We start from the raw sequence: 70859 nt of genomic DNA, 5'->3' as shown, positions 1-70859 counted from the left end.
GACTGTTGGTTACAGCATGCCTGTAGATCTACCTGAGGTCCCGTCTAATTTTGCCCAGTTGCCACATTTGCAAGGACACCTTCTAATAGAATTGGATCTAGGAAGCTGGGGTCCCTTTGCAGAACATACAGGATCCATAGCAAAGTTCAAGCCCCTGAGACAGAGGGCTTCTGCTGGTGTCCTCATGTCCTCGTGGGCACTGCAATGCCTTTCTCCACCGATGTTCATTGAGAGCCTGGTCCAGGCCAGGCCAGGGCTCCCTGCTGAGAATGTGGCAGAGAATGAAGCACATGCCTGGCTGGCTTGTAGGGGAACAGTGGGGGGCAAGACAGGCCAGTGATGGTGAAGACAAGACCAGTTAGTTGACTTGTCCGAAGGTCTTGGAGCCAGGCACTCTTCTAAGCACCTTATCATAAAAGCTTCCTCATCCCTCAATAGTTGCAGGAGGAACAGTGCTTTGGTTGTCCCCATTTTCCATAGGTGACAACTGAGGCACTGAAAGATCAGGTCACTTGGCCAAGGTCATGGAGATAGCACAGGGGGAAGTGTTGGCTGCAAACCCTCCCATGTGGCTCCAGCTTTGGGCTCTTTATCCCCCACGGCCTGCAACCTCTTGGTCATGCTGTGGCCCCTGTGACCTGTCTGTCACCAAATAGTGATTCACTGCAGGGCCTTTCCCGAGTCCTCTTCCACCTCAGAGTGCCTGTGTCTCACAGAGAGTTAACCAGTTTCCTGGGCCCCACTGGAGTTCCTGGTTTTGCCAATCTGGGGCGGGGCCTGAGAATGTGTGTTTGTAACAAGGTCCCAGGTGACCCTGAAGCTGATGGGTCTCAACACAGGTGACTTTCCTCCTCCCCTCAGGTCATTTGACAATGCCTAGAGACCTTTTGAGTTATCACAAGTCAGGGGTGCTGGTGCAAAACTCAGATAGAGGCCATGGGTGCTGCTGAATGTCTACACTGCACGGGGAAAACCTCTACAGACTAAGAAGGATATGGCCTGATGGGCCAAGGGCGCCCAGGTGAGGAACCCAGTGTGGAGTACAAGCACATGAGCTTGGGTGTGTTCAGGTATGGCCTCGGGGCTTGTTTCAAATGTGGCTTCTGTCAGTGCAAAACTCCAGCACCTCTGAGTGGAAGCCTTTCTGACAAGCTCTGAACAGCAGTGTATTCTGAAATTTTTTTGTATACATATAATTTTACCCATTTTCACAATTATTTGATAGGTGTCATGAATGTTTTAATTGTTAGAATTTGTGTGTGTGTGTGTGTGTGTGTGTGTGTGTATGAGGTTTGGAAACAGGGCATAAATTTGGCCTTCTTCATGGGCCATATTAGTATACACAACTGCTAACAGATGCTTAGCAGTAATTATAAGTCACATTTCCTTCCTTTAATATTTCTATGAAGATATGCCTTTCATGTGTAAAGACAAGTGTTTTCAAAATTGATTCTCTGGACAGATCTTTGGGCTCAGGTGTCAGTGTTCCAAACTGTGCCAGAAAACACCAAATCTGATTTCACAGACTGGGCTGTCCTTAGCTCTGGCCTCCAAATTCATTCCCCTTCCTGGCTGTACAACTCATGAGACTTGCCAGAAAGGAAGAGCCATGGAAGATTTTAAGGAGGACAGCCACAGGATCCTCTTTGCTCCTAGCCTCTTGAGAAAATAATAAAAACAATAACATCAAGCAAACACATGGTCTAGAACCTTCTGTAAATAATTAGTATTTACCATATTGATATGTGTGCCGTGGTCCAAATTGTATTTCAGAGAGAGAGAGAGAGAGAGAGAGAGAGAGAGAGAGAGAGAGAGAGAGAGAGAATGTGTGTGTGTTTGATTCTGAAGAATCAAAGCCAGAGAACAGAGATAATTCTATTAGCTGCATCTGGATAGCACTTGGCCTCCTTTCCTAGCAGGAAAGGTCTGGAAGTCAATGGCAGAGCTTGTTCGTGGTGTAGCCAAGTTGTCTCATTTTCAATGCTAGAGCATCTGTTCTGAGAATTTTAGTATAGCACCTAATTTTTTTATCTTTGCAGGAACTTGCAAATGTGGGTGTTGAATGAGGGGTATCCATCAGAGGAGAAAAGTTCTTGTTTTGGAATTGGGGAATGTCTAAAGGCTTGTTAGAATGAGTGGAATGAGATCACTTAAGACTTCAATGAGAGATAGCAAAAGCAGAGGTAGGGGATGGGGTTATGGCTCAGAGATAGAGCACTCACCTCACATGTGCAAGGCCCTGGGTTCAATCCTCAGCACCACATAAATAAATAAATAAATAAATAAAGTTATTAAAATGAAAAGCAGGGGTGAGGGTGGATATACAACAAGCCTCTGAGATGTTCTTTCCATGTCAGGAGGTAGCAGGACATTGGAGCAATGCCTGTGCATCCACTGCTAAGTTCCATCTTGCAGGCAGACCCAGCACTGCAAGCTGATGAGGAACAGGACATAGGAAAGCCATTTACTGCAGATGACACGATTGAGCATCTGGCTCATCCCAGAGGATTGGGGGAGGCAGATGCAAGCCAGGCTTGGAGGACCCCATGGAGTACCACCAGGTGACCAACAGCCAGTTCAAAACTCTATTGTTCCTTAGAAAACTTGGATTAGAACCACCATTTGGCCCAACTACCCCACTCCTCGGTCTATACCCAAAGGACTTAATATCAGCATACTGTAGAAAGGCAGCCACACCAATGTTTATAGCAACTCAATTCACTATAGCTAAACTGTGGAAGCAACCTAGATGTTCTGCTGTGGATACAAAAACATTGTCCTATATAAACACAAAGGACTAATGCTCAGCATTAAAAGAAAATATAATGATACCATTTGCAGGTAAATGAATGGAGTTGGAGACTATCATGCTAAGTGAAGTTAGCCAATCTCATAAACCCAGAGGCTGAATGTTCTCTCTTAAGAACTAGATGCTGATCCAAAATGGGGGGAATGTGAGAAATGGAGAAATTTTGATCAAATGGGAGGGAGGAGAGGGAAGGATGTATGGGGCAGGATAGATGGTGGAATGAGAGGGACATTATTCCCCCAGGTACATGGATGAGTAACATAGGGTGCAATGCTACATCGTGTCCAATTAGGTAAATGAAAAGTTGTGTTGCAATAGTGTACAGTGAATCCAAATGCATTCTTCCCGGGGTCCTGCCCTAGCGGGGTCCAGGGAGTCCTGAAGGATGAGTGGCGTCGGCGAAAAGATGAGACAGGAGTCGTTCCGTTGGAGCAATCTCCAGAGAGAGATGCAGCTTTCTCTGGGTCATCTTTTATTACAATTTTTCTCATCATTATAGATTCAGAATACGTCATTGATTATATAATTTAAAACTTTGCCGAGACATGACATTTCCTTAACCATGATTGGGGGTACAAAAAATGTAACATTAATTTACATTTTTCCAGGATATGACCTTCAGTTATGTGATTATTAAAAGTACAGAATCATTAATAAAATACGTCACTAATTTACATTTTTCAGATTTTCCCAAGATTTACTATTTTTCCCAAGATATGTTATATTCTTATTAACTAATGCCAAGCTACGTAACCAGACTCTAAGTCTCCTAACCAATCATTAACCTAAAGTACACTTGTACTTTATTTCTAACCTAAAATTCCCATCTAAAAAAGTCCCTTTAAATCTTATATTTAAAATATCCTAAAGTTTATGAAGCATGTGTGAGGCCCTAGGTTCCATCCCCAGTATCAAAACAAAATAAAATAAAAATCCCAAAGCCATATACCCTTTGAAAGATGGAGGTGTGGATGTGGCAAGCCGTCATCAGGGCTCACCCCTTATTACACATCAGAGAATTCATACTGGAGAGAACATTGAGTTGTGTGTGTTGGGGGTGGAGCCATCCCTTCAGAAGCCAGAGAGCTCCCCCTGCTGGTTACAACCCTGGAATGTGGACCATGTGGGGAGCCTCTGCTGGCTCTTCTGCTCTTTGTTATACTGGATAATTTTTAGAACAGTCACCTTTTAGGCAAGTGGGTCTATCAAGCTCCTAGTCTACCATGCTAGAAGTTAGTATTATTAAGATTTTTGTTTTGAGATGGGATCCTGCTGTTTTGCCCATGCTGGTCTTGAATTCCAGCAATCCTCCTGCCTCAGTGTGTGGGACTACAGGTGCATGCCATTGTGCCTACCTCTAGAGCAACTCTTTGAATTTGGTAAAACTGAGAAAGCCCACTAGTATAACTCAGAACTCGGCATACATCGATATTCTTCACCCCAGAGAAAAACCCTGGGAGCTGAAGGAATGTGAGGAAAATTCCTTTCAGATTTGAAATCCACCACATGAGCTGAAAGGAAGCTGAAAATGGCCTGCCCGGTGCCTTCTACCTGCGGAGGCCAGTGTTTAACTGTGCCTGTCCTTGGTCACCACATCCTGTGGATCACGGGGAGGGGTGTCACAGGTGCCAGAGTGACAAGGCTGAGCAGGTGGACAGCCATCAGTGACCTAGCCCAGCCATGATTAGGCTAAGGAGATGGATCTTTAGAGAGCATTGCCCTGCAGACCTTCCTGGGCTGGCCTCCTCCCGTGGGTTCAGCTGTAGTTTGGGGATGAGACTGAAGGGCCTTGATATAGGACACCCTGTGTCCTTGTTTCTCTGTAGCATATTACCTTCTCTGTGAGGCCACAAGTAGTCTGTATGTGAGCAAGAAGCAATTCCCATTGCAACTGCATGCTACTAGATTTGGAATTTTTGGGATGAAATCTTCTTTTAAGATTAAAACCACTAAAATATGGCTGTCATAAAAATAAAAACCTCAAAAACATTATTCTAAATGAAAGACGGCAGATATCAGAGTCCATATTATATGGTTTTATCCTTAGGAAATGTCCAGAAAAGGACATTTTTCAGAGACAAATGAGATTTAGTGGTGTCCTGAGAATGGCAAATGAGAGTGACCACAATGTTATGGGGACGGGGGGGGGGGGTTCTAAAACTGAATTACGGAGATGATTCAATGTTTTGGTAAATTACTAAATCTCTAACGTGTGGAGAGCCACAATGAATGACCACACCTTCCAGAGGTTCTCTGGTCTTGTGATAACCATTTAAGTAATTTTCTGTTCATCATCTCACCACTCTTATCAGTTGCTGAAGGTCATGTCTCATGCTTCCTCTGAGAAGGGAGCTTCCAGTGGGTTCTCAACAGTTGGGAGTTACTTTGAAAAAAGAATTTGACTTTCTCACGTTTTCTCAGTGCACCTGGCTGATTTCATATTTTTGTACTAGTAGAAACGCTTTCCTTCTAGAAAACTGCCAATTAAACATTTCCTTAGAAAAATGTAATGGTGCTTCCTGTTTTTCAAATTCAGAAATAGATTAGCATAGTTTCATCTTTAAGATAGTGTGGTGTGTTTTTTTGTGTGTGTAATAGAAATTGAGTGCTTTTAGATTTTGCACTGTAATAGTTTCTGATGCCAACTGCTCAGAATTGGGATAAACTTCATGGGTTAAAAACATGGTAGTTTACAAGGCTGCCCTCACAGATTGAGGAGTCCCCAGACCACCTTCACTTCTGAGAGCTGGCTACAAATTCAGGGGTCCCCACTACCCCTGTATGTTAGATAACTCACTAGAATGATTCTCAGAACTCAGGACAAAGGGCTATGTTTTTGTTGCTTGTTTTTGGTACCAGGGATTGAACCCAGGTGTGCTTAACCACTGAGTCACATCCCCAACCCAACCCTTTTTTATTTTTTATCAGAGACAGGATCTCTCTAAGCTGCTTAGGGTCTTTCTAAGATGCTGAGTCTGCCTTTGAACTTGAGAACCTCCTTCCTCAGCCTCTGGAGTCACTGGATCATGGATATGCACCACCATACAATATTACATTGTCATCATAAATTTAATGATAGCTAAAAGAGACCCAGTAGAACCAGCCTAAGGAAGAGATGTAGATTGGGCAAGGTCTAGGAACTTCCAAATGCAAAGCTCCTGTCATTTCCCAGGAGCACATTAGGCTACCTGCACACTTATGTGTGACAATACACAGAGTACTGCCAACCAGGGAGGCTCACCTGAGCATCAGGGTCCAGGGTTTTAATTGGACTTTCATTACACAGATATAGTGGATTCTATCCTTGACCCCTCAGTTGAACCCAGTCACCAGCCCCCTTCCTTTCCCTAGAGGATGGACTGATACGACATGGCTCAAAGCCCAAACCCTCGAATCATTTGGTTGGTAATTCTGGCAAGGCCAGGCTGCCACTCTGCATATCATGCATGGTCCAAGGGCTCTCTTGTTGCTCAGGAAATTCCAAGGAACCAGCAATAAGGATCGGCCAAATACTTTATTACATAGCACCCACCTTAAAACAAATCAGTCAAAAATCCTTCTTCACTTATTATTCAATTAAACATGTACCGCAGTCTGTCTGGGCCAAATAACTGGGAGGTGACAAGCATCTTGAAGGTTGAAGCGGGAACTGCTTCATTTCGGGAAAACTCAGTGGGAACTGAGCTGGAACTCAAGGTAGTGGACACCCAAGGTAGTAAGAGCCGCTTTATTGCAGAACAGCAGAGGTATACATACCTAACTGATTACACACAGCTCGACTCAATTAGCATTATCTAGATACAACAGTCGGCCAATAAGGAATCCCCACCGACTTAATGGCTTGGTGGCATTGTCTTACAAACCACTCCTCCTGGCAAACTGCCAGGCGCCATCTTGATTTGCGATCCCCAACAAACATGTAACAAACATGAAGATTACAGACATTCCTCAATAAACAACTGCAGTGTATCACTCCTGCTTATAGACTCCCTGTTGAGGAGACTGGAAACCAAAGTCTTTGTCTAACACAGCAGGAGTGAGCTCAGCTACAATTACTAAGGAAGAAGAGGGGGACAGGAATCTGTGCCAAATACTCCAAGACATTTGGAGGTCCCCTCAATGACCTTCTCTGGGACTTGGTTTTCTTCTCTAGAAGAGGAAGGGCTTTGCCCATGTGGAAATAAAGGCCTTTCAAATAAGAGCAGTCAGAGATGATTCAGAGGTTCCTATAACCAAGTCATCAGCCACCTCTATCTGCAGCAGACATGCAAATGCATGCAGGGAGTGAGACACCTTTACAATGGAAAAAAAATAAAAGGAAGCTCAGGTGTGCCCCAGGTTGAGAGCTGTTGACGTGGAAAACTGGGCTGACCTAGCTGGGAGCAGGACTTCTCATGTGGCTGCTTCAGGGAGATATGTGACTTTCCATGGTTGGTCCTGAGTTGGTAGTGGGGGCAAAAGAGAGAGGAGCTGCAGTGATTGACCAAGTTCAGGCCATGTCTGAGATGACTGCTGCACACGTCACCTTCTGGCTTCCAGGATGGTTGCTGAAGAAGTGTGAGCCAGACCTGTGGCTCAGTGGTGTGGCCATCTTCCGCTTGTGTGCTTATGGATCCCCCTTCTGCTCATTCTCTTGCTGGAGAGAGGCTGGCCAATTCAGGGACCACTAGAGATGCTATCTTCACCACATGGGGAATGTTCCATTGTTCATGTACATCGTAGCCCATGATCTTGTTATATCATCTTCATAATATCTGATAAGAAATGGTAGCCGTGCAGAAGAATGGAGCAAATTGTTCTCTTTAATGTGACGTCTAGCCTGTTCATTGATCCAAATTCAGAAAGAAGCGCAGATGCCACCACGTCAAGCCAATGAGAAATCCAGAGCAATGCAGCAGCCCATCACTTCCTGTGCCAACACAAAGACACAGATCTGTATCCCAGGGAGAGCTGCTGTCAATAACTTATTCCAGAGTTAGTGATAGTTTTGTTAGTGGTTCCTTGAAAGGTCCTTTGCAAGGAGGTTCGACCTTTCCCCTGTGACTCTTAATAGACAAAATCTTGTGGTTTAATGTAACAAAGAGGGTCTTTAGGAAGATGCTGTGGGAAGGATCTAGACCCAAGTCCTTTGCAGTACTTTTCCATGCCTGAGAATAGCAGTGTAGATTTATCATTGGAGGCAAAACCCCTAAGTAAGTGGGCCTTACTGTACCAGTTCTCAGGGGAAGAATTGATGTGTCCCAAATGAGTGAATCTTATGGCCATAAGGAATTCTGTGAGTAAAACCTTTAGCTAGGAGTTCAAGGGTTTCTGAAAAATTTGCTCATTTTAATTTAAGAATAATGTTGGTTCTTTCAAGCTTTCTGGGAGATTATGTATGGTAAAAACAGTGTCATTTTTAAACATGGGGTAATGCCTTATGGAGTTCTAATGATTCCTGTAAAATATGTGCCTTGATCACTTGATATGAAAGTTAGGAGCCTCAGGTTGGGGGAAAAAACCAAGCAGCTGCTAGTGGTTGTAAGGACTGTGCATGTTTAGCAAGGAAATGCTTCAGCTCATCCTGAAAACAGATATACATTGATGCATACATATTCCAACTCTTTAAGAATGGAAGCTGGGTAAGACCCACCTGAAGGGGTGCAGGGTGGCCCTGGAGGCTTTGGCTCCTGGCCATGCCCCACCTTTACAGGATTTCCAGAATTATGCTGACATGTGATCCATAACCTGAAAATAATCTGTTAAAAAGCTCCCTTTTAAAAGTTCCTTCTCCAATACTAATTTAAGATAGTGACCAAGTTGTCTGTATTATGATGGGCAACTACATGGAGAAATTTAGATAATATCCATCTGAAATAATCTGATACCAGAAAGCAGCCATTTTGGGAGCACTAGAGATTATCCAAGTGAAGGTTATAATTTTTAATATTATTCTTTTTTCAGAACCAGGGTCTTCACGTTGAGAATGTGTAATACTCTCTTTGAATCACTCTAGATTTACTCTTTGGGGTCCATTTAGGAGCATAACTTTGGCTGAGGCTGCTACTTTGGCATAACTGCTTGCTAGAGCATTTCCTTTCACATCCATGGTGCCATTTCTCATTCTGACTTTGCATGGGCCACAGCCCTGATGATAGCCGTTCCTCTAAGAAGGAAGGAAGCTGCATCTACATGTTCCTTAATTTGTTCATTTTTATGGGGGTTCTCCCAGAGGTTAAGAAACCCTCCTTGTTTTCAAAGCATCCTAAAGTCACATGATGCTGCCACGAAAACCTACTCTCAGTGCACGTGAGTTGACAAACTCTGTGTACTAAATGCAGTACATTTTGCCATCTGGTCTGACATTCTCTCAGGTTGACTATATTCTAAAGAGAATTCAAATTAGTGATCACGTATTCTGCTTGATAACCTCCAGTTTCAGTTCTGAGAGAAGATTCATCAACAAATAATGAGACAGGTTTCTTAATTGGAACTTCTAATAAATCCAAGTGAGCTACAGAGATTCTGTGATTAAGGAAAGACAACTGTGAGTGTCCCCTTCTGTTAAAAGCTCGAGAATGCCAGGATCCAGAGCAAGAGAGTGGTAAAAAGAAATGTGAGAGGGAGAGAACAACACATGTCCTAAGAGGCTAATTAGCTAGCTGAAAGTGAAAACCTCTTTGTTCACAGATGACATGATTTTGTACACAGAAAATCCTAAGCATCCACTAAAACCTATTAGAATACAAGAGTCCCACAACATTGCTAGAAACAAGATCAATATACAAAAATCACTACTACTTCTGTACATGCACAACAGGAAATCCAAAAATGAAATTGAGAAAACAATTCCATGTATAATGTCACCAAAAAGAACAAAATACTTAGGAATAAAATAAAAAAGGAAGTGCAATATTTATATTCTGAAAGCTAAACACACTGGTTGAAAGAAATTAAAGAAGTTATAAAAAAGAAGTGGAAAAACATCCCATGTTCATGGTCAGAAGACATGATATTGTCAAGATGTCTGATCTATACAGTAAAGCACTCTCTATCAGAATCCCAGCTGTATTATTTTCGGAAATTGACATGTTGATTCTAATATTTACATGGAATTGCTAGATATCAAGAATAGCCAAAATAACTTTTAAAAAGAATAACACAGTAGAAAAACCCATACTTCACAACTTTGAAACCTATTACAAAGCAACAGCAGTTAAGATAGTGCGGTACAGATGTTGTAGATCAATGGAATAGAATCGAGAGCTCAGAAGTATACCTACAGTCTATGGACGGCTAATTTTCAACAGGTGTGACAAGACCATTCAATAGGGAAAAAATAGTCTTTCCTTTCTTCTCCTTATCTTTTTCTTTCTTTTTTTCCCTTCCCTTAACCAATGATGATGTAACACTTGGAGGGCCTATGCACAAGAATAAAGTTGGACCACATCTCTCCAATATGAACACAAAATAGATTAAAGACCTAAATGTAAGAACTCTTAAAAGAAAACATGGATCAAATCTTCACGACCTCAGATTTGACAGTAAATTCTTAGACATGACACCAAATGCATAAGCAATGGCAATAAAATAGAAAAACACAACTGAAACTCAAGTCTTTGTGCTTCAAAGGATACTTATTAAGAAATGGAAATAAAACCTACAGAATGGAAGAAAATAATTACAAATCATGTACCAATAAGGGGCTTATATCCAAAATATTCAAAGAACCAATAAAACTGGATAATAAAAGACAACCAGATTAAAACAGCAATGCTTGAACTCCAAAACTATTGGCGAGAAATCAGAATCCTAAGCACTGCTGGTAGGACTGTAAAATATTGCAGCCACTTTGAAAAACAGTCTGGCAGAGTTACCATGTGACCTAGCAATTCTGCTCTTAGGTACATATCTAAAAGAGCAAAAGCATGTTTACACAAAGTTGTACATGCATGTTTATGGCAGCATTATTTATAATGGACAAAATGTAAAAGTAACCCAAATGTACATCAACTGACGAATGGATAAGATGTAGTATATTCAAGCAAACAGAATGTTACTCAGCCATAAAATGTAAGAAAGTACAGATACCTGTGACAACATGGGTAAACCGAAACAATGTTATACTAAGTGAAAGAAGCCAGCCACAATGGACCATGTGTGACTGCATTGATAGGAATTTTCTAGAAGAGGCAGATCTATAGAGATAGAAAGTAGACTAGCTATTGCTTCAGGCTGGGGTAGCAGATGGGGATCAGGGGAGTGGCAGAGGGTATGGGGGTTTCTCTTTGGAGTGATGAATGTGATCTAAAATTGACAGTGATGATGTTGCACAGCTCTGAGAATACACTAAAAATGGCTCCAGGACCATGTGGATGGCTGACCACACAATGACAGATGAGCTCAACAGCAGTTTAAAAAAGGAAGACACAGAATGTCCCACTGGGCAACATGGGGATGCATGTGGGTGCAGAGTGGACTAGCAGTGGCTGTGGGAGGCAGTTTTGTAGAAATGAGGATAAGGGGACCCCTGGCTCCTGGGGGAGGAAGTGACTAGCTTGTCTGAACACTTCTGCAAGCCGACTTCAACCTCACACATCTTACAAAAAGAAAACAAAACAAAATAAAATGGATTACAGACTTAAGTGTAAAGCCCCAAACTACAAAACTTTTATAAATTAACAGGAGACAAGCTTTAGACCATGAATTAGGGATATGGTTCTTAGACACGACACCAGAAGCACAATGCATGAAGGGAAATTAATAAACTGGACTATCAAAATAAAAACCTGTTGCTTGGTGAATGGCCAAGTGGCCTTGATAAAAGAATGAAAGGACAAACTGTGGATTGTGAGAAAATATTCGCAAATTTTCTATTTGAAAATGGTATCGCCTAGAATAAATAAAGAAATGAACAGTAACTGAACAGTAAAAGAAATCATCAGGGTTGGAGCTGTAGCTCAGTGGTTAAGCTCTTGCCTAGCATGTGTGTGGTCCTGAGTTCAATCCCCAGTACTGGGGGGAAAAAGAGAAAAACAAACAAACAAATAATCCAACTAGAAAATGAGCAAAACATACAAACAGACATTTCACCAAAAAGGATATGCAGATAGATGGTTAAGAAAAGAACACACACACATGGAAGGAGTTCAGTGTTATTAACTATTAGGGAAATATAAATTAAAGCCATAGGAGATGTCACTATATACCTGCTAGAATAGCTTTTGAAATGGTGATAATACTACATGCTAGTGAGCATGCAGAGAGCATCTATCTCTTACACGTTGCTGATGGGAATATAAAATGCTAAGACCACTTTGAAAAAACAGTTTGGCAGGGTTTTTGTTTGTTGTTTGGTACCAGGGATTGAACCCATGGGTATTTAACCACTGAGTCATATCCCCAGCCCTTTTTTATATTTTATTTAGAGCTAGGATCTCACCGAGTTGCTTAGGGCCTTGCTAAGTTGCTGAGCTGGCTTTGAACTCATAATCGTCCTGCCTCAGCCTCCCAAGCCACTGGGATAACAGGCATGTGTCATGGCACCCAGCTGGCAGTTTCTTTAAACACAGAGCATATACTGATCATACATCTAGGAATCTTAGAACTTGGCATATTCCAGAAAAATGAAATCTTATGCCCATGCAGAAATAGGTATGGGGTTGGTATACACTTCAGAGAATTGAAAGCAGGGACTCAAAGACATGCTCATCCACCCATGTTCATGGCAGCATTATTCACAATAGACAAAAGGTGGAAATAACCCAATTGTCCCTTGACAAGTGACTATATAAACACCATAGGGATGGAGTTATATATATGCAACAGCTGTATACATGACATATATATGGAGTTATATGTGTGTGCACACGCATGTGCATGCAAATGTTATTGATCTCTAAACGACGATTCTGCCAAATGCTACTAAAGTGAAATCAAGGAGAAAAAGGAGAAATACTGTGTGACTCTACTTGTATGAGGTACTCAGAGTAGGCATACTTCTTGAGGCATAAAGGGGAATGGTAGGGCTGAGAGACAGGGAGGGAGAGTTAACATTTGGTAAGTACAATTTCAGTTTTTTAAAATGTAAAGAATTTTTCCCCCAGTGCTAGGGATTGAATCCAGGGGTGATCTACCACTGAGCCGTATCACTAGCTCTTTTTATTGTTTTTATTTCAAGATGGGGTCTCATTAAGTTGCTAAGGCTGGCCTTGAATTTGTGATGCTCCTGCCTTAGCTTCCTAAGCAGCTAGGATTACAGGTGTGCGCCACCACACCCAGCACAGAGGAAATGAATACTATGAACAGAAGGTGATTATGATAGCAAAACAATATGAATTTATTTAATGCCACTGTTCTGCACACTTAAAATGGTTAAGATGGTAAAGTTTACATGTATTTGCTACAATTTTTAAAGTTTAAATGTCTAAAATATGTACATGATTGTTTATGATAGCTTTGGTTGAAATAGCCCCAAACTGGGAACAAGCCAAATATGCTAGAAAGGGCAAATGGTTAAACAAATGGCAGTAATAATCAGTACTTAGTAATAAAAGTAAGAAACTATAAACCAACTTGAATAGACATCAACAGTCTAAAAGCCAACTCAAAACATCACTCACGGGGCTGGGGATGTGGCTCAAGCGGTAGCGCGCTCACCTGGCGTGCGTGCGGCCCGGGTTCGATCCTCAGCACCACATACAAACAAAGATGTTGTGTCCGCCGAGAACTAAGAAAAAACAAATAAATATTAAAAAAATTCTCTCTCTATCCCCCTCTCTCTCTCACTCTCTCTTTTTTTAAAAAAAATCACATACTATGTGACTCCATTTATTTTTTTTTATTTTTTATTTTTGTATTTGTTTCAGTTTAATCTTTAATGAAATACATATTTTATTTCAATTTTTCCTCTCTACATTTGAATGGTATCTATAAATAAATTTTATTCATCTTATGTCAACACATGAGTTTCTTCTTTTGTGAGGATGGTAATAACTAAATGTTCTCAAGTTTACAAAATTATAGATATGAAAAATAGATTGGTGGTTGCCATCTTCCAGATGGTGGGAGGGTGGATGAATGTCTCTACAGCTGAAAGGAGGGATCTTTGTGGAGACAGAAGTTTTGTACATTGATTCTGGTGGTGGTTACCTAAGTCTACTTATGCTAAAATTGCATAGAACTCCACACACACACTTTCACAGATGAGTCCATGCAAAACTGATTAATCTGAACAAACTCAGTGGGTTACATCAATGCCAACTTCCTGGTTTTCACATTATACTTCTGTAAAATATTACCATTTCAGGAAACTGGGTGAATGGTGCATGGGTATCTTTTTGTACTCATTTTGCAACTTCCTGTGAATGTATAATTATTTCAAATGTATAATTATTTAGGTATAAACAACATGCCAACCAAAATAAAAAACAAACTTGCTAGTGACCTTACAGCATTTGAAGGCTTGACCACAACACAGACCAGAAAGTTGCCACCGATCTGACCTGGGCTGTCCATACTGAACTGGCTTTTGTCTCACTTAGACACAAAGGTCAGCAGTGCACAACAACTGTGTCACTTTTTTTTTTTAATATTTATTTTTTAGTTATGGTTGGGCACAATACCTTTGTTTTATTTATTCATTTTTACATGGTGCTGAAGATCGAACCCAGGGCCTTGCATGTGCTCTACCGCTGAGCCACAACCCCAACCCAACTATGTCGGTCTTGGTCGGCTCTGCCACGATTTTTACTTTTCTGTATATCTGAACATTCTAACCCTGATCCGATCGATCGTTAAAGACTATCTGAGCAGGAGTCCGTTTCTCACAACACATTCCTGCCATCCTTTGTGGCAGGTTTGTGCATCATTTGTGCAAGAACAGACTGCATAAAACGGAGCCTGAGATGAACGGGAAAACCCTGGGATATGCGTGTGTGACCCACACGTTGGAATCAGAATAAATGCAGAAATGCCTGTGAAACTCGAGCAAAGTACTTCATCTCCAAAACTCCACAGCTTTCCTGGAGCGGGTTTCAATCTCTCCACCCTGTCTCATCCACCCTGTGGATCCTCCCTACACTTCGTGGGTCTCGGGCATGGGTACCTTGGAGAGCTCGCTGGGCCAGCCGGACCTAACGGGCGCTCACAAGCGGCCGCCTCCAACTGGCCGACCCGCGCCCCGGGCTGGCCCCGCCCCAGCCCCGCCCCCGGGCCCTTGCGCGAGGACCCCGCGGAGCTGTCCGCGGCTACGCCCGACCCAACCTACCCTGTGGCCCATCCGGATAATCCTTCCAACCCGATATGGGCTACGGCGTGGTCCTTGGGTCTCGCACCTCCAGCCGAGGGATGGGGCCCGCGGTTTGACAAGGAGCCTCTCGGCAGGCGAAGGACCGGCTGCCCCGGAGGGAGGAGGCGCGGCTCGCGCTTCAGCATGGCGGCGGCGGTGCACGCTGCGGGCCCCCTGCCTGCGCTGTGCGGTGTGTGGACCGGTGAGCACGGGAAGGAGGCGCGGGAGCCGGGGGTCGCCAGGGCCTGCGGGAGTCCGGGCGGAGGGAAGTGAGCAGCGTCCCACGGCTCTCCCATCCAGCCCGGGACCGATGGGTGACCTTGCGCGCGTTCCTTACCTCTCTGGGCGTTGGGGCGCTTCGCTGTAACGTGACCGTGAAGTGCAGTCGGTTCTTCGCGGTTAGTTTAGGTGAATAGGAGGGAACTGGCGAGCCTTGCTTTCCGGGCGGGCAGGCGCGACCCCTGGGGTCACATGGTGATGCCCACCGGGTTCGGGGCTGAGAGGCGCCCGCGGGGCTCTGAAGGTGATGGTGGTTGTCCAGGTGGAGTCGGAGAGCACTGGCCTCCGTCAGCTTAATTCCAGCTGGCCGGTGGCCTCAGTGCAGAGACGGATGACTCGGACGTCAGCCCGCAGTGTCGCCTTTCCTGTCCCCCCGCCCGGGCCCTGGTGGGTTGTGTGCACCCTAGGAAGGCGCCCTGCTGCTGTGTTGCCTAAGGTTGGCTCCAGGGCCACTGCGTGGCCGCCGCCTGCCTTCTCTGCCCTATTTTGTTGTTAAGTCCACAGTTCAGCATTTCTAATTCTGGAACTCAAAGCCCCCTAAAACCCTCAAGGTTCATTTTTTTTTTTTTTTTTTTGGTAACTCATTTTGTAGCAAAAAATTTCACCAGCAATCTTGGCAGAAAATCTGACCTTAATATTCTTTTCTTTTGTCTTTATGATTGTCTCTTCCCTTTTATTTTTCTTCCCCCATCTCCTACTATTTCAAGGCTGTCTTCCTTCATGAGTCTAAACTGTGTGCCAGCCACTGTCTTCCTCTGTTCATGCGTTTTCCCTCACTGCCTTCCCAGTCCCTTTATGGAGTAGATTCTGTTATTACACTCTTTATACAGGTGGTGGAGGGAGCCACACAGATTGAGCAAGGGACATAGGTTTTTGCACCCAAAATTCCTGACACCAAAGTGTGTTTCCCCGCCCCCCCCTTTTTTGTTTTCTTGTGTATAACTATTTTTTTTTGTTTTTTTTTCAGCTTTATTGAACTATAATTCACATACCATACAGTTCATCTATTTGAAGTGCACAATATTTGCACAAACCTGTGCATTTATCATTATAATCTAATTAGAACATTTTTATCACTCCAAGAAGGAAGCTTTTTAGCTGTAGCCACCAATGATCTATTTTCCACTCTTCTTAGCTCTCCTGTTCTAGACATTTCATATAAGTAGAACTGCATACATGGCTGGCTTATTTAGTGCAAGGTCATCAAGATTCATCCTTATTGTAACATGTGTCATCCTGAATTTCTTGGGGATGAATTGTAATGTGTCCATCACCACACTTTATCTGCTCATCAGTTGAGGGACACTTGAGTTGTTTTCCATCTTTTGGCTATTATGCCTAATGTTGCTGTAAACATCAGCATGCCATGTTTTTACATGTGTGTCTATTTACTTTTCTCTTGAGTATGTGCCTGGGAATGGAGTTGCTGGATAAAATGGTAATTCCACACTTGAGGGATGGCCAGAATGTTTTCGAAGTACCTGAGGGTACAGTGAGGGTTTTGATTTTTCTTTAGCAACATTTCTTATTATCTGTTCTTTTGATTATAGCCATCCTAGTGAGTATGAAATGGTATTAATTTGAAATTTTGATTTGCAATTTCCTGATGGATAATGAATGTATTTTCATGTGCTTATTAGCCATTTTTACATGTTTTTTTGAGAAATGTCTGTTCAAGTGTTTTGGCTCTCTTAAAATTGGATTTTCATTTTATTATTGAATTGTAAGGAGTTCTAAAGGTGTCTAATCAGATGTATGATTTGCAGAATTTTATTCCATATGTTGTTTTTTAACTTTCTTAATAGTTTGTGGGTGTTTTTTTTTTTTTTTTGTACTGAGGATTGATCCCAGGGGTGCCTAATCACTGAGACACATTTCCAACCCTTGTTTATATATATATTTGTAGTGACAGGGTCTCACTGAGTTGCTTAGGGCTTTGCTAAGGCTGGCTTTGAACTCAACAATCCTCCTGCCTCAGCCCCTAGAGCTGCTGGGAATATAGGCATGCACCACCAAGCCTGGCTTGATAGTGTTTTTTTGAGGCATACAAGGTTTTTGTTTATTTGTTTTTGTAGTGCTAGAGACTGAACCCAGGCATGCTGGTTCTTCTACCGCTGAGCTGAGCTTTATCCCCATCCCCGAAACACAGGTTTTAAATTTTGGTAAAGTCTGGTTTATGGGTTTTTTCTTTTTTTTCTTTTTATCACTTGTACTTTTGGAGTTATGTTTAAGAAACATTGCTAGACCCGAGGTCATGATAATTTACCTCTGTTTTTCTTCTAGGAGTTTTATAGTTTTAGCTCTTACCTTCAGGTCTTTAGTCCATTTTGAATTAAGTTGTACATAAGGTGTGAGGTAGGGCTCCAACTTCATTCTTCTATAGGTTGACACCCTGTTATTCCAACACCATTTATTGAACACATTCCTTTTCCCCTATTGAATGGTCATGGTCCCTCTGCCAAAAACCAGTTGCCCACAAATGCTGTCTAAGTGTGTTCTGGAGAACCACACTGTATGAAGGGTTGCACAGGGAGGTACAGTCAGCCTGGTGCTGTGGGGGCTCCAGAGGGTGGAGGTTTCACAAGAGCTGCTGAGCCTCCAGGATCTGGTGGATCCAGGATCTCATATACAAAAGTGTATGAGAGCGAATTCAAGACTAACTGTGTGTTTGGATGGCTATGGGGAGGGTGGGGCAGGGGCAGCAGGAGGCTGGTGTGGAAGTCTGGGGCCATGTGGCAGTCCTGCAGGCTGTGCCCAGAATTTGTAACTTGGCAGCAGGAAGCCAGGGAAGGACATGTCAGGGCTGTTAATTGATGAAGCCTCTTACTGTAGAAAGGTGGTAAATACAAGGGGAGAGGTGGGAGACCCATTAAGAAACCTTGAACCTGTGTCTGAGTGATGCTAAGGCCTGAACAAAGAAGTGGCAGCAGGACCACAGCAGAGGTGTGGCCCACGGCAGAGGGATTTTTAAGGTGACTGCCAAGCATGAAGCCTGGTTGATGGGAGGGTGAAGAGAAGGTGCAGCATGATGGCAGCTACTTGGCCAGTGGTCACTAAGCCTGGAAATCACTCGTCCACTTCTCTTAGTTCTTTAATTCTGTAGATGGTATTATTTTGTGAATGTTACTGTTTTATTTATTTTTGGGATACTGGGCATTGCACCCTATTTTGCTTTACAGAGCCACATCCTCAGCCCTTTATATCTCGAGACCTGAGTTTGCACTTCCCCTGCCTTAGCCTGAATTTGCACTTCCCCTGCCTTAGCCTGAATTTGCACTTCCCCTGCCTTAGCCTCCTTGGTATCTTGGGTTGCGGGTTTGTGCCACAGTAGGTGGCTCACCTTATTATTTTAAATGTCTCTCTTCATGTAGGAATGTATCTTTAAAATTTATTTATTTATTGTTGGAGGCCTGTGGATATAGCTCAGTGGTAAAGCACTTGCCCAGCATATGTGATGCTCTGGGTTCTATTGCCCACACCACAAAACAACTCCACTTTTTGCTGAGTGCAGAGGCCTTCATCTGTAATCCCAGCAACTTGGGAGCCTGAGACAGGAGAATTGCAAGTTGGAAACCAGTCTGGGCAACTTAGAGAGACCCTGTCTCAAAAAACGAAGAGGGGATGTGGCTCAGTGGTGAAGCGCGTGCCTGCAGGCTCCAGGCCCTGGGTTCAATCCCCGCACTGGAACCAAAAAATATTTATTTACTTATTTTTAATTGACAGGTCATTTCTGGTGCAGGCAGCTTTCCCTGAACACCTTTCCAACAGCTTCTGATGGGCGCTGAAGACCACTTTCAGCAATGGTAAGATTCATTTGGGAAGTATCTGTTCTCATAAGATTTAATAAGAGTTTCTGTAGATTTTAAAATGTGAATGGACAAGGCATGTCCTTGATGATGGTATTGTACAGTCTTAAGTATTTTTCAAATTTTTTATGACTGCAGTTGTTGTAGTTCAAGGCTTTAAAAAATAATGGTTGCCATTTTTGAGTAGGTATTGTGCACTAGGCTTGAAACATGTCACCTTGTTCAGCCCTCACACTGGCTTTCATGAGCTTATTCGCATTTTAGAGATGATAAGGTGAATCTCTGAGAAGCCAAGTGACTTGTTCAAGATCATGCAGCCAGGCCAGGCACAGTAGTGCACACCTGTAATCCCAGTGACTTCGGAGGCTGAGGCAGGAGGTTGCAAGTTCAAGGCCAGCTCTGTCTTAAAATAAAAAGGACTAGGGATGGGGCTCAGTGGTTAAATACCCCTGAATTCAATGCCCAGTACCTTCCCCCAAAAACGAATGAAAGAAATCACACAGCCAGTGAAGCAGGGCTGGTCCCAGAGCTTTCTGGCTGCTGTGATGCCCCCTCCTGTGGACACAGACTTCCTTGACATAGTGCAGGGCCTCTCTTCAGCTGCCTTCTGGGAAGTCCAGGCCAACCTTGCTGTGCAAGGAAGCCTGGCCCTTTCACCTTGAGCTTCTGGGACTCCTGAGTGCTGGGCTTCCCTGTGGGTCTCCTGCCTTTTCCTCTTGGAGACCCACCTGTGAGATGCCTTGGAGATCCTGGGAGAAGTCCAGCTGACAGGGCTTTCTCCCTAATGGCAGATTTCCTACGACCTGTCACACCCACTGTGAATTAACCAGTTTGATTTGTTGCTTGGTTGATTCACTCACTGATTTATAAACAGTTTATTTACCCCTTAACATGTGCCAGGCACTGCCCTGACCTGAGCCGGTGTAGGGCCTGATAGGGATAGCTGTCCTCACTGCAGGTTGCTGTGCTGTTCCTTAAAATATTAACTTTCAGGCTGGGGGTGCGGCTCAGAAGTTGAGCCTTGCCTAGGGTGCCCAAGGCCCGCAATTGAATCCCCAGCTCCACACCAGAAGTAAAAAAAAAAAAAAAAAAATTGAGTTTCCAAAAGGTCGTAAAAGGCTCAGAGCTTTCATTCCTAGTTCTTTTCTGCTCCTTCCCATCATCTAGGGACACTAATTCTTTCACCTTCCTCTGGTTATATTTCTAAATATGTTGAGTCTTCTTTAAACAACATTGTTATGCTAATTGGAGATGAAACAGTCTATCCTTACCCTTACTTTCTTCCAGTATAGGTAGAAGCAGAGTTTGGACTGAATCTCTGGGCATTGTTTTTGTTATTAAATTATGTGCAAATTCAGAGCTGAGCTAGGTAGTATTCTACTGTTACATTTTTTCCTGAAATTAATAATTGCCTGACTTTTAAGAAGTTGATTGCTTTCCTTATCACTCTATTTTTCTAAATGCTTCAACAAATCAGTCAGAAACATAGTAATAAATTTTCTAAAATCTCTCACCAACCAGTTTTCCTAGAAGAGACCCAAGTGAGAAGGAAGGAGTTCTTGGTGTAGAACTTGATGTGTGCTGAGGTAGAACCCTGGGGGCCTCTCCGTCCCTACCTGAGGGGCTCTGGCCTATCCCACTTTAGGCTGCAGGGTTGTTGCTTCCTGAGTCTGGGGTCTCATGACCTAAACTTAATAAGAACTCAAAGGATCAGAACAGAGTTGATAAGTGAGGTGGATTGTGATCTGTAAGTGAGCTTCAGTGACTCAGCCTGAACTACTGAACTTTCTTCTTTAAAAAATCATAACACGGGGCTGGGGATGTGGCTCCAGCAGTAGCGCACTCCCCTGGCATGGGTGCGGCCCGGGTTCAATCCTCAGCACCACATACAAACAAAGATGTTGTGTCTGCCGAAAACTAAAATGTAAATAAAATATTAAAAAAAAATCGTAACACAATGTAAGCAAAACCATTTATACAAGTGTGCATGAAAATTGACTGTTGTTTTGGTGGTACTGAGGATTGAACTGAGGGGCACCCTATCACTAAGCCACATAACCAGCCCTTTTTATATATTTTTTCTTTGTTTATTTGTTTTTATGGTGCTGGGGATTGAATCCAGGGCCTTGTGCATGCAAGGTAAGCACTCTACCAACTGACTATATCCCCAGACCTATGTTTTATTTTGAAACAGGTTCTTGCTAAGTTGCTAAGGCTGGCTTCGAACTTGCAATCCTTTGCCTCAGTCTCCTGAGTCACTGGGATTACAGCCATGTGCCATGCACCCAGAAAAAGTGACTATTTCTAATGTGTACAAAGCCCTGGGTTCAATCCCCAGTTCTTCCTTGCCTCCCATTAAAACAAACAAACAAAAAACAAGTGGCTATTTCTAAATTCTAAAGTTGATTTCTTTTTTTTTTTTTTTTTTTTTGACATTTGGTTTCTTTTAGGCTGGGTACATTATTAGCTATGAGTGATATTTCAGTCTTTCAAAAAAAATCTGTTAATAATTTTTACACTTCTTGAACTACATTAAAGATTATAATGCTGAACAGAGCAAGATGAAATGTTTTAATATTAGATATGTGTTGAAGATGAAGGTGTTTACAAGAAAGGCTGTATATAGCAGAATGAGATTTGTAATGATAAAGTTCTGGTTTGTTAAACAATGAAGACCCAGGGCTGGGGTTGTAGCTCAGTAGCAGAGTGCTTGCCTAGCATGTGAGGCACTAGGTTTGATCCTCAGCACCACATATAAATAAATAAAGATCCATCAACAACTTAAAAAAAAATGAAGACCCAATGTTTTCTGGCTACATTTTATTTGGTAGTTCATCAGGTGGGCTACAGGTCTAGAGGACATCTGTGTGCTAGGTGCGATCTCCCTCCCCACAGGTGAGCAAATCATCTGGAATCGAAATTAGTGTTGAAATCTCATCCAGTCATCCAGTAGCTTGTGGCATTGGCAAATGTATCTCATAGGCCTACATTTGAAACAAAATGGTCGTATTAAGTGCTGTCCAGTAATCAAAGATTATCCCTTTGTGTTTGGGTCTCTGTATTCAGTGGAACTATTTTGATGGCTTCCTACCACCCTTAGATGTCACTCTCCCTGTCCTTACCCGCTTTCTTTCTCTGGTCCTGTGAGTCATGGTTGATGCTGCTGATGAATCTGCAGTTACTGTCCTCTGCATGGCTTCACTCAGACTTGAAAACAGCTGTTGTCAGGTTTTTGTTTTCTGTTTATCAAGCCAATACCCTAAAGGCCACTTTCCCTCCAGGGCTGTTTTAATCCTGTCACTTCTCTAGTGAAGCACAGAGCTCAAGAATCTGTGCATGCACTGATCTTGCCAGCACTGTCCCACTCCTTCATCACCACCTGTTCCTGTCACCTCTGCCTTCTTCCTCACGTGAAATCGCCATCCCTGGGACTGGTCAGATGGCTTCCTCTCAGACATGGCTGTTCTAAAACCTTTTCTCAAGTAATAGATGCATGTGGTTAAAAAAAAAAAAATCTCTCAAAATACAAAAATGCGGGTCTTTCACATCCAGCCTTAAATGCCCCTGTTTTCTTCCACAGAGGCAGCCGCTCCTCAGTTTCTTGCGTGATCTTCTGGAGTTGTCTACAGCATGCCTTCCCTGCTTCCCTGTGTTTTGAACATAAAGGGCAGGGTACCCTCTACACATTGAGTCTTGTTCTTCTGAACAGTTTCACTTGAAGGTCTTTCCTCATCTGTCCACTGCCCAGCTGCATACAGCAGAGGGCGCCATTTGCCCAGAGCAGCCCAGGAGCTTGGGCTGGATAATGCAGGGCAGAAACCCTGGCTGTACAGAGCTTTCTTGAGACTGGGACATCCACTGTGGAAATGAACCATGACCTCTCTAGGATGGGCATTTAGGTGGCTTTCATTCCTAAAAGTTTGTTTTTATTTTTGAAATAACAATTGTCCTCAAAATATGATTCTTAAAAGATTAGAATTTTTAGTGACTTATTTTTATCAAGTCACAGTTATTTGGTGTTGGCAGCTCCACAGCCAGGGAGCATCTAACTTGGTTTTGTTTCATCTCTCTGTAGGCCCTTTGTCACTGCAGGGAACCAGAGACAGCCGACGCTTCACCAGCTTGAGCCATGCGCTACAGACACAGTGCTGTATCTCTCCTCCCACCAGCCGGTCAGGCCAGCAGTACAGACCCTACAGCTTCTTCACTAAATGTAGGTAGACTGGCACACACTTCCACCTCCTGCAACAGGAAAGTAGGGGTGCTTTCCTATCTTAATTTTTCTTCTGTCATAAATGAATTAACATTTTAGTGATTATTAAACTAAAAATGTAACTAGAATTATCTCATGTGCTACACCTGTATTTGGAGAGCACTAGTTTATCTGAGCCCCTCATTTGGGGCACCCAAGGCCTAGAAGTATTGAACTGTGCCCCAGATACCCTGCTGATTTAGAGTCACACCAAGAAGGCCCTTACTGTTTTTAGCTGGGCCTTTGCTAGGACATATCATTTGGAGACGTTCAAGAGACGTCACTACTGAGACCTGAGTTGTGATTGGCATACATCAGGGAAGCAAGTCTACTTACTGGTCAGGGACTTACTGGGATTTAATGTTAGCCATCTTTTGTGGAAAAAAAGTGGAATTGTCTCCTCTTGTGTTTTCCAAATGTAATCATGTTTTATGTTCACTGTATGATTTTATTTTATTTTCATTACCTCAGTGACATGGATGAAGCTGGGCTTTCTGGCCTTTCTTATTCTTAGGAGAGTGTAGATCTTTGCTTTACAACTACAGAGTTTTTAAAAACCCCGTTTCCTTACAGTGACAGCAGATGAGCTCTGGAAAGGTGCTTTAGCAGAGACTGGTGCTGGGGCAAGAAAAGGAAGAGGCAAAAGAAGCAAAAAAAAGAGAAGGAAGGATCTGAACAGGGGTCAGGTCATTGGTGAAGGTAAACGTGTTTGGTTGTTTTGACAGTTTTCAGATTTGGTCCTGAACTTGGGGTGGGAAACTAATGATCTTGGGAAGGGGAGAAATAGGAAGCAAGCTGGGTCTGAGGGAGGCCTGGGGGGGCCCAGTGGCAAACTTTGTTCTAAAAAGAGTCTATGTGCTTTTAAAGTGTTTTCCCCCGATTTTATGGATATTTGGCAAACTGGAAACATTCTCATTAAGTGCATAAGAATCCATGGTTTAGAGTCCAACCAGGGGGCTTACCAGCTGCCCCAGAGTGTCACGTACTCCATGGGGCACAGCTGTGATAGGTCCTGTGCTGCACACAGCCCAGTGCAGGCAGGTGGAGCTCGCAGAGAGCTGGCAGGCTTCCCCCTGCCCAGAGAAGACAGTGACCAAGAGCAGATCTGTAGTCACCGGGCCTGTTGCAGCTACTCAACTGGGCTGCTGTCACACAGAAACTGCCCTGGACAGCGCATGGTTGGACAGGCCCAGCTGTGTTCCAGTAAAACTTTATTTACAAATCAGCTGGTGGGCCGCACTTGGCCTTGGTCCTTCACGTGCTGATGTGATTGTTTATACTTGTGCTTTTGAATGCAAAAATAGGATGGGTGAACTTGAATTGGCTTATTTTTACTGTTGTGCAGACTCATCGCTTTTGATACTAACAACCTTTCAGAAATAAAGGAAGCACCTTGTGCTGCACTTCTAAGATTGCACATCTGCTTGGGTGCTTTCACTACTTGTATCTTGTTTTAGTTTTTAAGCATTTGTTATTTATTTTTAATAATGTTAATAATAATAGTAATTATTATTATTATTATTATTATTATTATTATTATTATTATTATTATTATTGAGACAGGTCTTGCCATCTGGTCTTGCCAGGCTGGTCTTGAACTTGCAGGTTAAAACCTCCCTCCTGTCTCAGCCTCCCACCTAGCTGGGACTGCTCACATGCACCACTGTGTCTGGCTATAATTTATTTTTTCAAATTATAAAAATCGTATGCATACCTTCTCAGTAAAAACGCAGATTGTAGAGAAAACTAAAAGCCCCTGATGTCCTTTCTGCCGTCCACATTCCCATTGTCTCCCCTGAGGGGCCACTGGTCTCATATTGATTGGTATTTCCTTCAGTTGTTTTTGTGTGTGCTGGTGCGCGCTTTTGTATAAATTCCCTAAAAGAAATAGATATCGTCTTTAAAAAGAAAAGAAAAGAAAAAGATAATTATACTATATGGTACATGCAATTGTATAATCTGCTTTTTTTTTTTTTAACCCAATAAGAGGACTCAGGGCTGGACATGGTGGCAAACCCCTTAAACCCAGCGACTGGGGAAGCTGAGGCAGGAGGATGACAAGTTTCAAGGCCCGCCTCAAGAATTTAGTGAGACCCTGTCTCAAAATAAATAAAAAGGGTTGGGGATGTGGCTCAGTGGTAGAACGCCACTGGGTTCAATTTCCAGAACCAAAAGTAATAATAATAACATGTCTTAGAAATCATTCCACATCAGAACCTGGAGAGCAACGTTTTTTTGGTTTTTTGTTTTTAAGAGAGAGAGAGAGAGAGAGAATTTAATATTTTATTTTTTAGTTTTTGGTGGACACAACATCTTTATTTGTATGTGGTGCTGAGGATTAAACCCTGCGCCGCACGCATGCCAGGCAAGCACACTACTGCTTGAGAGCCACATCCCCAGCCTGAGAGCAACGGCTTTTGATTTTGTGCAGGATATGGCACCTGCTGGCTGTGCGTTCAGCCGTTCCTCTGTTGCCGACTCGGCTTACGTGCGTTACAGGTCGTGTTTCAGCAGACATCTTAGCGCTCACAGGCCTCACGAGTGTTTCTCTTGGTAAAAGTGAAAATGCGGTCACATGCCTGTAGGGTAGATGTGCATAAAACTGTGACAGTGCCAGGTCACCTGCCAAGTGATCGCATCAGCTCCAACTCCACAATACTATGCTGGTGTCTGTACACGCGTTCCCTGGCATCTTAGCAACATGAAGAGTGAGCACCTTTTAGAAGTTGTCACTTACCTAAATCTTTACCCTTTAGGACGCTCCGGCTTCTTGTGGCCGGGTCTAAATGCCCCTCTCATGAGAAATGGAGCCGTGCAGACTATTGCCCAGAGGAGCAAGGAGGAGCAGGAGCAGGTGGCGGCTGACATGCTCCAGCAGAGGGAAGAGTGGGACCGGAAGCGGAGGATGAAAGTGAAGCGGGAGCGAGGCTGGAGCGGGAACACATGGGGTGGCCTCAGTCTCGGTCCCCCGGACCCTGGTCCCAATGGAGGTAGTGGAGGCCTGGTTGGAAAGCCCTGGGTCCCAGTGCCTTAGCAGGTACCTTATACATGGTGGTGTGCATTATAGATCTGTAGGGCACAGTGTTTCCCAAACACGTGGCCTCAGGCTTGGAGTGCTGTTTAACAGCAGAGTTGAGAGACCCCAGAGAGCTGTCACTAAGCCTTCGTAAAAGCAAACATGAAACAAAAACTGACTACACTTAGGCTGAATTAGAAAACAAAGCCTCCCCCTCCCCACAAAGGCAGATTCACCTGAAAAATCTTGCTCTTGCCAGTGAGTGGGAGAGGAGGAAGCAAACAGGAGTTTGGCTCAAAGTAGAGGAACGGTTGGGCTGGAGAGGATGGGGCGAGCGTGCAGGAGGGTGGAGGTCTGGGAGGGAGAGGACCTGCCCCAGTATCCAGATCCAGAGTTTAGACAGACAGGCTGCTGTTAGCCAGCAGGGGCAGGGTGCAGATTTGGGTGAGCCTATGCAATGGGGGTGGAAAGGCGGGGAGGTCACCTGGTATCTGGTAGCTTTGGTCAGGAGTCATCAAGCCAGATAGTGGCATTGGTGAACATGGCCACCAGAATATTTCTTGATGAGAAGGTGGCACTTGGCACTGGCTTCACTATCACCCAGTGGGTGGGACCCTGGCAGTGTCCAGGAAAGAAGATTGACTCTTGAGCTGACCGCTTTCAAAGCCGACTGCTGGGTACAGAAGCTTTTATTCTGCTCTCCTATTTTATTATGTAATTGAGATTTTCTGTAATAAGTAAAAGCAAGAGAATTGGGGAGTGTTGGAAACAGCTGTGGTGGTGAGCAGAGGCTGAATTAAGAGAACTGAAAGCTGAGGAGCCGAGAGTTCCCGAGCGGGTCAGACCCGCAGTTGAGAGTGGTCAGCATAAGCCAGGCTCTGATCTCTCCCGGCAGCAGCAGCAGGCCACTTGTGACCACACAGCTGCCTGGGTTCTGGCCTGGAGAGGGCGGTAGAGACAAAAGTGTAGGGATTGAGGACGTTGGCGAGATCTATGAGGAGTGAGGGACTTTGGTGTCTTTGAGGGACTTTGGTGAGAGAGGCTGTGAAGAGCCCAGGAGACCAGATGGGAAAGCAGCGACGAAGGCTCTGGAGGTGTCGGCGCTCCAGGAACCTGTGCCTCGGGAGCCGGCAGCAGGGAGCTGGAGAGGGGGAGGCTGTGGTCAGAGAGCCGTGGCTGAGCTCGTGAAGTCAGGCCAGGCAGTCCCCGTGGATGATGGGAACTGGGGCGCAGCCTGGAGAGCGGCACCAGAGAGCTCAGGTTCTTCCCATTAGAAGTCTGAGGGCACCTGGGAAAGGCTGTCACACGTGAGCAGCTTGGATGCTCTTATCTGTGTGCTTTCTCTTCTCTCCTTGTAGAGACCTATGAGGACTTTGATACCAGGATACTCGAGGTAGGCCTGCCGAGCTCAACTCCCAGGGTCCTCTGGAGAGGTTGCCAGGGACGGGTGGGCAGGAGGAGCTGAGCAAAGCTGTGGTCACAGTGATCTCTCGGACACAGACTCAGGTTCAGGGAGGAATTAACACAATTTGAAGTTCAGTTCCTTCATGTTGGTGGTCCCCACTGCTGCCTTGGTTTGTGGGGACTATGAAATTGAGGTTTGTGAGGGGCAAATTCAGGAGCAGAATTTGGAGATTATGTTAAGTTCCTTCTTCCTGGAGCTAGAGTGTGCTATCTGGTGGCCTCTTGTGGAGCTGTACACCAGTTGTATCTAGGACACAATCAGAGAACAGGTTGAGAGGAGCAGGGGCAGGGGCAGAAAGCCTCAGGTTATGGCCAGTGTCCAGTTTGACTAGGGCAGTGGTCTCTGGGCTGCTCACAGATCCTGTATCAGGTGTGCTTGAACCACCCTTCCAGGGTGGTTCTCTGATGGCCAGTGTTCCTTGGAGCTGGCACTGTGCATTTAATCAGTGTTTCATAATGTGGAACAGAGCCGGGCGCAGTGGTGCACAGCTGAAATCCCAGTAGTTTGGGAGGCTAAGGAGGGAGGATTGTGAGTTCAACAGCCTCAGCAAAAGCAAGGCCCTAAGCAACTCAGTGAGACCCTGTCTCTAAATAAAATACAAAAAAGGGATGGGGATGTGGCTCAGTGGTCAAGTGCCCTGAGTTCAATTCCCAGTACCTCCCCAAATTGTGGAATAATTTATATATCAAATTTGTGACAAAGCCTCTCTGAATATGTACATTATTTCTTCAATATCAGTTATATTATGGAATTTTTAAAATATGTTTACAAGTATTTTATGTTGGTATCCCATTGTGTGTTATTCCCCCCACCCCAATTCTAGAGATTGAACCCAGGGCTTTGTGCATTGCTAGGCAAGCACTCTGCCACCAAACCACATCCCCAGCCCTTTTTACTTTTTATTTTGAGAAGGGTCTCGCTAAGTTGCCCAGACTGGCCTTGACTTTGCCTTCTTCCAGCTTCAGTCTCCTGAGTCACATGGATTACAGGCGTGGGCCCCTACACACACCCCAGTTCATAGCTTTTGAAAGTTAATCCCACTGAAAGAGTCTTTCATATGTAGGTTGTTTCCTATAAGATCATTCAAAAGTGTGGCCTCAGCCTCTCTTTTCCTTAAACTTCTTCCTAGAAAGGAAAGGGGACAACTGTCATTTAAGCAGTTTAGTTAATAGTTTCATAATTCCTGGCCTTTAAAATAGGCTGAAAAAATGGGAGATTTTCCTGAAGTTTATAATGAATAGGTGTTTCCAAATTCTGTATTCTTGTTTAAGCCTGATCCTTAACATAGCAATCCAGTCCTGCGAAGTTTTTTCCTTACGTTGCATTTCATCATTTCTAAGATATTTTAGTACCTTTGATACTGGAATTTGTCTTATAATCAGTGTTAAAGTATTTCAAAGTTTAATCCATAGTGTTTTCTTTCCTGTGTACATTTATTAAGATGGGGTATATTGAGTTGTGTAGTTGTAAATTCCTTTAAAGATTATCTTAGTTAACTCTCCTAATAACCCAATGAAATAGGAAGAGAAAGTCTTATTTCCATTGTGTTGCCGAAATGCTCCAGAGGGAAGGTTTGTTTGGGAAGTTTGCATTTGTACCTGCAGACTGGAGGAGGTGCTGGGTCCTGCACCAAGCCTTGTGTGGCTGAGCCAGCAGGTCCTCGTCCTCTACCTCAGAGTTTTCTTCAGCTGTCCTATTGATGAAGCATTTTGTCTTTTAGGTCAGAAATGTTTTCAATATGACAGCCAAAGAGGGAAGGAAGAGATCAGTCCGTGTCCTGGTGGCTGTGGGGAATGGGCAGGGAGCTGCAGGTGAGTGGGGTGACGCTGGACACAAAGAGGCCTGGCTGCCCGGCTGGAAGCCAGGGCCCTGCTGCCAGTCTCACTTTTTCTACTAATAGAGCCGTCTAGAGGTCTGGGCTCACAAACCTGGTGGTAAACCACGAAGCTTCTCAGAGAAAGAAAGAAAAGCTCTTAAGGCCTACATCTGAGGACTGGGTATTTTAAAGGGCTTAAGACACTATTGTATGGTGCATAATAGTGAAAAATTAGAACAAGTTCAGTCGGGCCTGGTTACAGGATAGCTGTCCAATATAATATTCTTTTTTTTAATATTTATTTTTAGTTATAGGTGGACACAAGATCTTTATTTTTTATGTGGTGCTAAGGATCAAACCCAGTGCCTCACGCATGCCAGGCGAGTGCTCTCCCTCTGAGCCACAACCACAGGCCTCCAAAGTAATATTCTATAGCCATTAAAGAATTGTGAAAAATTACTTACACAATAAGTAATTTTTGTTAAAAATTTGTCATGTAATGATGATTTCTTTTTAAAGTCATTTATATGCAAGGAAAAAAACTAGAAGACTATACACTGACTGATAAGTGTTCACTTGGGTTAGCAGGTTTGTCAGTCATTTAAATTTTCTTCTTTAGACTTTTAAAGTTTCCCTACTGAACATCTTGTTTTTGAAATGTGTTCACATAGAACTGAAAAACTGTTAGTTGCTTCCTTTTGAAAATTTCAAAGCAAAAGCAAAAGACATGATAGTGCGTTGCTGTAAGAGACCATGGTTAGCAGTTACTGTTGTCTCTTTTCAAAAATATCTTTTCTGAAATTTTGTGTCCATGTTACCTCCCTTTACCTTTTTATAAAAAGCTTAGCAGAGATCTTATTATAGCCATGAATTTGCACCTTGCTCTTCTTGCTTGGTTTTGCCCTCAGAGGTCTTCTGTTAGCATAAGCAGATTTCTGGTATTGGTTTCATAGTGTTCCAGTGTGTGCATAGACATGATTTTTGACCCAATCCCTATTGTTTCCAAATTTGTATCATTTATTACAAACAACAACAATAACATTGACCTTTTTGTACGTGGAGTTTGTTGAACTTTTGGAAATATAGAAATAGGAGAAATGTCTTGAAATTGCTGCCGCACTGGGTGTAAATGTCAAGTATTGCCAGATCTCCTCCTCAAAGGTTGCATCAGTTTATGTCCCTCTGTACCACCCATCCTTGCCCTGAGTAGTATCAGACTTTACTGATTGTCAGTATGATCCCTGAAAAGTCTCTCCTAGTTTAGACCTGTACTTTCTAAGTTAGGAGAGTGCCGACGCCATTTTGCGTGTTCATTGGCCGTTGCGCTTTCACTTTGGACATCTGTCAGTTCAGGTGCTTTGCCTATTTTTTTAATTGGGTGGTTTTCTTGTCTTTATTGATTGGGATTAGCTTCTTGTAAGTTAAGGACATGAGCCTTTTTCGTCTATCATATTTTGACTTAGTTTTGAATTTTTTTCCACATCAAAGCTTTAAAATCCACAGAAGTTTTAAACCTTAACATAGCAAATTTATCAGTCCTAGGTCACTTCTGGTTTGTGTTTTGCTTAGAAAGTCTCCTTTTGAAGATTATGAGTAAGTCCACTCATATTTCCCTCTAGGACTTCCATGGTTTACTTTGTTCTGTTTAAACTAGGAAGTGGAATTTGAGCCCTTTTTATCCCAGGCCTCAGATGTCTTGCCTATTTTATTTTCCTGTGTATAATTTTAAAACAAAGTACTTTTTTCAAATTAAATAATAAATGGTGGCAGCAAATGATGGAAGCATTTCTGCAACTTGTGATAAACCTCATTTCTTAGGGTAAAGCATTTACAAATTGGAAACTATTAGGTTTATTTTTCTGGTTAATTAAAATTGAAATTTTACTGAAATCATAGTTTTACTCTATAACAATGTATTTTTCCCCATCCCTTCTGGTCATTTTAATCTCTTTGCACAAGTGCCCCAAAACATTTGCCTTTTATAAATATAGAGCATACTTAATTTTAAAAATTGAGTATATTTCATTTTATTAGAGATTTATAAAAGGTCATGTTATGTATCTAAATGTCAAGTCTGTAGAATGCCTCAGAACAGATGAGCACATCTCTGGCTTTCTTCATGGCTGGTTGTGCAGAGCAGGTGTTCTGTGGGCAGTTGAAAGAAGGGCGTGAAATGCTGTAGAGCCCAAACTGGGAGCTGGGGAGAGGCACAGGCTGGATCAGAGTAGCTTTCCTTTTCATAAGTTTTGCTTTTTCTTTTGAAGGTTTTGCCATTGGGAAGGCCACTGAGCGGGTGGATGCTTTCAGGAAAGTACGTGCATGTTTTTCTTTGTTAACATTTAGTAGAAGATGAAAAGCTCTGTGTTCACATGGGGGCACTGCAGGCACACAGTCACGTATCACGAAGGAATCGTCAGTGTACGTGTGATAATGATATTGTGGCTAAGTCCTTATCTTTTAAGGTGCATAGGTGGAATTTTTTATAATAAAATACTTTATAAAATAGTTTTGAAACCCAGCGAGAGATTTAGGAGAATTTGTTCCTTCTTTTCTTCAGGCAAAGAATAAAGCCATCCACTATTTGCATTACATAGAGCGGTATGAAGACCATACAAGTGAGTGTGGGTCTTTCCTTGTAAGATTTGCAGAATGCCACTGTGTCGTGGTGTGTCTGTGACATGCCCAGTGGGTGTCTTTGTGTTGCTCTGACTGCATTCTTACAAATGTGCAAAATGAGGAAACAGCCTGGCCTGGGGGGGGGGGGGTGGCAGGAGAATGAGTGGGGTCAGCGTCTGTGTGTCCTGTGGGCTGGCTGCTTAGGGCAGCACCCAGTGCTCTGTGGCTTTTGCAAACATTAAAGCCACATGCCTGACCCTCCTGTGTCTGCTTTACCCCCCAGTATTCCATGACATCTATAAGAGGACACACATCAAGATGAAGAAACAGCCCAGAGGTAACTGGAAAGCTCTGACTCTCTGTTGAACATGAAGCAGAGAAACCACCACAGTCCCACCCTCCCCCCTGGGGTTGTTCGCCTCTCCTTGAACTCATCCTGAGAGTGACAGATGGAAGGCCTGAATTAGGCTGAGGAAGGCAGGCTCCTGGGGAAGAAGCCAAGTCGGTCTGCACAGGCCCAGGCCTGTTCCAGGAGTGGCTGAGGCTGGCGGAGCAGGTGGTGGTGGTTGGGTTGGATGAGTGAACACATGGTTCCTCCTGGAGACTTCACCCAGCTGGACGGTGTTCCTTCCTGCCAGTCACGTGCTGTTCCTCTACAAGTGTCGTGGTGTTAGGCTTGTTATTTGGTGCTGGGGATTAAACCAGAGCCCCACACCTGTGAAGCACGCGCTGTCACGGAGCTCCCCCAGCCCCTCACCATTGAGTACTGTTGAACTTCTATGATCTCTATTCATTGAGGCACTGGGTGAGCAGAAATGGCCTTTCTTGTCTTGTGGACAGGCCACAGGCAGTGTTGGTTATGGGGACAGTCACACCCAGTGCACTCTTGGTGCAGAATTCTTAAACATTTGGATTTGCATTTTGCTTGCAGTTCTGTAGTAAGAACCTGTTTCATTTGACTGTAGTTTTTTAAATCTCAGGAGTTCAGGTCAGGAGCTGGGCGCAGTGGTGCACACCTGTAATCCCAGTGACACTCAGAAGGCTGAGATAGGAGGATTGCAAGTTCCAGGCCAGCCTCAGCAACTTAGTGAGGCCCTAAGCAACTGAGCTACTGCCTTGTGCCTTCCTCAGTGCTGTCAAGAGGAGGAGGAGGGCCACCTTCATCAGGGTGGCCAGAGGTGGCCTCTGAGCAGGGGCAGTGTGAGTGAGATCCTGAAGGAAGAGGAGCAGAGGGGCAGGTCTGGGAGAACGTTCCAGGCTGGTGCATGCCCCAGGTGCAGTGTGCCCTCGTGCACAGGCCATGTGAGCACAGTGCAGTAAGTGGGGTCAGGCACGGTGTGTGTGTGTGTGTGTGTGTGTGTGTGTGTGTGTTTGTGTGTGTGTGTGATAATGATATTGTGGGGGGAAGATCCTGCAGATGTCTTTGTTTAATTCAGAGAGCAATGGCCAGTGAGAGGTTGTGCCCTGGAGCCTTGATTTGCTGAGGATCAAACCCAGTGCCTCACACATGCCGGGCAAGCGCTCTGCTCTATAGTCCCAGCCCTGGCTTGTGTTTTTGAAGCTCTTCTGGAGGAGGAATTGCCGGTGGCCAAGAGCAGGGCACGTGGCTAGAGGGGAGGAGACCACCCCAGCACTGAAGGCCATCAGGGAGGTGAGAAAGCACTCCAGGAGCCACCAATTCAGGAGACGCTGCCACTTAGGCCAGAAGGTGTTCCCAGGAGAGGGAAGTGGTGTCGCTGCCAGGGCAGCTGAGTGGTCTAGGAGGGTGAGGACAGGCGTCTCCCTTGATGGTAAACAGGCATGGACACGGGAGCTGGCCTGGGCAGAGGGCCAAGAGTTTTCAGGCACTTAAGTTTTAATGTAAGTAATATCCTGGTTTCCCCCCCACTACGTTTAAGGTAGATGTTCTGTTTAATTTTTGTACATACCATTGAATAAATGTCGTCCTAGAAGTCACACCAGCTGGGGGTGGTGAAGCCAAAATGTCATTCCCTAAACCCAGAGCCACACGAAAGACAGCATGCTGGCAGGTGCTCAGTCCATTTCCTGTCTCCTAGGATACGGCCTGCGCTGCCACAGGGCCATCATTACCATCTGCCGGCTCATTGGCATCAAGGACATGTATGTCAAGGTCTCTGGGTCCGTCAACATGCTCAACCTCACCCGGGGCCTCTTCCATGGGCTCTCCCGCCAGGTAACCTTCCCTGGGGTTTGAGCAGGTCTGGCTGTGCTGCAGACCAAGGTGCTGAGGGTCTCCTAGGGGCTCCCACGGCCACCTGCTGCAGTGACCCCAGGGCTCTGCTGCCCAACCAGAGCTAATCTCGTTTCTCAACATCACCTCACCGAGTCGTTTTGAACCAAATCTCAGGTGCCATTTTATTTCATTCGTAAATATTTCAGTGTATTTCTAAAGGATCAGAATCAGAAACCACTTCTCAGGTTTCTGATTCTGATCCTTTAGAGGATCTAAAGGATCCATTTACTTCTATGGTAGAGCGCTTGCTAGGAACACTTAAGGCCCAGGTTTGATCCCCAGCTCTGGGGAAAAAAAATGTCATGGTACCCTTACCATTCCTAAATATCATGACTCAGTATTATCAAGTATCGAATCTGTTCATTCAAATCTATCCATTCGTCCGATTTAAAAACATTTTTTTTTTTTACACAGTTTGATTCAATCCCGTTGATTGATTCAATCCAGTTGAGAAGATGTCAGCACTTCTATAGTTTCTCCTGTGTCTTTTAAGTCTCTCTTGGTCTGTCCCTCTCTCTTCCCCCCTTGCTGCTGTTGTGTTGAAGAAGTCAGGTGTTTTGTCCCATAGTGTTTCCAGGGTTGAGCACCCATGGGGTCCTTGATGTCCTTTCCCCCCTGGACCTCCTGTGATTTGGTTGTTAGATCTCAGGGCTCCACCAGGTTCAGGCTTGGTGCTTGGCCCAGCAGGCACGTGCTTAGGGAGTTTGGAAGGCGAGGCCTGGTGTACCCCAGTTTGGGGTGGGAAGGTGGGCTGAGGCATCCCCCTGTGACAGCACTGTGGTTTAACCACCCAGAATCAGCTGGCACTGCTCTTTCCCCCAAGCTCTCTGGTGGGTACTGCACCCCCACCCCCACCCCACCCCTGTGGTGGTGCCTCTCACTCCTATAGCCACAGGGACCCTCGGAGACCTAACTGCTGTTCTCACTTTGGTCTTGCCCAGGAAACCCACCAACAGCTGGCCGACAAGAAGGGTCTCCATGTGGTGGAATTCCGGGAGGAATGTGGCCCCCTGCCCATCCTGGTCGCCTCCACCCGGGGGGCCTTGAGGAAGGATCCTGAGCCAGAAGAGGAGGTTCCCGACATCAGGCTGGACTGGGAAGAGGTGAAGGCTGCACAGGGAATGAAGCGCTCTATTTGGTCAGGTCTCAAGAGGGCCTCCACCTGACCTTCCTGCCACCTGGCTCCCCCACTGCAACACCATGCCTGCTGCCCTAGGCGCCTGGGACTCCCCCGTCACATCTTGCTGTGTCACCTCTTTTTTTCTTTTTGAGGTAATTTCAACCTTCTTTATTTACAAATAAATAATTCTAGTTTTGATTTATTGATCACGTGATCTGTGCCAGGCAGTGTGACAGGGACATTATGTACTGACCTCAGTTCAAGACTACTTTAAATACTCCATGAAACCAGCAAAAGCAAATGGAGCAGGGAGACAGGAAAAGACCCACCCAGGGGTAATGTGCACAGGGACATGAAGGGCTGTGGTGGCTGTGCCCGACACCCGCTCGGGCTGACCCATCCCTGGGAGGTGACCTCCTGCCCTGTCCCTCATAGCTGCACCCACCTCCAGCAGGGCCCAGGCTGCCCTGGTGGCAGGAAGTGCCTCATTGTTCCAAGTTGCACATCAAGTGCCAGCAGCAGGAACCTCTTGTCACACGCTTGACACCGCTTGTGTGGTGTCTGGAGAAATGTCTCTTCACCTCTTTTTGCCCATTTGAAAAATTGAGTTATTTGTGTTTTTATCATTGAGTTGTAAAGATGCTTTAGTATTGTGGACACAGACCCCTGTAAGGGGTGTGACCCACCATGTTCCTCCTCCGTTGGCAGATGATCATTTCCTGTTTCTTTGAATACTTTCTCTGCCCCCATCCTCCTCCAGTCCTCTGCCTACCCAGGTAGGCCCTTGTCACAGTCCCCCAGTTTATTGTCTTTAAGACAATAGAGTAGTTAAAGCACAATTAATGCCAACATTTTTTTTACACATGTAAATGTGCAATGTATGATAACAACACAGAGACCAGGCAGGAGTCCTGGAAATATGCTGTCATGTGGTTCTTGCAAGGGGTCATTTGAAGATGGACTGGTTAAGGTAAAGATGTGCACTTAAACCCTATTGTAAAGGAGTCACTAGCGTGACACAGAGCTGTAGCTATTAAGCCAGCAAAGAGAATGAGGTTCAATCTTAAAAATAACTCATTGTGCTTGTGCAGTGGCACACACCTATAATCCTAGCTGCTCAGGAAGCTGTGCAGGAGGTTCGCAAGTTCAAGGCCAGCCTCAGCAACTTAGCAGGACCCTGTCTCAGAAAGGGCTAGGCAAACATACAATGCTCTTGATTTGTTGATTATACATATCCTTTGATTAAAGTCTAAACATAACAAGTCTTTAGAGACATTTTGTATCAGAAAAAAAGAAACTGTGATCTTTTGCAAGTTGCTAGATAATGTAGAAATTTGGTACAAACAAAACAAAATGCAAAAAAAATGTGTATGTATTTATAGTGAATAGGATTGCCTGAGGCGCGTAATACTTGTTTATTTAATGTGTGCCCTTGCAGACAATTTTACATGTTTGTATGACAGAACATACATGTATGTGTGAGTGTGTGTGTGTGTGAGAGTGTGTGTGTGTGTGTGTGTGTGTGTGTGTGTATGTGTGTGTGTGTGTGTGAGAGAGAGAGAGAGAGAGAGAGAGTATGTGTGTGTCTTTTATATACAAAAGAGGCTGAAATGTCTATCCAGGCAGAATATGTGATTAGATCCAAGCCTGTGCAGGGAGTTGGGTGACCATTAACTACGCTGATCTGATGGGTCACAAGTCCCAATGTGTGTCACCCACACTTCAGTCAGCAACAGCAGCCAATCTCCCAACTGTAGCAGCATTAGTTAGTTTCCCTGCACACTCTGTGTTCCTGACATCACAGTGCTGTAAGTTGGTGGCCCTCGTTAAGCAAAGTCATATTTGCAAAACAGCATTATTTGTTTTTAAAGCTTTTAAAGAAACAATTTTCTTGGGGGAAAAAAAAAGGCTTGGGACCCAGCTCAGTGGTGGATTGCTTGCATCGATGTGGGAAGCTATGGGTTTTATCCCCAGCACCACAGAACAAACTCAAAAAACCCTCAATCCAAGAGAAGGCAGGAAAAGAGGAGAAGGGGAACAAGGAACAGGCGGCCCCAAAGAGAAGCCTGGGAAGTTCAAACCAGCCGTTCCTCAACCGCAGTAAGTGCAAGCCCTCTGAACACCTGTGCACATCCTGTCAGCGCACTGTGCTGTGTCCTGTTGAGCTTAACTATGTCCTCCTGGTGTTCCCCTTCAGGGTCTGTACACTTCTGGCAGCAGGCTGGTCCCGTCTCCAGCTTTGGTCATGGCGTCCACCCACCTCTCCTCACAGTTCTCAAGTATTTTAATGTTCTGCCATGCAGTGCGTGCTCCCTGAGGATGGTACATCTTGGAGAACTGTCCCATCATCATTCAGGTGGTGTCCCTCTATATGATTGGCAGTTTTCCTTGCACTTTGTTAATATAGTCTGAGCTTCATACAGTGACTACTGCTTTCCTTCACTAGAGTTGGCCCCGTGTTTCCCTCTTCAACACGTCACTCTTAATCTACGGTGGTCCCCTCCTACCCACGGTTCAGCTCGCCAAGGTTTCAGGTACTTGTGGTCAACTGCAGTCCCAAACTGTTAAGAGGAAAATTCCAGAAATAAAAAAATTTCCTAAGTTTTAAATTATATTTCATTGTGTGTAATGCTATGAAGTCTCGCACTGTCCCCCTGAGGTATGAATTGTCCCTTTGTCCAGTGTGTCAACACTGTATACGCTCCCTGCCTGTTACTCACTCTTGGTAGCCATCTTGGTTATCAGATGGACTGTTGCAGTATCAGTGCTGACACTCACATACCCCTGATTTTACTTAAAGCTTAAGGGGAGCGATGGTGGGAAGTTTATTGAATTATGTTAAAATTATTCTATTTTACTATTAGTTTCCATTGTCAATCTCCTCCTGTGCCTAATTTATAACAGTCATAAGAATGTAGATATAGGGGAAAACAGTGTATATAGGGCTCAGTGCCATCTGCAGCTCAGGCATCCACTGGGAGTCTCGGGATGTATCCCTGGGTGGGGGTACTACTGAATATTTTAAGTGGACTTCTAGACACCAAAGGTGTCTGATAATCTCTGATAATTGGTACGTTTAGGCCCCTGACGTATAATGTGATTATTGATCCAGTTGAAATAGCATCTACTGTGCTTGGTACCGTTCTGTGTAATTGCCCTGGTTCTTTGTGTCTGTTTTTGTCTGTCTCTTCTTTTCCTGCCTTTTGATTCCATCTACTCACATTTCTCAGCACACCTGTTATACTTCTTTTTAAAAACCTTTTTTAGTGGTTGCAGTGTATACTGACAACTAACCCAGGTCCACTTTCAGATGACACTGCTGGGTCGAGACTGGTGTCAGTACCTCACAGCAACAAAGCATTCCTGGTGCTTTTGCCACCCCGCGTCACACTGTCATCTGACATGCAGGTATACAGTTCTCATCGAGGACATTTGTTAATTTTGTTCTGAACAAACTTATCCAAGAAAAATTAAGTTGTTTTTCTTTTTTATGTCAGTCTCTTTCTGGCCGGGATCATGGTCCTTGTCTTTAAAGGACTTCTTTTAGCATTTCTTGCCAAGCAGCTTCCTGGTGACACAGTCCCTCCGTGGTGTGTCTGAGAGTCTCTATTTCTCTTCACTCTGAAGGCTGAGTTTTCAGGACATAGCTGTAGGTTGGGGGGCTTCCACCTCAACACTTCTAAGTGTTTTGCTCCATGCTCTTCCTTAAATACTTTCTGAGCAGTTGGATATATTGTGTCTCTGTTCCCAGAGGGCGGGCTTCTTCCTCTGGCCCCTTTAGGGTGTGTGTGTTTGATGGTGGTTCTGTTTTGGTGTTGGCTTGGCTTTCTCTTGGTGCTGCAGTTTGGATTCCTGGAGGCTGAGGCTGGATGGAGTTCTTTTGTTGTTTTTTCTGCTTGAAGTTCTCTGAGCCACTTTGATTTGGTACTAATTTTGGAAGTTCTCCTCTTCTCTTCCTTGGATTCCCATCTTGTCTACATGACACCTCTTATCTTCCCACAGTTCTTAGATGTTGGTTCTTTCTCTCCCTGTCTCCCTCCCCCTCAGCCTCTCTCCCTCTCCCTCTCCCTCTCCCCCTTTCCCTCTCCATCTCCCCCCTCCCTCTCCCTCTCCCTTCTCCTCCCCCACTCCTCTCCATGTCTCCCTTTCCCTCTCCCTGTCTCCCTCTCCCTTGTTGCTTCCTCCTTCTCTCCCTCTCTCTCTCTCTCCCTCTCCCTCTTTATCTCCCTCTCCCTCTCCATCTCCCTCTCCCTGTCTCCTTCTCCCTGTCTCCCTCATCTTCCTCTTCCTCTCCCTCTCCATCTTCTCCCTCTCCCTCTCCCTATCTTGCTTTGCTTTCCTGTTTTGGAAGCTGAGACATTCTTTGCTCAGTGGAGTCCAGTATGTTAATGAGCTTATCAAAGCTGTTTCTCATTTGTGTCCCAGCATTTTGTGTCTCCATCTCTTTCTGCCTTGTCCCCTCTGCTGGTGCCTGTTCTCTGTCTTTCCATGAGAGCCCTTGGCAGGTTAGTCGTGGTTGTTTGGGGGGTTCCTGGTCTGAGGGTCCCAGCATCCCTCCTGGTGGGAGACTAGTGTCCTAGTGTCCCTGCTTGCTCCTCTCTCAGGCCTTTGCCTTTTAGTCTGCCTTGTAACTCTAGCACTGGGGAAGGGAGCTCCTGGAAATAGGCCTTGGGGAGTGTCCAGGAGTGGGAGGCAACCTTTCTGTGGCCCCTCCAGTGGGTCCCTGTCTCCTGAGCCTGCATCCTGGGCTGGGAATGTCCCCAGTGCTTCTCCCTGTTGCCCTCTTAGGTGGAACAGCAGGACTCAGGGTGCTGGAGCTGGGTGCCTGCCTTCCCCCAGGTGGCACAGGCTCTGGTGAATCCCAGTTGTTCAGACTCTGATAAAGCAGTTTCTCTAGAGGGCAGCCTTGTTAGTAACAGAATGCTCTGGCATATGTCAGAAAGGTCCAGAAACATGAGGAACCTGGAGACAGTCTCAGTGGAAACACTGAACTCCTGCAGGTGAAACCCACAAAGGTGGAGGGCCCCTGTGATCTGGCGGTGGTTCTGAGTTTTTCTTTTTCTTTTTTCTGTTTCTTTCTTTCTTTCTTTTTTCTTTTCTTTTTCTTTTCTTTTTTTTTTTTTTTTGTTTTTGTTGTTGCTGGGGGTTAAACTCAGGACTTTACTCTGCAGAACAAGCTCTGCCCACTGGGTTCCCTCCCTGGAGTTTTCAATATTCAACTTGCCTACTGAGCCTCCAGAAATCCATCAATTTCAACCTGCCTTTCCCAAGACTAGTATACACATTTTCATAGCAGCTTTGTTTATAGACAAGAACTGGAAACAGTGTAGATGTCTATCAGCAGGTGAGTGGATGCAGACTCCCCAGGCCCACCTTAAGAGACAGTTGATCACTCAAAAATAGGAAAGGGTAAGCTACTGACACTTAACATTGATGATGCTCAAAATAATTATGTTGAAAGAAGCCAGATTTAAAAAAAAAATAAAACATGCAGTATGATTCCGTTTATTGAAACTTCTAGAAAGTATATAGTAACAAAAAGCAGATCAGGGGTCACCTGGAGATGTGAGGAGGGATGGTGGAGGTGTGAAGGGATTTCAGAGAGGAAGGAGGAAACTTTTGGGGTAATAGACATGTTGTTTTTATTGATTGTGGTGCCCTCACAGCTGATGCATAGTATTGGAACTCAGCAGAGTGTGCTTGAAATGTGCAGGTTGCTGCCCTTCATTGAAACTGTTTTTTGAAATTAGCTACAACCAACAGGGGACAGAGAAGCCCCCAAGTGGTCTGTTCCTTTACTGAAGACTATGTTGTAGAAATTGATTGCAGAAGAAATCTCTTTCCTGTCCATGCAATGTTTTGAGCTTAGCAGTGCTTACCTGCTGCATGGCTAAATCGATCCTGCTTCAAATGCTGGGCGAGATCTTCAGGGGTGTAAGTACCACGTAGGCAACATGATGCTAAAGCGAGGTCTCTCTGCCCCCAGATGCAGGTCCCTTCCCTCATGCATTAATCCTTTGGGGATAAAGGGGAGAAGCCCTGCCTGGGGTTCCAAGGCCTTTGGAAAGAAAGTTGAGGGGTCCCGGGAGTAAAGAGGGTTGCAGATGTGCCAAGGGATGAGTAGGAGGTGCGCACTGGGAGGAGGACACTCCACACAGGCCTCCACTGTGCACCCAGTGTTCCACGAGGCTGGTTCAGAGCCAGGGCTGCAGGCCAGGAACATCTGGGCACATTGCAGGTTCAGGGGACTCTGCCGAGCCTAGAGAAGGGGATACTGGGGCTGAGCAGCATCTATCAGGGCAATCAGTCGCTCCCACCTGACAGATCCCTTTCCAGGGCAATCTTGGGGCCCTGCTGCAGGGACACCCAGTGAGGATGCTCGAGGAAACCTTTCTGTCCAGGAACGCAGTGGGACTGGTGAGGGCTGGGGTCCTAGGGCGAGCTGGCTGCAGCTTTTTACCTGAAGTCCCCCTGTCCCGCCCCTTGGTGATCCTCCTGGAGTCGGGCCCCAAGTGACTTCTCCCTTGGCCGTCTTTGGGAAGCACCAAGGAACTGTCTGGGGCCCTGTCCCTGAGGGCGACAGGGCTTTCAGTGTTTGCTGACTTGAGTCGTGGGGAGTTTGTAAGGAGGACTCCAGCCCTCCACCTCTACCCGCAGACGTCCAATGGATGGCTAAAGGCAGAATTAGAAGGGCAGCATCTCTGCCTCAATATATGGCCCATCCATCCCCTTTGCCTGAGTCACCTTGGATTTGTTACTGGACCCTGCTGGCTGCATCAGTGCCCACCAGCACAAGGAACAGGCAAAAAAAAAAAAAAAAAGAAAGAAAGAAAAAGGAAAAAATAAAGAACGTTGATCAAACTGGGGAGAAGCAGCCAGAAGGCTTGGAAGAAGCCCCTGACCCACAGAAGTGGTTACAGTTTATAGAAACAAAACCCAAGTGATCTACATACGTGAACTTTCTTGGCCTGAAGAAAAGCAAAAATGGGAAAAACACAGAAAATGCCTAGGCAGATGGCCTGTGCCCAGGCCTGAGGAAGGGCGGGACCCATCTTAGCTTTCCTGGCTCCTCAGGTGGGCTTGGGGGTTGCAGCAGAAGGAAGTTGCTGTTAATTCAGAATCCAGACCCCCGCCCCCATGCAGTCTGTTTCATGTCCCAGGAACAAGGTCTGATTGATGTGCATCTGAGAGCCAAAGCAGGTGGCACAGCTTTCCTGACAAGGCCCCACCTGGCCAATCCTGGGATGATGGACAGACCTCACCTGGTCAGGACCACCTGCTTTGGCAGCTGTGCAAAGCCCAAGCCCTTGCCCTCATTCCCCTTTCTATAAAAGCTCCAAGTCATTGTCACTCCCTGAAGACAGGTGAAGGATGTGGGTCCCCTTGCCTTCCCCTTGTGGCTGCACTGATAAAAGTTCCTTTCCTGCTGGGCATGGTGGTGCATGCCTGTAATCCCAGAGATTCTCGGGAGGCTCAGGCAGGAGGATCACTTGAGGTCAACCTTGGTGATTTAGTGAGACCCTCAGCAACGTAGTAAGACCCCTTCTCAAAACAAGAATAAAAAGGATTGGGGTGTGCTCAGTGGTAAGGCACCCGGGTTCAATTCCTAGTCCTTTACCTGGAGCTGAAGCTCCCTGCCTCCTTTTCTTTTCCGGGTTAAAGCTTCCCCTGTGCATTCAGTCTTATTGGACTTGGAGTTACCATTGACCCAACTCAGAAGTTCCCATCTCTGGTATCTCCACCTCCTCTTGGTACTGGGGATTGGACCAGGGGCTCTGCCACTGAGCTACATCCTCAGCCCTTTTAATTCTTTATCTTAAGACAGTGCCTCAATAAGTTGCTAAACCTGGCCTCAAACCCACAATCCTCCTGCCTCAGCCTCCTGAGTCACTCTATCACAGGTAGGTGCCACTGTGCTCGGCCTGTGGTTGCATTTGGATGCAGTCCAAGCTGCTGCAGGTTTGGGGAATGTTCTGTGGGCATCTATATAACAGTACCTGGACTGGGGTGCTTTCTAAAGGGGGCACCAGACCCTCTCGCTGTTTTTCTGTGGATATCTGCCTGGCCTGCAGTGGGTTGGTCACAGGACATTCAGGAGAGATCTAGGGCACTGGGCAGTGCCCTCCATTTAGCAGGTGACCTGGCAGGAAGAGCCCTTGCAGCAGGGAAGTGGGGTGGCACTCTGTAGGTGAAAGCACAGAGCTCTCTGATGACTAGTGACTAACACAATGTGAAGCAGAAACATCCCATGAACTTCATGTTCAAGTACAAAGTTGGCTAGGATGACTGGGTGGCATTGAAATCTCCTGAAGGTCCTTCTTGGATTCATACAAAAAGAGAGAGCGAGGGACTAAGGGGCAGGAAGGAAACACAACTTTTTCAAACACTAAGATCTGGAGTCCAGCTCCTGCCACGTAGTCAGTGAATGAATGGATAATAGTTGTTTTTACAGGACCATGTGACCTGGGGCTGCTCGGCTTCCTGTGGGCCCTCAGCATCCCTATGTATAAAGCAGGGGCACAGACCAAGGGTGCTGTCAGCTTTCTGTTGCTGTGACAAAGCATCTGAGAGAATCCCCTTAAAAGGAAACAGGGTTTCTTTTGGCTCATGGCTGCATAGGTCTCAGACCATGTCACCTTAGCCCTGTTGCTTTGGGCCTGTGGCAGCACAGTAGGACATCCTGGCAGCTGGAGCACATGACAGAGGAGGCTGCTCATCTCTGGGTAACTGGGAAGAGGGTGGGTAGGACTGGGCTGGGTCCCAATATCCCCCTCAAGGTCACACTTTTAATGATCTCATCCCTTCCATGAGGCCCCACCTACTAAAGTTTCCATTATGTCCCAAGGGCCACAGGCTGGTGACCAAGCCTTTAGCACATGGGCAATGGGGACATTTGACATCCAAACCACAATACCAAGTGATCATTAGCTGGGGGCTAACCTCTGGTCACCGGGCCAACCCCTCCCCACAGCCCAGGCCTGGGGAGATTGACTGCATTGTGCAGGACACCCACTGCAGGCAGCTGCCTCAGCCAACATGGAAGTCCTTAGCAGAGGCTCTTTTTTTGAGGGTGAGGGAGATACCGGTGTTTAGTCTCAGTGGTGCTTGACCACTGAGCCACATGCCCAGCCCAATTTTGTATTTTATTAGAGTCAGGGTCTCCCTGAGTTGCTTAGTGCCTTGCCATTGCTAAGGCTGATTTTGAAATTTTTGATCCTCCTGCCTCAGCCTCCTGAGGTGCAGGGAGTACAGGAGTGCACCACTGCGTTGGCCAAGGGGCTCCTTTTTGGCAGTGGGGTTTCCTTGGAGAGAAAGCTGACCCTGTCCTGGGGTCATCCCTGATTTTCCCACACAGCAGTGCTTTGTTACTTTTTCTTTTCTCTGGAGGGCAACTCAATTCATACTTAGTAAACATAGCCCCACAGGTTCTCTGATTAAGAATAGTGCAGAGCTGGGGGGCAGTGGTGCATGCCTGTAATCCCAGCAACTCTGGAGGCTGAGGCTGGAGGATGGCATGTTTGAAACCAACCTTAGCCATTTAGTGAGGCTCTAAGCAACTCAGTGAGACTCTGTCTGTAATGAAGTATTTTAAAAAGGGCTGGGGATGTGGCTCAGTGGTAAAGCACCCCTTGATTCAACCCCTGGTACCAAAAGAGAGAGAGAGAGAAGTGAAGAAATAAGGGAAAACAAAACTCAAGCTAAGATCTTAACCCTGCAAACGCAGCTGGTAGAGAAACGTGCTGACTTCAGGGCTATGGGGATTCACCTCACCAAGACTCAGCAAATGCTCTCCAATCCTGTCACCCTCAGGGCTGGGTGAGCTCCGCGGTAGAGCACTTGCCTAGCATGTGCAAGGCCCTGGGTTCAATGCCCAGTGCGGCAACAAAAAGAATTTCAAAACCCCATGTGATCCTCATGTCCAGGGAGAGCAGTCAGAGCAGCTGTCTGCCCCTGAGACTGGGCCTGGGAAGACTCACTGGGAGGATGCCAGGGGGCTCATCAAAGATCCGGGGAATTGCCACCAGTGCGGCCAAGGTCACTCCTAGATGGCAAAATGAAACTGTGAGCCATGTTTTCTGTGACTCTCAGGAATCCCTTCCACACCTCTGTCATTAAAACAGGGAAGAGTAATAATGTCACTCAGTCCCTTTATACTGCTGGGACGACAGTGGTCTTTAGAGGAGATCCCATGGCTGCCCTCGGTCACCCCCTGCTTCACATCCCCTTAGTGACCAGTGGTCTCTTCCCACCTGAATGCTGTCCAGACCCGACTCCTGGGGTGCAAGCCTTCCCCTCCACCCTCCACCAGTGCTCACCAGCTGCCCTGGGGCATGGGAGCCTGTGACCCAGGCTTGGGTAGGGTTTCCCCCTTAGCCAGAGCCATCCTGACAGCCCCAGCCTGGAAGTGGCTGCCTGGAACAGAGCAGGAGGTTGCTCCCTGTGGCCCCTCTGGTCCCTCTCTTCCTCCTGTTGAAGGAGCATGTGAGGAATGACTTGTCCTTAACCCTGTGCAGAAGCTTCCAAAGAAACCGCTTCAAAGCCCTGGAGCAGGGGAGGGGGTTGAAAGGTTTGGAGATGGAGCCATCTGAGAAGAAATGGCAGAACTTCAGAGATGAACAAGAGAGCAGGAGTTCCAAGCCTCTTTCGATGGAGTTTCTAGCAAAACAGGATGTTGGTTGCAGGAGCCAGATGCAAGCCAGGCTCAGATGACCCCATGGAGTACCATCAGGCGACCAATGGCCACTTCAAAACTGTATCGTAAAAGAGCTTCCAGTCCTGAAGCACAAACTATGCCAGGGGCCTCCAGGCTAAGTGACAGAAGCAGGCACACAATGACACATGGTCTGTGACCTCACTCATGGAGAGTATAATACAGTTGTACCATAGAAGTAGAAAACATTACTACCTGCCTTGCCTACCTGATCCTCACAGTGTCCCTAAGAAGCCAACACAACAAACCAGAAAGCACAGTGTCCCTGCTAGCAAGTGCAGGACCTAAGTCTTGAACCCAGACACAGAGACCAACCAAATTAAATGAAATATTTACTGGAATACTGGTAGAAATCTAGGAGAAGAGGCTGTGGCCTAGAAATGGGGAGGGTTGGCTTCAATCCTCAAAACCCAAAGCTGTCAAGATGGTTCAATTGACCATCCACATTAGAAACTACTCTCCAACGAAATATGCCCCAAACATTCTCAAAACAGAGGGACCGATTGGGAGGAAATGGCAACCCAGTAGAACAGGAGGCACGAGGAGAAACACAGATGAGCACTATGCATGGGAGGAGGTCACTGGAACACAGCTGGCAAGAACATGAACACAGGCTCAAATGATGTATTTCATTTATTTATTTTTTACAAAAATTAAGGATGTTGATAATATGTGCTGGAAGGGGATAGGAAGATAAGCTTTTTTCATACATTTTGGAGGCACATTTAACATTATCCATGAAACTTAAAAAATGCACGAATGCTATGCTCCCTACAACACAGAAATTCAGGTCTTGGGACGTGCCCTGGGAAGCTCCCAGAAGGAAGTTCATTTCAATGCTGTGTTAAATTATAAGACATGTACAATGCAATGGCCATTGGCAGGAAGTCTGTGGCCACAGTGAATAAGGAGGCACGTGCTGACTGCAAGTTCTTAGGACCTGTGGGTGGAAAGAAGACCCTGGACCACATGTCTCAGCTGTGGGACACAGACACAGCCCTGAACATAGGCTGGTCCAGCGGCACTGTGCATCTCTGCAGATCCACACAGTGTGGAAACCGCAGCCATCACTTGGCTTTAGGGACAGTAGCTGGGGTGATTTTCTTTTCTTAGAGATAGGGGACCACGGGTGACTCCCTCACAAACAGATGACCAGAGCCACCTCTGGGGAGACTCTGGGCCAGGAGGTGATGGGAGAAGAGGAATTTGATCATCTGTTTCCATTTTTCTGTGATTTGGTTCAAGTGGTAAAGTGGTGGTATTTATTAATTAATGGATCAAATAGGTTCATGATTGTTTTAGAGTACAATTAGGTGCCTTCAAACTTTAGGCTACATGGGCACATTTGACAACGGTTCCAGCCATTCTCTCATCCTTTGGGTCATTCCCCTCCTATGTCCTGTGAGACATTTTCTATGTGAGGCTTTAAGAAGAAGAAGAAGAGAATATTCTGTAAAGAAAACCTTATGATCTGTGAATTATAAAATTGAATGGGTTCATTCAGAAATCAGAAGTTCTATTGAAAGCTATTTGCATGAGGCAAATAAAACCTATTTTTAGGCATCCTGGTGAAGACAAGGTTTTATCTTCATGTCTCATGTCTGTGTTTTTCTTTTTATTTGTTAGAATGAAATTCATAGGTTGGCAGACCATTCTATCAGATGTGTACCTAGATGACATTTCAATTACCCACTTTTACATGGTAGACATTTTGTACATGAACACTGCCTGTCTGCAACTTTTTTTAAAACAGGACTGGGCTCAGGAGCCCAAATACCAATGTTAGCTGGAACATGTTCTCCAGTTTGGCCTATCTGTCAGTATTTCCTGAGGTCATCTGTTCAATGAGCTTCGTTACTCCTGCTCCCTCACCAGCTTTCATAGAAACCACATGCTGTCTATGAGTCAGAGACACCAATCTCACAACATAGCATTCTTTGAGTATCCAAAGTCCCACTTTTCACTTCGCCATGCCTGACATTGTCGGTAATATTTATCGGCAAATGTGAGATTTTCAAAGATCCAATTCTATGTGCTCCTTTCTCAAAAAGCCTTAGGCAGGGCTATAGCATACATAAATATGAAGTAAAGGCCTAGTTTTTAAAATGTCATCCATTGAATAATTGACACATGTCTGAGATATTTTTTATTTTGGAGGAGGTATTATTTCATAGGGAATTCCAACAGCTACATGATAGTGAAATGAGAAGTCTTGCATCTATTTTATTCTTTGTGATGATTTTTATGAGTAAGGATAAGATACTTCCTTGTTCCAATGAAGATGTTGCCCACTTCTGTGAATGGATGCACCGTGTCACCCACTACTTACATATCTGCATGTTGTGCTTGACATTAACATCATACTTGGCAGGTGGCAGAAAGTCAATACTGAAGTTAAGGTCTTGTGTTCTAGCAGCTGTGCTGCAGATCCTTGGTGTGCCACCTTCTGCAATCCATGCTGCTCTGTTCATGTTCCTATTGACTTCCTGGTGATGAGCATCATGGTCTCCTGGTCTTGAGAATGGCCAAGCATTTCTCTGTGAATGTGGAAGATGGGCATGTGGAAGGCTTCAGGGAGGAGGGATCATTGATCATGTACTCTAATCCATGTGCCTGTTTAATGACCTGTTTTTCTTCTTGGGTTTTAAGGGAGACACTGCCCTCAAACACTTCTGTGCAGCTGGGAATGCAGGCTTCTGCTTCACCTTGAAGGAAGCATTCATGAATCCTTTCCAGAAGACATGAGAAGAGAGAGTGAGCCTCTGGTATCATGCAGGTTCCTTGCATTGCCCATGGGCTAGAGGAGAGAAGAGTTTCTTCATGAGATTTGATCCCCTTTTTCCTGAAAAGTTCCACACGGAGGTGAGTCCCCAGCATGTTTAGACATCATTTCAGACATCTTTGTTGATGGAAATGAATCACACCCCCTGATGATGTGGAAGAGCTAAAGATGGGTTTGCTATGAATTTTCTATTTCATTTCTAAGGGCCTGAGTCAAGCCAGCCATTGTACTGTCAGCGCATGAGCTGCTGGTCAAATGTGAGGAAGTGGACTTGCTTTATGAAAAGACCACCCTGATTCAGTGAGCCAGAGGCAGGCTGCAGTCCCTGTTTTCCTGTAAAGGCAGATTGCTGTGGATAGCCTCTGGCCTCGTCATGCAGCCCTGCTCAGAGTAGGGGATTGAGGGTCCAGGCAGATCCCTAGTTCCTTTTGACCTTTATTGCCATTTGGCCGCCCCAGGATCCTTGGACTCTACCTAGTCTTCTGGCCTGGGTCAGGGGATGTGAGGTTTGGAATCCCCCTCTGTGGCAGGATCCCAGGGCCCCCAGCCACTTGAGGGCAGCACATCCTTCCCTAATTGTGTTAGAGGGGGAGGATTCTCCCACCCATCCTCATCCATGCTCATCCCACATTTTGTAGCTTGACACCTGAGGACCTTTATTCATTGACTTATGCTAAGATAAGTCAATCAGCAGTCTCCCAAGGGTTTACATTGTGGTAATTGACACCGAACATCCGTTTTGTAATTAAACCATTTTGGAGGACACAGTTGAGTGGCATTAAGCATGTTCATGTTGGTGTATAGGCGTCACCACCATGCATCTCCAGAACTCACGTGAACATACTCTTGCCATCAATGCTGAATTCTAGTGCCCTTGAGGCTCAGGAAAAAACATTGTATTTACTTTTTATGAACCTGATAATTGAGAATCTGAGATAAGTGAAATCCTACAAAATTTACCTTTCTCTGGACATGATCATTTTCAAGGGATGCAGTTCACCCCCACTCGTGGGCATATCAGGTCCACTGCTAACTCTGCGGGTGTTTCAATTGCACTCTCAGTGACAGTGGTGACTGTGTGCACATGAGCTGTGTGTCCAGCTCAGATCCCAGGATCTAGGGTCTTTGGTTCCACGCAGCCTATAGGTTGCCTGCTCCTCCAGGTCTCTGCAGGCCAGTGGCACGAAGGCCCTGGGCCTGGTGGTTTCTTTAGGTGAGTGCAATACGTGTCCACAGTGTCGTGGGACATGATGGACTATAAATAGAAGCAATGCCTGGATACTCCTGGGATCTCAGTGGGCTCAGCCTGTGTGCTGAGAATTGTTGTGACCTCCTAACTAATGGGCCCCCAGAATCCCAGAGAAAAGGGCAAGTCCAGAGCAGTGGAACCTCAGTGTCTCTGAAAGAACTTTTGGGGTGGGGGGCCGGGATACATTGATGTGATGACTCTGATGCAGAGTCACGTGCTTCCAATCTAGGTAGAGGTGCTCAGGAGCAGTCTGGGCTGGCACGTGGGTTCCCCACCTCCACACCTGTGGAACATCTTGGGGCTCTGAGAAGCACAGCAGCCTGACCACGTGAGGGCATCTGCTGTCTCTGCGTACAGTGAGCTGGGTTTTCTTCACGTCCCTCAACAATTCCACATAACACCAGCTCTGAACCCAGAGTCCTGGGCACTTAGTTGAGGCTCCATCAGCTCCCACCTCTCTCTACCTGACAGAGACCTCCTGGCTCCCTCTGCACTCATTACATTGAAGATGAAAACCTGGAGGGTGGGACTTCCTGTCATCCAGAAGTTCCCAAACACATTCCACTGTTCCTGGAACTCAAATGGTTGGGGTGGGCCACAAGCACCCTGGCATCCATGTGTGGGAACCATGGTAGTATAATCAAGAAACAGGAAGGAGAGGGGTTGGACTGATCAGTACAGATGGCAGGGCATAGTACAGAGTGGAATTGAGAGTTCTCACCTGGGGTGATTGTTGTGATGTGCACAAATGGTCTGCTGGTGCTGGGGTGCCCACATGGTTTCTGGGGTCTTGAAAGGCTACACATGCCCACAGAGTGTTCTCAGATGCACAGTGGGAGGCCCGTTCCAATATGTACATGTGGAAGAAGTAGGAGACCCCCTTAGTGTGGAGGTGCCATCTAGAAGGCAGCCTCACTTCTCTGAAAAACTTGATTGGAAAAAAAGGGTACGGACCTGTGCCCAAAGAGCCATATATGCTCCTGGAAGTTGGTGGTGGAAATAGTTCTCCATCCATTAATCACTCCCTCACTCACTAATGTCCTTGTGTCCTTGAGAAAGGCTTTCCCTTTCCTGGTTCTCCTGAATAGAAATCCTCTTGCCTCTTGGGTGAATAGGGTTATGGGTTGTGCAGAGGGTATTGGTCCACTGAGCATCTCAGAGACTGTCCTTTATGGAGCCTAATTATCCCAACTGGGGAATGAGGCCAGGGTCCTTACTGTGGTTAGTGTGAGGACACCATGGGTTCAGAGAGGGAAAGAAGGACAAGGGAAACTCAGATGTCCCTTCATGGCCCCTGGAGTTAGAGGACTTACCCCTTTGCACCTGGGATCAGGAGACCTCATTTCCTCGAGGACATGCACACTCAGACGTAAAACTTGAGTGTGGGTTCCTTTCTGGGGCCCAGGGCTGTTCTTAGCCACCAGGAATGACAGTGCTCTCCATGCTGAGTGGAGCTATTTTTGCCTGGAAAGAGCCCATGGTCACGCCTTGTCCAAAACATCCCACGCCAGGAGCTCCTATCCCTACATTCCTGTTCTGAAAGGAAGCCACTCAGAGACAAAGTGGGTCCAACCACCTCCTATGTGTTCACTCATCACTGTGTTCCAGCAGTCACCCCAGTGAACAGTCCTGATGGGATTAAATGTGGCTCAGAATGTCACCCTCATGAGCCCTACCCTGCTACAGCTGCAGTTCTGCAGTGGGAGAAACTCAAAACCACAAAACACATGCACATGAAAGAAAAGAGCAAGAGCCAGAGCCCAAACAGGCCAGGTGTGGCAAAGACAGCTGGAGTGCCTAGGTTGGGACTCAGAATTATATCAGTGGGGTGGCATTGCTGCTGACACCAGCATGATAACAGAGAGCCAGCCCTGCTCATTTTGGGGAGCAGTGTGTTGAAGAAGACAGCAGAAATTGAGAGGCAGAATTGAGTTTGGCCGTAGGAGGAGGTTGGGTAAAAGACCAGTGTGAGTTGGAGGGACTGGGCAGATAGAGAGAGGCCAGGGCATACCCCAAAGCCTGGAGACTGCACTTGATGTCCAGGGTTGTGAAACACCACCTCCCCTCTTACTCACAACTGAGAGCAAGGGGCATTGATAAGTTCAGTTTGTGTGCAGCTGCATCCAAGGTGGCTCGGCTAGGCACCTCTGTTTCCTTGACTCAGGAGGCTGGGACTCCAGGCTCCACTGAGGCTTGGCTGGGAGGATCAGAGTCTGAGTTCATGCCTGTGTTCCTGGTAGGATCCATGTTGGCTGAGCCTCAGTGTTTTTGTAATGAGAGGATGGGTGACCGTCATGTCTTTATCACAGGACACACTTGCTAAATGGATTTGTTTGCTCTGAGGAGGAAAGAGAGAGGGGGGAGTGGTGCTGGAGACAGGGATGCAGACAGGGGTCATGGACTTGGCATAACTCAGTCTTGGAGGTGATATCCCATCACCTGTACCCACTTCAATTCCCATGAATCCAGAGGCTGGGCCCCCTTGAGGTGAGGGGTGAACTGGTTCTGGGCAGCAGGATGCTGTGGTACCTCGGAGTCTCTGTGAGACCCCAACACTAGACACACTTGGCCCTTTTGAAATATTAGGAGAAGCCTTGGGAAGCTGTATGGCAGAGGGGAGCAGCCTCTGCATCTCAGTCACCTCCAACTTGCCATGGTATAGAGTGGGAACTGCAGCCATGATTGGACGGACATTGGCCACGTCCCTGTGTGGGACACAGGCCTGATTGAGTTAGGGTGTATTCTTTGTCTCTCCCCTTCTTGTGATTGTCGCATGTCTACATTTGTGCTTTAGCCAACTGTGAGTCCCATCCCTGGTTTCAGAGAGAATAGAGGGTGTTATGGGCCAATAGACACAATAAACCCTAGAGATTAGATGCTACCCTACTTTCCAGAAAAGACTGGGCACACCATGAGTTGCACAATGATGGGACCAGGATCCAAAAGCTGCTGTGAGGGAAGGACTGGTTGTGAATGCATTTTTGAAGGCTCCAAGCTGGAACTCTAGTGGCACCAAGCAGGGCAGATGCTGGTGGGGATGTTTGGGTAGTTGTTGGTGAACACATGCGCACCTGAGATGGGTAGGCATGCAGGAGAAATCAGCAGCCCATAGGGCTTTTGAAAGTGGTCTTATGTGAAAAGAGGCTCAGGTATGGGCACAGGAAATGACATCATTGCCTTGACAATGGATCAAACAGAACATGGAACCCTGGTATCCAGGCACCCACTTCACTGACCAAGCCATCCGAGCTCATTTGGATGGAGACACTGGAGTGAGAAGGATGTTCCCCTGTCCTTGCAAACAATGCCGAGCCTCAGGCTCCCAGGAATCTCAGGGGGGCCAACTAGGCCTTTTGTGGATACACTGGATGAGGATTCAACTTAGACGCCAGAGCCTCTGGCGCTTGTCGCAGAGGAGCTCAAGAGTAACAGTGAGTAGCACAGGGCAGGTGAGCCCAGCAGGCCCTCTAGTCTGATCCCTGATGAATGGCCCAGGACTCCTATTCTGACTCTGTGTGTGTGTGTGTGTGTGTGTGTGTGTGTGTGTGTGTGTGTGTGTGTTTGTACTGATAGGAACTGACCCATTGTGCTTTGACTCTAGTGTATTGGCACAAGTCATTTTTCTGTTTGTCACCATTTCCATTTTGAACCCACCATTCTTGGTCCCAACCCAGGGTGAAAATGATCAGAACACGGAGGAGCCCTTCAGGGTACAGAGCCTTGAACCTTACAGGCAGGACCAGCTTAGGAATGAGCTCCTGCCTGTCATTTGTGGGAGGAACCTACATTTCAGCAGCAACATGGGGTTAATCTCCTGGGATTCCATCCCCACCCAGCAGGTGCTGGATCTCTTGTTCCCAAGGTAAGCACCAGACCACCAAGCCCAAGTGTGTAGCCCCCTCATGCCTGGGTCTTGGGGCTGCCATGTACCTCTCAGGGACCCAAAGGTTTGTGATACCTAATAGATAGAGAACCACACTCATAGCGGAATGTCAGCCCCGAATGGGACAAGTCCTGGAGGTGCCTGCCACAGCCTTGCAAGGGGAGTAAACTTTCCCTCTCAGGCAGAGAAACCATCCTGACTCCAGCTGATCCACAGAGGTCCGTGGAGCAGTCCCCACACACTGGGCACCACAGCTCAATGGTGTGCACTGAGCTCATTCCCAGGTGGACTCAGTGAGGCCAGGTGGCCTTTCTGGTTGATGTTGGCTTTGTGAAGAAGGTAGATCTGTGCCAGAGGCGTCTCAAAACTCGGGCCTTGGGAAAAGCACTTTTGGATTAATAAAGACATGTTAGTATACATAGTGGGACAGAGCGTCCTAGCTGGGACATAGCTGGACAAGGGCTTTGGACATGGCAGCTCCCACCCCCAGAGATATGTGGGAATCAGCAGTTTGGGCTCATTCACTGATGAACATGGAGAAAGCACCCACTGTGTGAAGACACGTTTCCAGTCACGTTTCATAATTCAGTGAAAAATGGGGTGCAAATGACTGCCATTGTGTTCCTTTTCATGGGGGTCAGCCTAAAACCGCAGGTGCCATGAGTACATATCCTACATGTGACTGCATCTCTGACTCCATGAGGCATAACTGCACGTTGTCCTCTTCAGTGACTGTGGTGGACCCCTGGACCAACTTCAACATAGAATGGGCTTGGGGTCAAGAGGGTGGGCTCCTGTTTCCAGAATAGGGACCTGCAAGGTGATTTGACTTGGGAAGGCTGAGGAAAGATTGCTCTCCCCAATTCTGTGTTCTGCCTGCAGTGTAAGGTGTGGGGCTTCAACAGTAGGAGGGGTAAGGCGGGGAGTTGTAGGTAGTCATGGTCCACTGGGGAAGCCCCTGGGACAATGGATCCCTCCACACCACACCTCCCTGTCCTCCCCCAGGGACACAGATGTGACCTGCACTCATGGGAAAAGAGAGGTCCACCGCTACTCAGGGGGACTCAGTGAGAGCTCACAGAGAATGAGGTAGCATTGCAGCCCACGCCAGGGGTGGAGGTGTCTCTTGAGCCCTGAGAAGAGTGGGCAGGAGGACAGACACTCCCGGAAGGTGCATTCCAGGTTGGAGTGCACGTAGCCAAGAGGAAGAAGAGTGTCAGGCCTGCCCAGAGGAGGGGAGAGCTGGTCATACCATGGATCTAACGCTCCTTTATTGAAGGTTCTTTGCCTGTAGCGACCTGTCCTGTCCCTGCTTGTACAGCCACTGTGTCTTGTCTGAGGTGGACTGGTGTGTTCAGAACCAGGGATGGTTCAGAAGTGTAGGGTCAGAGGTTTTCTCTGGAGGCCAAGGCGAAGGCAAGGCCAGGGTTTTGCTGACTCCACACCTGCCTCCCCACAGTGCCTCACCTTCCTTCCTGGGGACCTGGATTAACTTCTACACCGAGGCTTCCCATCAGCCTCCAGGCTCTCTGAGTCTGCAGCAGCTGCTGCCATATATGTGGCTCTTGCTGGTTGGTTTGTACCTGGAGCATCAAGCATACCACCTCCTGGCCGCAACTGAAGATGGCATATCAAGCCAGGCAGCGACTGAGAGCCAGGCGGACCAGGGTGAGTACCTAAGGGTGTATGAGGAGAGGTCCGAGTGTTGTCCCACTGCAGGGAGTCTGTATGCCTGGTGTTGGGCTGGAAATTAGGATAAGCCTTTGTCCATTCAGGAAGTGACCCCAATCTGCAAAGAGGTCCTGTGTGGGCTAAGGGCCTGAGTTCTTCCTGGCAGCAGGGGTATTGTCTGTGTGAAGGTCAGGGCAAGGCAGTCATGTTGGCATCTTTTCTCCTCTAGCTACAAGCTCAGTTCCTGTTACGGCTCCTAAGCCAACCCCAGAGCCAGAGCCTTCTCCCTGGGAAGGGGCAGAGCCAGAGTCCAGAACATCAGGGGTCTCCACTGGGTACTCCCAACGGCCCCAGTACAACAGGCGGGTGAGAGGCAGGTGTCTCATTCACGTCTACCTGGAAAATGAAATGACAACACAGTATAAGAGCATCCTGGTGAGTCTTCGAGCAGGGGAATCTCCTGGGAGCCCACAGTGGGGAAGACCGAGTCCACAGCAAACACCTTGGACTAGGCCTGTCTTCTTGAACTGGAGTTTCTGGAAGGTCAGGAAGGAGAGCAGAAAGTGAGGAAGAGAGAGGCGGGAGAGCAGCAGCATGCCAGGTCTGGGTGCAAGTGGGCCTGCGTGTTTTGGGGTGTGCAGGTCAGAAGTGCAGGATTGAGTGCTGGGTTCAGAGGAGGTCAGAGAAATATCGAGGGTACAGGCCATCCTCTACTGATTTTGGTATTGAGGAGGAGTATATTGAACCGTGGAGGTTGAAGCAGAGGAGTTGGCAGTCAGTCATTTTCTTGTGTGTGGGAGGGGATATGTTGCTGGTTGAAGAGAAGGGAGCCATTGTAGAATGATTAGGGTGGGTAGGTGTGGGTCACAGGCAACTGGGGCCCTTGGAGGGCCCATTAGTGTCCTAGTTTGCATGTATGTGAATAGAGATTCAGCGGGTCTCTCTGCAGAATTTTCCTGGGTGTGGAGTATCCATCATGAGATTCTGGTGTCCACCTCTTGGGGAGCCATGTTGAACCACTGCACCTGCTGGGTCCAAACCTCCTGACACCCCAGCAAGCACTGACACTCTTGAGCCCAGCAACTTCCATGCCTATCATTAAAGAGTCCTAGTGTGTGTTGTTCCCTGGCTGTCAGGATCAAAGCACCTAGGGTTTGTGCCTGGTCCACACAAAAATGCAGCTGCATCCCAGACCAGAGCAGGGATATGGAAGTCCACTGGACCATTCCTCCCATCTTGATGGGACTAGAGTGTGTCTGTACAAAGCCTTTTGGTCCTTATTCCCTTGTCCCTGTAGGGCATAGCAGGTTGAAGCAAACTCTTGTACCAAGATTGGACTAGAGGCTCATAGGAAGACCCCACATGATCACATGAAGGCCTCAGGTAGCAGGGTAACAAGATGGTGCCCTTGTGTTGAGAGCTCTCTTGTCTCTGATTGTCCTTGAGCACTGTCCTCTGGGTAGCTACTCCCAAATTCCCTCTCTGATGAGCTTTCTCCAACCCTGCTCAGGTGACCTGCCAGGACAGCACTCCAGTCATCATCCGCAGGGCCTTAGATGCACACTTGCTCCAGCAGGAGGATCCAGAAAACTACGAACTTCTGCAAATTGTCTCGAACCATCAGAGTAAGTGGAACCATCAGAGGGTAGGGAGCAGTGAGTCACAGTGGGCTCACGTAACTGGGAGCCAAAACACAGTGTGCATTGACCCAATGCCCAGGAAGAGTATGGTGGGACTTGTGCACAAAACAAAGTGTAATGATGGGGCATAAATCTGCAGGTTCTTCATGTTCCCCAGGGGCTGTGGACCTGCCTTTCGTGTTCTTTCCTTGGCCTGAGGAGGCATTGCAAAGCTATTATCCACAAGGGGCCAAGAAGAGAGGCTTCTTTGTCTTGTGTCAAAGAAGACAGACAACCACAGGGTGCCTACTTTGGCAGCCTTTCCTGACCTAGACGAGTACATGAGAAAAGCAGTTCAATGAAGAATCATTTCTGGCTTCCAATCTTTCTATTCATTGCAAACTGAGTCCACTTAGGACCAGAGGCCATTTCTAGAGAGAAGTATGTGGTAGAATAGAACCCTTCACAGCTTGAAAACCCTTCTTGGAGAGAGAGAGAGAGAGAGAGAGAGAGAGAGAGAGAGAGAGAGAGAGAGAGAGAGAGAGAGAGAGAGAGAGAGAGAGAGGGAGGGAGGGAGGAAAGAAGAAGGAGGAGGAGGAGGACGAGGAGGAGGATTAGGAGGAGGAGGACGAGGAGGAAGAGAAGGAGGAGGAGAAAAATGAACATAAGTTGAAGGAGGAGACCATGAATAAGAAGGTCAAGATGACTATTAGAATAAGCATGAGGAGAAGATGAAGAAGAACAAGAACAAGGAGAAACACAAGCCGAACAAGAAGTATAACAATAAATTGATTAAAAATGTGAATGAGAATTATACTCATGGGGAGGAAATGCAGAAGTAGGGAACTCAAGAGAAATATATTGCTCTGGATGGCACAGCCCTGCTGTGAACATCCTCCACCCACGCTCAACACTCCTCCAAACCACACCCCTCAAATTAGTGTAGCCCTGTATGAGTGAATGAATCCACTAGCAAGGTGGAGGCACCCACCATCAAGTGCTTTTCCCCAAACCCACCTGTGATCATTGCTGCAGTGGGGAGAAAACCTTCAACACATGAGTCTTTGGGGACCAATCCAGATACAAAGTCTAGCTGTTTCCCTTTGGTGGGTCCAACGTGAACTAAGAGGGTCTGGGGTACAAGGGGCTATTTCCTTGAAAGGTGTTCCTGTAGTGGACCTCCTGTGCATAGAGGGTCCTCAGGGAGGAATCAGTGGGGAGTCTTTGGTGGAACAGTAGCTGGATTCGGGGGCTCTCAGGTCTATGTCTGAGACCTGAGCTGGCAGAGGCTCTCAGTTGTGGGGGATGTTGGGGAGTATATTCCTTGAGTGTCACCTACCACGCCTCTGCCCCTGCCTCTCCAGAGCTGAGGATCCCTGCTGATGGGAAAGTATATTATGCCCTGGATGGAGGAGTGGATTATAACTTTCTTCTTCGGGAAACAGCTGCCAGCAAGTCGTTGAAGGTCAAGCCAAAGGAGGTAAACAGCCACCTTCTTCAGTCTTTACTCCTGGTGCCACTCCACATCCTCCAAGGGGACAAGAACCTCAGGTTCTGGATGGATGTTGTAGAATGCGCACAGAACCAACTGCCAGGCTGGGTGGGGTGCAGTTGCTGGGCTTTGCTGATGTTGTCATCCCCCACAGTTCTTGGAGCCTTCTGTGGCAGTGGCATCCAGGACCCCAGCAGCTGTGAGCAGCAGCTCTGCAGTGGCTGCAGGATCATTGCCCCAGGCCACCCAAAGCAATGAGTGCTGCATGAGAAAAGTCACCAGTAGCAGCTCCTCACTGCTTCACTCCAGCGAGCAGGTGGAAGACAGCCACTTTGTTCATGTCCTCCTAGAGGGACAGAGCCTGAGGGAGACAAAGTGCATCCTGGTAAGCCCGACAGCAGGGCTGCCTCCTGGGTGTCCACACAGTGGAAGGCAGGAGACACAGCCAACCCTGGGGCTATGGTGGGAAATAAAGAAGAGAGAGGTCTGTCTTAAGGGCTTGACCTGAGGAGGGAGAGCATCAGCATGCCCAGCTCCAGTGGTGAGTGGGCCTGTGTATTGTGGGTTTTGCAGGCCAGAAGTGCAGACGGAAGTGCTGTGGACAGATGAAGGCAGAGATATGTCCAGGGTGTAGGCTGCAGTGCCTAGAACTTGGTATTCTCAATGAGTGAGGTTGGAGCAGAGGAGGTGGCAGTGATTTGTCACATGTGTAGGAGGGGATGTGTTCCTGGTGGCAGGGAAGAGAACCTCCTTAGCATGACTAGGTGTAGGAATTTGGGGTCGGGATCACCTGGGGGGTCATGCCAAAGCTTCGGAATGTTAGCCTTTGCATGTATGTAAATACGGAGCTAAAGGGGTTCTTGGCAGAATTTCTATGGATGTGCAGTAGACACGCTAATGCTGCAGGTGTCCAGCTGCAGAGGAGACATGTTCAGTGACTGCCAGTGCTGAGTCAAGTACATCATTACAACCAGACCTGCACCGAGCTTCCAGAGCCCAGGGCCTCTCAAAGCTGTCATGAAGCACTCAAGTGCACACTCTTGTATCTGAGTCTGTTTTGTGTAGTGGCAGTCAGGACCAAAATTTTCAGTGCATCTGCCTCTTCCACCCACAAAGGCAGCCTGCATCCCAGAGCACACTTGGTGCGCAGATCCCTGGCCCATTGCTCTCATCTCAGTGTGATGAGAATGTGTCTGTGCACAGGCAGTTTGGTCCTTTGACCTGAGTGGAATGTGGCTCCCCAGGGGGAGGGGAGATGGCAGGTACAGGCAGATATTTGTACCAGGATTGTTCTAGTAGCACATTGCAAGAACCCAGGGGGTATATGGAGGACACACTTGGGTAGCAGGATAACAAGATTGTGCCCTTTTATATATAGCTAATATTTCTCCTGAATGTTTGACCACAGTCTTCTGGGTAGCTCCTCAAAAAGCCATTCTCTGATGACATTTGTCCCACCCTGATCCAGGTGACCTGTCAGGAGACGGTGACAAGCCTCATCCGCAGGGCCTTGGACCAAAATTTGTTGCAGCATGAGGATGTGGACAACTTTGAGCTGCTGAGTATGATGTCTGAGGATGAGAGTAAGTAGGACAATCAGACAGTGGGGAGACATGATCCACAGTGGGCTCAGGATAACTCACAGCCAAGAGAAAGTGGGCCTTGGCCCCGAAATACCAAAGTGTGGTGGGCCTGGCAGAGACTCTCAGGGGGTGTGGGTGTTTTGTGGTATAATCCTTGAGTGCCACCTAACAGTTCTCTCCACTTCGCTCTGCAGAAATCCAGGTCTCTGACCACTCACTCGTGTGTCTGTCCATGAATCAGGGAATAAAATATTTCATCGTGAGGAAACGCCCCCAGGTCAAGGCAAAGGAGGTAAACACCTACCTTATTCAAGCTGTACTTGTGCTGCCATTCCACTCCCACCTGGGGAAATAAGAAGCCTGAGCACCTGGATATATGTGCTAGAAGCCCATAGAGCCAACTGACAGGCTGGGGTGGCTTTCTGTTTCTGGGTTTGCTGATGTTCCATCCCCCACAGTTCTCAGAATCAACCTGCAAGTCCTCCAGGCCGCTTTCCCACAAGCAGGTGGGAGACACCTGCTTAATTCGTGTCCACTTAGAAACACAAAGTCCAAAGATGGCCAAGACTGTTTTGGTAAGCCTGGGAGCAGGGGTGTCCCCTGGTGCTTACACCTGGGTGGGGAGCAGACACTGGTCCAATACCATGGACTACTCATGACCTCTTGAATTTGGAGCTTCTGGATGATCAGGAGGACAGAAGGGAATCAAGAAGGGAGAGGTCAGTGTGAAGGGCTGGAGCTGAGATGAAGGAGAGCAGCAGCTTGTCCACTGCCATGTCTGAGGGAGTCTGTGTGTCAGGTGGCAGCATGCAGTCCAGAAGGGCAGGGGCAGGTATGGGTGACAGATGAGAATAGGATAGGACCTAGGTTGCAGATTCCCTTGTATGGGATGCTGACGTCTATGGAGGAGGACAGCAGTGTGAGGTTCTCCATGTTCCTTGAACAAGGAGCTGAGAGAGTCTCTCTGCAGAGTCGATATGGATGTGGAGCAAGCACACTAAATGTCCAGGTAACCCAATGACCACCCTTGCCGGATGAGATGCCCTCCTACATCCCAGCCAGCACTGAACCTCTGGAGGCCAGGAGCTCTCGTGGCTATGTTTCAGCACTCCTGTGTGTGGTCATGTTCCTGGGTCTGTTTTTGGCCCTGGCAATCCAGACCAAAGCCTCTAGGTTTTGTGACTAGGTCATTCCCAATGCCGCCTGCATCCTCGGGCAGACCTGGGATCTTGGAGGCTATTGTCCCATTCCTCTCAACTTGTGGGATGAGATTGCATCTGTATGCAGGTAGTTGAGTCCTTTCACTTCGAGAGGAGTGCAGCTCCACAAAGAGCAATGGCAAGCCCAGGAAGTCCTATGTACAAGGATTGGGCTAGTAGCCTATGGGAAGAGCCCACACAATGAGCAGGAGGTCAGCCTCAGGTAGTAGTGTCATGGATGTTGCCCTTGTATTTAGAGTGGAGGTGCCTCCAAAATGCCCCTGCCCACTGTCCTTGAGTAGTCACTTCAAGGCCCATTTCCTGAAGGCCTGTCTCCCATGCTGCTCCAGGTGACCTGCCAGGATAGGGCTCCTGTCGTCATCCGCAGTGCCCTCGACCTACACTTGCTTACTCAGGAGAAACCGGAGGATTATGAGCTGGGCCAAATCATCTCTCACCGTCAGAGTAAGTGAGACAATCAGATGGCAAGTGAGACAATCAGATGGCAGAGAGCAAGGGTCAGGATGTCGACTCACGTCAACTCTTAGCACCAAAGAGTAGTCTCTGAGCCCCAAGAACACTCCAACAGGTGTGTTGGGTTTGTGCACAAAGACAACTGCACTTCTACTGGTGGAAGGTCTTGAGGTCCAATAGTGTACCCCAGTGGATATCGCGGCTCCCCACCAGGTACCCTCCCCTGGACATGAACAGGCATACAAAGCTGACATCATTGAGGAGTGAGGAGGAAAGCCTCTTTCCAGGAGCAGTATGCTTTCATGGTCTGGGATAGGAGTGGTTTCAAAGGAACATGGGAATGCATGGGCTAAAGATGGAACTGGCATTTTGTGGACTGAAGCAGTACTATTGAAATCCTTCTGTGTGACCAGAAATCCACTTCCTGGGCAGAGCATTGCCAGGATTCTAGCAAGCAGTAACAGGATGAAATTGGGAAGAAAACACAGCCTGGGAGACAGCCTGAATCATTTGTTTTTGCATAAATTCCATGGTCTTCCGCACCTGAGTCCACTTGCCAAGGAGTGATCACAATAGCCAGGTTGTGATCCCTAACTAAAGTCAGATGAGGGCTTCCTGAGCACGTAGCCACAAAGCTCATCTGATAATAATGCCAGTGCTTTTTCATTGGTTGGTTGGTTGGTTTTTGTGAGCCAAACACCACAGCAGCCATTATCCCAGCCTATGTACACTGAAGACCACCATCCCAATGAGTTCTAGGATCACTTGTCTTCTATCTTAACCTACTGTTAGGTTAGTAGAGTCTATGGAAGAGGAAGTCTGTGTGGGGCCTTGGTAGCCTAAGAAATTCATAGCAGAGATCCCCACATCCAACCCAGAAGGGATGGAGAACAGGCTCTAGGTTAGAGGAGGGTGACAGGAAACAGGTGTTCAGAGGAAGGAGAAGCAGGCTGTTGTATTTTCCCACTCTGGGTCATGGTACCACTGGGCCATACACCATGTTGGAGGGAAGCAGTTTCTTTGCTGGTCTTTGGAACCATTGTTCTCAGTAGGGCAGTATTTGGAATGTGGCCTCCATTCTCAGAAGCCTGGTTCACATGGAGGCAGGCTCCACCAACACAGAAGCATGGGTCTAATGTGGTATCCGTGCTGGTCAGCCTGTCCTCACTGTGGCCATACTTGAGGAAAATAACTCAGAGGAGGAATCCTAGGCCTTTTCTCTGGGTTTCATAGCATTCTCTTTGGTTGTGCACTGAGGCTGTCCATAAAGCTCTAGTGTGTGGCAGTGGAGAGCTCCTCAGCCCTTGCCACACAGGCATAGACTGGGAGAGAGAGAACGAGGGTGGCAGAGAGGGAGAGACAGAAAGATGGAGAGGAGGAGGAGGACCTCTACTTGGAGAATGAGGATTCAGTGGATCCAACAGGAACAAGGTACTGTTGCCCAGGGCGCAATCCTGTTTAGGTCTTCCTCTAACCATGCTCAACCTTTCTTCCAGTCCCTCCCACCTCCCAGTAGTGTATTCATCTTGAATGAGAATTTCATGTTGACATTAGAGCACTCACCATCCAATGCTTCCCTCCAAACCCACCTATGAAGATGGCTCATGTGGGGACTGAATCTTCGGCACAGGAGCCTTTTGTGGGAGATTTCAGATGTAAATGTAGTGGTGTGCTTTGGCAGATGCAAGAGGACCTGAGATGTTCTGGAGTCCAAAGCCTTTGGTAGGAACAGACATTAGGTCTGTTGAAGTGCTCTGCTTAGTTTTTCCTCAGGGAGGACTGTGGAGGCTGTCTTGTTGGTATTGGTGCTGAATTGGAGAGCTCTCAGGTGTGTGGCTCTGGCCTTTTCTGGCACAGGCTCTCAGATGTTGGGGTGTCCTAGGGAGCACCTCCTGAGTGCCACCTTCTTTTTGTACACCCCTCTCTCCCCAGAGCTGAGGATTCCAGCGCAGGCCAACGTATTTTATGCCAAGAATCCTCACAAAAAATCCAACTTTGTGCTGAGGAAAAGGAGCCTCTCCCAAAAGAATGATGAATGGATCCAGCCTCAACCTCCCTCTCGTTCTGCAAAGAAGGCTCCAGCCCTCCTGAGGATGCTTGCAAAACCATTCTGCTGCTGTGTGCCTAGGCGGGGCTGAGGCAGCCCAGAAATATTTACATTGATTACTATTTGCTTCAAAGTTTGAATCTATAGTTTGCCATTGTCTTTGACCTTGTTTAGTAACACAGTTGTTACGCTATCCTGTATTTGTTGTTTCCATTAATATATTATTATTTTAAAATATATATGTTTTGTTACCTGATCTACTCTGATGATTTGAGTATACTAAATGTAGCAGTGTTTTCTAATGGACACATCCAAACCAACAGGAAGGAATGTTTCATTCTATCAGCAAGAACTTTGGTTTTTAGGAGTTTGGCAGATGGCATTATCTGAGTCAGTTTTCCAATGGGGGCAATGAAGTATCAGCTATCATGGTACAAACACAAACAAAGACACACAAACACACACAAGAGCACACACACTCACTGAGAGATAGATAGACAGCTGGAGTTGGTCTCTGCTGAAATACTTTGGAGACGTGGTTCTGATTTCTCCCATTTTGGAGTATTTTCAATTGCACAAGGTGTCTTGCAAATGAACCCATGTCTGAGGAACACATGCATGTGTACTTCACATGCCACTTTTCACATAGCAGGAAGGTCATGTCATGTAATATTTTTCATGCAGCTGTGTTTTGACTGTGAACCATCCCATGAGGTCAGCTGTGGAATTTTCCACTGGTAGCATCACAATGGGGATCCACTCTTTGGATTTGGGGATATTTCTGATTTTCTTGATTCAGATTGGAATGATATATTAGTTTTTGATGAAAATTCTGCATTTGATGGTAATGAATGCCATGCATCTAGGAATCTGTAGACTGCAGACAATGAATGGATGCCTACTGTTGCCTGGACTGGTCTGAAAAGTCCTGTAGCATCTGAGCAAGTGTGAGGGCTGTACAGGTCTTGCAAAAAGTCCAGGTCACATGACCCTGCACAAAGCTGAACTCCTAGTGGTCTCCACAACAGTGTAAGAGCCAAGGAGAAACACACTTTCACACAGAAGGTGGGAAGCTACCTTTTGAAGGTGATCATAGGTACGGGATCCTCTTGGTAGGACCCATTTTCTATTGGGCCAGAACTGTGCTCTGATGTGGTTGCTGAGAACTTGGAATTTTCTAACTGAAGCAGTTCGTGCAAGCTGCTTCCACTTGCAGGAACAAAGTGTGTTCTCGTTGAGCACTTTAGGCTGTCCCAGGTTGAACTAGAGTGTCAGAAGCACTTGTAATGATTGGCATTCACGGTTTCACATTGAAGCCTCTGTGCCATCTGTCAATCACTGATGGCTGCAAGTGGGGAATGGAAGCCATTTGCTGCAAGCAGTTTCAACTTGCAGGACTAACTTTGTTGTAAGTGGGCACATGGTGTTTTTCCTGTGTAAGCTAGAAGAAAGCAAAACTGTTTCTCACAGGTGACAGGCATGCTTTCACATTGAAGCTTTTGTGCCGTTGATCCAAAAGAGTTCACTCATGTGGGCACCTGCACTTCAAGTGTATATTGTAAACAAGTGTGACAAATGGATGTCAGTGAGACTTTGGAGAACGGACCTTCTCAGCTGGTCCTCTTTCCTCCTGCAAGTTGGTGATCTCTTTCTGTCACACTTTGTGTTTCATGCCTGAACTGTGCTCTGAATGTGCTTGATGAGAACAGTTTAGAAGTGCAGAAGTGAAGCTGTTTGCAGAAGCAGCTTCAAGTAGCACAAGCTAACTTGTTCTCAGTGAGCACATGGAGATTTTTCCCTGGTTGAAGCAGTGTGAATGAGAATGGCTTCTCAGAGCTGGTAGGCATGTTTGCATTTGGCAAACATTGCCATCTATCACCAAGAGTTCCTTGCATGCAGAAACCTTCTTTTTAAGTGTTTTCAGAAAGGTCTGATGAGTGGATTTCCATGGAATTTCGTGGAATTGATCTTTTCTGCAGTCCTCATTGGCTTCTTAAAATTGGTGATCCTGGGCGCAAGGACTCTCTTGCCAGCCAACATTGTATTTTGGGCCTGACCTCGGCTCTGAATGTGCTTGCTGAGAGTAGTTTGGGAGTGCAAAAGTAAAGCAGTCTCTCAGCAGCTTCAACATTCAGGAGCTCATTTTGTTCTCAGTTGAGCACATTGGGGTTTGTCACTACTTAAACTAGCGTGAAGAACCACCGCTTCTCAGAGGTGGCAGTTTCCCTCTGAACCATCTGTACAATTGGTCAATGCGAGTTCAATGCAGGCAGGCACTTGGATTTCAAGTGAATTCTGTGACAAACAATTGAGCAATGGATTTCAATCAACCTTGGGGAATTGCTCTTCCCAGTGGGCCCACAGTTCTCCTCCAGTTGCTGAACCTAGGTCCAAGGGCTCTCTTGCTAGCACTCTTTGCATATGGGCTGAAACTGTGCTCTGAGTGTGCTTCCTGAAAATATTTTGGAAGTGCAAAACAGAAGAATTTTGGCAAGCAGCTTTCATATTAGGAAATGACTTTTTTCTCATCATGCCCATTGAGCTTTGTACCTGGCTGGAGTAGCCTTAAATCCAATGGCTTCTGAGAGCTGGCAGGCCCAGTTTCCATTGGAAGCAACTGTGCTCTTGGTCAATGGCAAGTTGGTTACTGTCAGGTACCTGCAGTTTCAATGAGTTTTTAGAAGAAGGAGACCAAGGGGATAAGATGAAACTTGTGCAATTCATTTCCTAATCAATGTTGGTGATGCTAGACCAGAGTGGACTTTTGCAATGAAACTTTCTCATGTCTTTTGCAGGAAATGTGTTCTGAATGTGCATCCTGAGATGCATTTGTAGGGGGCAAACAGAAAAAGTTTGTGCACAAAGTAGATTTGTTCTCAGTGAACACGTGGCAGGTTTTCCTTGGTTGAACATGGAGGAAGCAGAACCTCTTGTCAGAGCTGATGGCACCATTTCACTTGGAACCATCTATGCACTCAATAAAGTAGAGGTCATTGCAGACAGGCTCATGCAACTTCAAGATAGTTTTCAGAATCCGTTTGAGGAATGGATTCCAAAGAATCTTTGAGGTATTGACCCACCCATCAGTCCTATCACTTCCTATCTGAGCAAGTGCTCCAAGGTACAAGGGCTCTCCTGCTAGCACACTTTGGATATTGAGCCTGAACTGTTCTCTGAATGTGCTCAATGAGAAGAGTGTGAAGTGCAGAAGAGAAGCAGGGTATACAAACAGCTTCAATTGCAGGATGTAAAAGTGTTTCTAGAGAGCATATTGGGGTTTGGGCTTGGTTGAACTAGTAGGAATTGGAATCCTTCTTAGAGCCAGCAGTTACGGGCTTTACTTAGAAGTTTCTGCGTCTTGTATAAAGCAGAGTTTGTTGCTCATGGGTACCTTCGTTTCCAGTGAGTTTTCAAAAAATTTGAGAAAAATATTTCAATGAAACTCTGGGCCATTAATCTTGTCAACCGTCCAATGTTCCACGTGAATATTGGTGATGTCCCAGGGGATCTCGGGGTAGCACAATTTGCACTTTGGGTGTAAACGTCGTCTGAACGTGCTGGCTGAGAAAAGCTTGGAAGTGCAGAACAGAAGCATTTTGTGCAGGCAGCTTCCAATTGAAGGAACGGTCTTGTTCTCTGTAAGCACATTGAGGTTTGTTTCTGGTGGAAGCTGCATGAAGTGGAACCACTTCTCAGAGCCGGCACTCTCAGTTTCTCTCTGAAGCATCTGTTCCATTGGAAATGTAGATTCCCTTCAATAAGGCCTCATCTAGGGAGCCTGCCCATGTGCCTCCCACTTGATTCAAACTTCTCCAGTGCACTTGTTGTCAAAGCAGGGACTCTGAGGAGAGAGGGGCTCTCCATTCTCCACACTGAAATCTCTCAGCAGGGAAGACTCCTCCATGCTTGGATGGCAGGGCTGTGATCACCTGGGAAGGTGGAAATAGGAGGCTTCCAGGGGGCTGGTGGTGTTCCTAGCCAGGGTGCTGGTGACTGCAGTGCTTTTAATCTATGGATCTCAAGGAGACTTATGCTGCAGATTTGTGTAATTCTGCATCTGTATGCACACAGTTCTTCATGTGGGGAAAAAGCATTGTTCTCAAAGTTTGCTTTATATTATACTCAACTGGTAATTTACAAACCCCAGTGTCCCATCTTAGCCCAGAGCCATTCCATAGCCCAGGGCCAGTGTGTGGTCCAGCGGTCAGTACTATGCACAGCTCCCAGGTGGCTCCTGTGTGTAGCTGAATTTGAAAGCCAGTGTACTGTAGGATTTGCCCTTGAGGTTAGAATTCATTGACTTCCTCTTATGTCATTTGAGTAGTCAGGATGTCTCATTAACTATCTGTGAAATCTTCAAGTTAGCAATCTCTGGTCATTTCTACCCTCTGAGGCAACTGGTTCAACAGTTGGTCATGGTCATGGGTAGTCCTGGGCCACAATCAGGGAGAAGAAGACAATAATGTGGAATGGTGGTGTAGAGAGTAAGGGTGGGGCCAGAGCCCACACTGTGGTTAGGGTAGGGAAGGGATCTGAAGAGACTACCTTGAAAGCGACCTCTGGCTGCAGTTAACCAGGAATCAGGGCCTGGAATTGAAAGCCATGACAGGGCTTCTGACTAGAAAGGACACATCCTTCTGGGATGAGTTGGAGGTCCATCCAGGCAGAGGCAAACAGAGAGGATGCAGGAGAGCGGGGCATGGTCTAGATCACAGAGCAGCTCCGTCATCATATCTTAGAGAATGGATTTTTTTCTTCCAGTTGTTGGTAAATGCTAATTCATTCACGTGTTACATTCACATCCACCTCGTCCATTGGAAAGGCCGCTCAACCACCACAGGCAGTGATATCTTGGTGGATGTGTGCATTCTAAAAGGAGGTGAGGTTGGCGCCAATAGAGTGTGTGGGCACTCAGGCATTGGCAAGCTTGCTTTGGAGAGTGAATCCTCTAAATGTTATTGGGATGGCTTTTGAGAGCTCCTGTGGTTTGGCTAGACATAGAATTCTTCTACACAATTTAGCATTGTGTATATTTTAGAGAGCATGATCACTGAGGGGCAGCTTGCCGGTTTGAAGCTGTGAGCATTAACATCTATCAAGTTTCTCACCTGGAGTTGGCTACCTACAACTGGTGACAGTGTTTTGCTACTGCTGAGCAATACTGAACAAGTCTCTGGGCCAGTAATCCTTGGCTGAACTACATCACCAACAAAAAGACACTGAGTGAAGGTGAGGACCAGAAGAGCCCGGGAACCACCAGACAGCAGCCCTGAAGTCCTGAGCTCTGGCACATCATATGCCAACTCAACTGGGTATCAACCTTGCCTTCCTGGGCTCATTAGAACTGTGTGCTTCAACTTTCAGAAGCAAATGCAGAATGATAGAATCTTCTCTGAGGACACTTTTCTAAGTCTTGTTTGCAGCCCGTCTTCTAAGTCTTATTTGCAGCATGTCTTCACTGGAATGAGTAGTCATTTGGCATTCTGTTGTACTTAAAATTTCATGAGATTCTACCCCTACTTGGTAGGTTCTGTGAAAGTGACTTGGCCTGAATGCATTTTACATGCCAAAATATGGCTTGTCTTTTCTCCTAAACCTATCAGGGCAGTCAGAGCAGCCAAGGAGAACTAAAAACAGGCGTAAAATGGCCAGACTTGGATCACTGCACACCTTTCTAGAACCTTCTGTCATGCTCTGGCTTCCCTGAGGTTAAAGTGTGTGGACCCTGTGATTGAGATTTGTTAGCAAGTAGTTTTCTTGGGAGGTGATGCTAGAAAACTTCAGGTTAGAACAGGAAGTGATTAGGAAGTGGAAGACAGGGTGTACCAGCCAGTTGTTGTCACTGAGTGACAAAGCACAGTCCTGATAAGGAGTGCTGGAGGTTCATGTAGATCATGCTACTAATAGAAGCCCTTTTACTGGGTGAGAGAGCTGGGGTGTTCTCCACCCACTCCTGCCAGCCATGGCAGGATTCTGCTGCTGGCCTTCACTGTAGGCAAATGGGCCATGGTGCTGGGGGCTGGAGGTCAGCTGGAGTGTGAACAAATGGCATAGTGCTGGACAATGTCATCCAGCTTTGAATCCCCAGACTGGGATCTTTAGCAGGGCAAGGTCAGAGACTGTGCTCAGTGCAGTGTCTACTTCTCAGCATAGTGCCAGGCACACAGCAGACCTTCATCAATACCCGTGGAATGCGCTGGCTCGCCCCAGCCCTGCTCCAGGCCTCTCAGCTGTGCCCTCTCTACGAGTCCTGTCTGTTCTACTATATTCAGCTCTTGCTTCTATGTTTTTCACTTTCCTGAATATTTTCCTCTCTCTCCACACTCCTGTGGTCACTCTGCCTTCTTCCCAGGTGGCTGTCTGGTGGGGCTGTGGCAGAGAGGTCTCATTACTACCAGAGATGGAGTTTTTAAACCAAATAAGACACGTGCTCTGCTGCTTAGGATTG

At 46.5% G+C, this 70859-nt stretch overlaps 1 protein-coding gene and 1 pseudogene across 3 annotated transcripts; both read left to right on the top strand.

Moving 5' to 3' along the window:
- The first annotated feature begins 15206 nt into the window (after positions 1–15206).
- LOC144374342 (small ribosomal subunit protein uS5m-like) lies at positions 15207–35899 on the top strand (annotated as a pseudogene).
- A 141-nt stretch (positions 35900–36040) lies between these two features.
- On the top strand, positions 36041–64667 carry LOC144374341 (uncharacterized). 3 transcript variants are annotated; one of them, XM_078037194.1, is made up of 17 exons: positions 36041–37801; positions 37899–38057; positions 38148–38235; positions 39012–39109; positions 49062–53874; positions 54118–54305; positions 55332–55415; positions 55786–55994; positions 56227–56432; positions 57508–57622; positions 58981–59096; positions 59263–59493; positions 60577–60691; positions 60886–60983; positions 61150–61266; positions 62241–62355; positions 64297–64667. In XM_078037194.1, the coding sequence occupies exons 5-17, from the start codon at positions 53644–53646 to the stop codon at positions 64500–64502; spliced, it is 2031 nt and encodes a 676-aa protein (XP_077893320.1). In that variant the 5' UTR covers positions 36041–37801; positions 37899–38057; positions 38148–38235; positions 39012–39109; positions 49062–53643; the 3' UTR covers positions 64503–64667. The 3 variants fall into 3 exon arrangements, with proteins under 3 accessions (XP_077893320.1, XP_077893322.1, XP_077893321.1); XM_078037196.1 differs by having other exon boundaries at positions 37899–39109; positions 49062–49274; XM_078037195.1 differs by lacking the exon at positions 55332–55415 and having other exon boundaries at positions 37899–39109.
- Positions 64668–70859: the final 6192 nt, after the last annotated feature.

This window comes from Ictidomys tridecemlineatus, unplaced genomic scaffold (assembly GCF_052094955.1).
Source record: "Ictidomys tridecemlineatus isolate mIctTri1 unplaced genomic scaffold, mIctTri1.hap1 Scaffold_641, whole genome shotgun sequence".
Classification (NCBI taxonomy): Eukaryota; Metazoa; Chordata; class Mammalia; order Rodentia; family Sciuridae; genus Ictidomys; species Ictidomys tridecemlineatus.
Note: the sequence above shows the minus strand (reverse complement) of the source record. Positions and strands in the feature narration are given on the sequence as shown.

What these genes read in the sequence shown, in the direction of transcription:
- LOC144374341 (XM_078037194.1), top strand. Translation starts at nt 53,644, where the DNA reads ATGGAACCCTGGTATCCAGGCACCCACTTCACTGACCAAGCCATCCGA. An exon ending in GAGAGCTCACAGAGAATGAG is followed by an intron (nt 55,416 to 55,785) that starts GTAGCATTGCAG and finishes GCCTCCCCACAG; the next exon opens with TGCCTCACCTTCCTTCCTGG. An exon ending in AGATGGCCAAGACTGTTTTG is followed by an intron (nt 61,267 to 62,240) that starts GTAAGCCTGGGA and finishes ATGCTGCTCCAG; the next exon opens with GTGACCTGCCAGGATAGGGC.